Genomic DNA, 72,089 nt, shown 5'->3' on the forward strand with positions numbered 1-72,089 from the left:
TTCTTCCTAATCTTGAAACAAGCAAACAACATGCCAGATGACATGTTGTAAAAAATTGATAGTTCAGCTTCTTTTGCCATTTCCATCTCTCTTTTCTGCTCTCAGGGCACATCTTGCAGAGCAAGCCTCAAACAAGCAGGGTGTTCAGGTGCACAAGGGGCTGGAAAGACTGATGGGGCTTGCTTTCTTTCTTTTTCCTTTTTGCAATCCTTTCTGCTCATGTTTGCCTGGTTTCTGGTTGGTTTTCTACAGGAAAAGGGATGAGACATGCCTGGCAAGCATAAATTTTTGACTCCAGGTTTCCCTTTTGTTGTCCGTTGAACATACTCTTTGCAAAGCATGGTTTTCAATCAGCCACACCACAGAGGGCAAATGGCAAGAACAGTCTTCTCCTGAGATTATCAGAGCTTTTTTGTAGGAAAAAAGAGCTAGTAAGGAAATAGGTGTGCATAAGAAAGGGAAGGAAAACATCCTCAGGATCCACGGATGGGGCAGGAGTATTTTTGATCTGACTGAGCTACGTGGCAGGAGGATCAGAATGGTTTCTTATTTTGTTTGAGCTCCTTGCCCATTCCTGATTTACATTGCAGACATAGGGTCTGTTTCCTTTTAGGCATTTAGCAGCAGAGTGCCCCTGCGTTTCTCCATCCATCACGGGCTGGCATGGCACGCACATGGTGGGGTGGCTGGAGGGGTGGGGGAAGAAGCAAAATCGGCCAGAGTCTCCTGTGAATGCATTGCTGCTATTTGTGTTTTATTTGAAGAAATGATTAGAGTTTATTTTATTGCCAGGAAAGGCTGCCAGCCTTTATGATGACAAAATTGCTGAGTTTACTAGGAGGTTTATTTATATAAGCTTTGAAAGACAGACCCTGCAATGACAGACACCAGCAAAGACCTGGGCTTGCTGGCTCTCCCATTTCCCTTGCTGTTCTGTAGATGTATTAACCCTTTGCTCTGAGAGGTTCCTACAAAAAGAGGGGTTAAGAGCAAACATATGGACAAAATACTCCTCCTTCCCTGGGAAACTGGGTATTCAGGAGGGTTTGAGCCAGAGATGTAGAGCTGAACAAACAAGTGGGTTGGCAGATGTTTGGTGATGGTGCTATGGACCAACTCCACACAGGCTACAAGGATAGTAGACAAGTCCTCACAGGAGGAGATGCCCTTAGGGTGGCCATGTTCTAGCATGGGTTACATCTCTGGGACAGGTGGTGCTACGAGAAGTCCTCTCCTCTCTGACCACTGCCCCTGCTGTAGGAATGGAATTGCCAGAACAGTTACTACCACCAAAAAATGCATTTCGGGGAGGGCAGAATCAAATGCTGAATAAAGGCTTGGGGAGACAGTGGGTTTTAAGGAAAAAATTATATGTTTAAATTTTGTTAGTTGTCAAAATGCTACGCTTTGACATATTAAAAATGAAAAGGTTTCACTTGGAAAATTCTCAAATGTTTCATTTCATCATTAATATTCATTCATTAGTATTATTTGTCTTTTTAAGAGTGGCCTGACTTGGGAAGTTATCCAAAATGGACCTGAATTAGTTAAAACAGAAGTTTTGTTTCACCTTAATTCATTGTGTTTGCTTTGTTTTGGAGTAAAAAATACCCCAGTTTCTGCTTCGGCTCAGACCAAACTCTCTCCCATGTCTATGTGGCCATCACGCAAGAGCAATCAACCCTCTTGCCTCATCACTGTCTTCACCAGTGCCTCAGGTCTACTGCTTGGCCTGGAGAAAGCCTTTTATCATGCAGTGGGGATAGCAGACAGCTATCCTCTATGGATGAAAGACTGAAGAGGACCCTAAACATAATTTACAAGTATGTTATATCTACACAAGAGAACCCTCTCTGACTTCCCATCAGCTCTTGCATCAATATCACATATGTGTTCGTGATATCCATTCCTTCATTTCTGTTAACACCAGGTTTGAGATCCTAATACCAGCTTCTAACATTTTGAACTTGTAGGCAGCTTTCAAACAGCTGCCGTTTTTTAAAGAGAACCAGATCCAAACCTCTGCTCTTTTCTTTTTTTCCTTAAAATGTGGAATTTCCCCCCCATAAAATTTTACTGACATGTGTGCTCAGATGGGCAATGTTCAGATCTTAGCCAGAGACTTGTTTGATGCTTCACAAACCACCAGAGCTTGAAAACCACCAAAAAGACAAGATTTCACGTCGGGATGTTTAGTGCATGCCCTTATGCTGGGATGGTCAGGAAGCCTTAAGAGCAGGGGCATTTTGTGAAGTGCTCACTGCAGCATGCTTTTTCCTTCCATGCCCTTGCAAAGTTGCATCCCTTATTAAGCAAGTGTCTGGGATTTATGAGGAGGAGAATATATGTGCATATATATGTGTGTGTACGTATATATGCACATACACATTCATTCCTTCTTTAAAAACATTTACAATTGATTTTATGCAATGTATGTACATGTTGTCTTCATAACAAAGTTATAATGAGGTCATTGTCGTTTGAGTGGTTAGAAAAATCGGGACTTTTGAGATCTTGACCAGCTTTGTTTTTTCGAATGAAGTTTGGCTACTGTAACCTCATACAGAGAGCTGCCAATGTTTCCAAAAAAAGAAAAATACTAGCAAAAAGCAAGAAAGATAAATACTGGTGAAAAACAATAGGGGAACTTTTCTTCATTCTTTTACCAGCTCTGGTTGGCGTTTGTCCACATTACTCACTTATGGCTTCACAGGTTAAGACTTTATACCACATTACACCTGAAACTTAAGCAAGTACTTAAAGTTAACAGCTTTCTTGAATCATGGCATCTTTCTTTGAGGACCTGAGCCATCTAAGGTGCTGAGCACTCTGGCTCCCATCCAGCAGAGCACTCAAACACCAGATTACATTTCACTGTGCTCAAGAACAAATTTAAAATTAAGCATGTGCTTAAGTGCTTTGCCAAAGAAGAGCGGGATTACTCACATATCAAAAGTTAAGCATGTGCTTAAGGTGCTTTCCTGGATTCAGGTTGGAACAATGGGGAAATAATGATGCTGTCTTTGGGCAGATTTAAAAAAAAAAAATTGGAAAAAAGAAAGTCCTCTTCTTGTTCTGACGGTGGCAGAGTATTCCGTCTGAAAGTAATTTTATCTAACTCTGTCCAGATCGTGAACAGCAAACAGAAAGGGAAGCCAAGTCTCTCTTGTAATTCTATAGCTCCTGTTACTGTAGCATATAACTACAGCATTTCTGGGCTGTAGAGCAATGTTAGCATCTCTGTGCCACTGTAGGACCTGGACACCCTAAAGGGCCACAGAAGAGCTCTGCATAAAGTGGTAGGTGATGGTACATCAGGAAAGAACCCTTTGCTTGGCAGGAGCACTACCATCAGCCCAACAGCTTGATCTGGAGGGAGGGATGATGCAGGAGGGAGGAATGACTTATCAGCCCCCTATCTGATCCCGTGCATACTTGGATTTCAGCACAGGTACTCCAGCTACTTGGTCATGGGACTAAGATCACCATCCTTTCCCTAGCCAAAGCCTGAAAAAGAACAGCCAGCAGGAGCATCATGGTCAGTCACACCTCCTCCATCACAGTACTTCTCTGCTAATCCTCTGTCCATGTTTTGAGGTTGTTTCGCAAAGACCCTTAAAAAGAGGACTGAAGTAGGACGGAGGACTGAAACCCAACTTTGGGTTGAGCTTGCACCATATCTCAGGACTCAGCACCATCTGTGGGTTCCCTTGGGGGAAAACCAACACAGCATCATAACCTTGCCTCCTGCACACCATTAGGCTTACCAGAGAAATAAAACCATATGCCTTTGCCTGTTACCAGAGAAGTCTGGACTTATGCGGTTGTGACACACAAATGTAATGGTCTCAGGAAATAAAATGTTCTTTCTTCAGAGCAAAATGGTCAATCAATGTCAAATGTAGCCCAAGCTCCCTGATGGTCAGAGACGGGTGGAGACAAGGCTCAGCTGTAGAAACATAGGCCTGCTAACCCTCCTGATTTTTTGGGATGGCTGTGCCTAATCTCAGCCCTTCTTCCTCCCTCCCTCCTACCACCCCCAAGCAGATCACATATAGCAACCACATGTCCCAGCATGTTTGTCACTGCCACTTACCAATACAGTCCTTTTTTTTTTTGGTATTGTAACTCTTCCATCCACTGAAAAATCCAGATGGAGGAAGGTGGTGATGTTTGCTCACTATGTGGGAAAAGCTTTTGGCCCCAAAGAGTTAAAATGTCCAGAGGGGGATGCTGCAAGCTCATGTCTCTATTGTGCCACCTTTGGGGAATCTGGCTCAATATCTGTTCCTTCACTCTAGCACTTATGGAGCTTTGTAGCAGGTAAAACTAAGCCAAATTTCCTCAATCCTCTGTTACTGTCACTAAAAAAATACCCCTAAATTAGGTCCCAAATTCCTGTGATCCTCATAGCACTGAGCTGGGATGAATAGCTTTTGATAACAGCCCTGGATTTGGTGGTGTGGGGAGATTTATTTCCTGATCTTTTGCCCATCAAATCTTTTTCTGATCTTAATTGTCAATCACATCATATGATTTCTCCAGAGAAATGAAAATAGCAGCTATTTGTCTTGAAAATCCACCCTTTGATGTCAGAATTCCAGGAAATAAAACACCTTTATAGTTATGGGATCCAGACCTGTCTGACCGGGATGCATTTCCATCAAGACTTGTGTGTGTTTGTTGACTCGGGTTTTAAGACATTCTGCGCCTTTTACAGGGATTCACAATGGGGCATTCATGGCACATTCATTTTTTGCAAGAACTAAAATAGTCATTTGCTTCAGGGACCCCTTGTCTGAAGCATGCCAGCTCTCCCCAACCTGGAGTGGTCTTCCAGGGCAGTGCTCCCAGCCTGAATGAGTCCAGCCCTCACTGTGATGCTGAAATAAGGGTCTGGACATCCAGACCTGTTCATGTGCTGGCTGTTTCCCTCTGGGCACTTCAGACACATTTTCTAACAGACGTGCATCAAAGGTGCCTCTGACACATGGAGCTCCTCTACACACAAAGCTGTCAGGCACAACCTCTGCCTTGCAACACAAGCCTTGCCCAGCCTCTGCTGATGGGCTGGTACAATAGGAGGGCACTGTCCTTGTCCCCACCATTCCAGACCACCCTTGGATCAAGGGCTAGCCATACAACATCATCTTCTCCAACCCCCTGGCAATGGCAGCATCAACAGAGTTCTTCCAGCTGAGCACTGGAGAAGGAAAACCTCCCTTTCACACAGCTCTGTCCCTTGGATTGACTCTCTTCGTGTCACCAGGTCAGCCAACCATCATTGCACAGCATGTCCACCTCCATCTAGAGAAGTTATTTCTAAGAAAGGCCAAATTAGCATATCAATTTTTTTTGGTAAATATCAGGAGAGTGAAGGAAAAGTTAATTAAGAAAAATTCGGTCACTTCAACCTCATTATTTTTCCATTGGTTTTAAGGAGTTTTGTAGACTTCGGCTGCAGACTTTGGCACTAAATATGTGCCATGACTGGGGGGAAGGATCACTGTTGGTCTTTCTGCTTCCCAACCATTTTGGCTGGGTGGGATGGCAGGTCTGCCACATTGAGGGCACATGTATATACATTGATTCATAATACCCACTGCTACCGGCTGTCCTTTTTCTTTCTACAACCAAGTCTGTGATCTCCCATGATCCTTTCCAAGATGTCACTCATAATTTATCATTTGCTTTTTTTTCCTAATTCCCAGTCTTTCAGCCCATCATTTCTTTAGACATCCCTCTTTCCCTCCTTTTCAGCTGAAACTTTCAGTTTTCATTTGGTTTTTCCCCATAGATCACTCTGGTCCCTTGTTGGGGCTGACTTGGCTGTGAATCCAATTTTCCCTGTTCTTCCCGCAGACTCTTACAACTCCACCATCTACCATTAAAAAAAAAAAAAAAAAAAAAGAAAAAAATTCGTCTCAGGGCAAATTCCCCTTGTTGGCTTTGCAACGTGGATCACCTTTCCTCCCTTCCCTCCCCAAATTCTCTGGTGCCTTCTCAAATTTGCAGGCTGTTCCTTCTTTTTTTTTTTTTTCATTCCACCAGCAATTAATCAATCAACCTGGCAACCTGGGACCAATCTAAAAATAATAATAAAAAAGAAGTAGCTGAAGGAGAAATTTGTTCTTGCTTATGTGTCTGCTTGATACTCAGACCTCTCCAAAAGCAAAGGACTCTGGGACGTACTTTTTAACATGCCTTTATAAAAAGTCCTCCGGTGTTCAGAGCCTGGCAGGTAGCTGGAGGAGGTGACGGCATTATTTTCAAAGTCTGCATTCCCAAGGTGGTGGCTTTAATGAAGAGGAAGCTGATTTACTGCTGAGACAACATTGTTCCCTCAAGTAAAGCCAACAACAGTCATTAACACTTCATATATTTGGGTGAGCGCTTTTTATTCTGACAGGACAACCTTGTGCAGGCTTCTGGGGCTTGTAGTCCAGCCTCATGCACGGCTTGCTGTTAGGTGTCAGCATGGGGAGTGAGCAGATCCCAAGGGGTCAGTGATGCATGAAGTGCATGCTGTATCCCCCATGGGTACTTGATTTCATAGAATCATAGAATCATAGAAATGTTTAGATTGGAAAAGACCTTTAAAATCATCCAGTCCAACCATTAACATAACATTACCAAGTCCACCACTAAACCAATTAAGGGTAGAGTAGCAATTTCATGTTTCCTGGCTTGGTGGCTAGTTTATTTATAATGAAAGTAAAAACTAGGAATCGTTAAGATTGGAAAGGACCTCTAAGATCATCAGTCCAATCATCAACCCAACACCACCATGCCCACTAAACCAGGTCCCAGAGTGCCACGTCTACCCTTTTTTTGAACATTTCCAGGGATGGTCACTCCACCCCCTCTCTGGGCAGCCTGTTCCAATGCTTGACTACCCTGTCTGCGAAGAAATTTTTCCTAATATCCAGTCTAAATCTCCCCATCACAGCTTGAGCTCCATCTCACTCACATCTGGAAGCTACCAAGCCTGGCCCTGGCAAAATTTGGGGCATAGCTGCTGCATCTGCACAACCAAGCCCTGCAGAGCTGGCCATTGCAAGCTCTCTGCTTCTGCCATGTATTAAACCAGTCAATTTGTAAGCCACTGAGGTGTATGATATGATCAGCTCAGACCTGTCTAAATTCATCTTCTGGGCCTACCTCATATCCCTGACTACCTCCTCTGACCCATCTTCCTCCATGCCTTACAGATGGACTTAAAGCCTCTGCAGCTCTGCCCTGCTTCATAGTACTGCTCACTGGTGGAAAACCATACACACACTCAAACCATTTTATTACAGTACGTGTTTTATTTGAAGGCAGCCAGGCAAACAAGGGGTAAGAGAATTGGCCCCTTCTTTCCAAACTGTAGGCTTCAAGGCCAGAAGGTTTGCTCACCCAGTCTACAAGAGACAGACAAGAGAATAACCATCCCCTGGCTCTGCATCAGCTGGAGCCCGTTACCCAGGCAGGCATCTAAGGGGGTTGCAAAGCTTCCAGCCAAATGGTACAGCTTCCCTGAGCTCCAGAACCAGGAGTGGCTTAGCCAAAATCCCACACCACACTGCCACTTCCAGGACATGGTCCTTTCTCTCCACCAGCCTCTGCAATGAGCTATCTGGCTTGCCCAAATGTGGCTGGCAGAGCACTCACACAGTGCTGCATCACACAGGTGAGGGAGCTCAGAAAAACAGGGGCTTGACCAGCTCCTCCTGTGACCCATCCCTGATGATGAACTGCTCTCCCTAAAACATCAGCACTTTATTTTCAGGTAGTGCTCTGCTGATTTCCACATCCTGCCAAAAAGATTTCATTTTTGCCTTTGTCTGCCAAGCTGGAGATTTGAATGCTGGAGAATGCAATAATTTATTAGCCCAAAAGAAAAAACCCCAAACCCCTCAACCCATGGTTCCCCATGGTGCCTCAGTCTGGGAACCTGCATTTGAGTGGGGAAGGGGTATGTGGGATATCTCCCCCTTTGAGCCAACACAAGAAAAGCCCCCAGCACCTTGCTTTGATATAAATCACACAAATTTGAGCCAGCACCAAGGGTGCCTTTCCAAGAAGAGCCCTTGGCCATTTGAGGACCTACCAGATCAAGTGGCTACTGGCTGAGATCCCTGCCTGGATGGTGGCAGAGGTTCAGGTCTCAGGTCCCCCGTGGGTGTCCTGACAGATCGGCTTTTTGGACTGCCCATTTTTCTTTGCAGCCATCAAAAAAATGTGAAACGTTGATTCTCAAGTGGAGCAACCACAATTTTTTCACTCTCAGGAAACAGTTTTTACTCTGAGGGGCTACAAAACCATTTCCCACTCAATTCCACTTGCTTGAAATAAGGGGAAAGAAAATAAACAGAAGTTGAAAGGTTTGGGTACAGTACTGAACTTTTCTGAAGCCTTCAGTGTATTGTGCCCCAGAGTTTTGGTTCAGCCCATTGCAGAGAGATAAGCCAAGCACAGGCTCAGAGCAGAATGCTCTTGGAGATGAGAGCACTGCAGTTCCAGAGCTTGGGGCTGGGCACACAGCTGAAACACAAAACACAGAACCCCACACATTCCGTCACTGCAGTCCTTTACACCAGAATACCGAAGAGGTTAAATGCTGTGCTCGCAGCTGCACAAGGAGTGGTGCCAGCATTTGAAATGTGGGAATAATTGATTTGTGTTTCCAGAATTGTTAGGGCGGGGTGGGGGGGGTGGGGGGGGGGGGAGGGCAGGATGGACACATGGAGAGAGAGAGATTGAGGTTGCGGGAGAGAGATTGCTATTAAATATTTAAACCACCAAGCTTTGAGCAAATGTTTATGTTGGTGGCTGATGTCAGTCTGCCATGTGATCTGCCCTGCTCTGCTGCCAATGCCACCAGACACAAGCTGAACCGGACACTTGTGGCCAACCAGGGAGATGACAGAGAGACCAAGGATGCATTTGATAAGGCTTTAAAAAAAATTTAATACTTCTAACAGTCACTCTACCTGCCAATGGCTCCTCAGGCGCTTTGGTTGGAAATGCACCTAAATTAAGTAAACCGCAAAAAAGGAACTATGATGGGAAACACAGGAGACAGAAGTTTACAGTGGAGAACTGGTCTCAAAAAGGGGTTAAGCAGTCCCAGTCTGCCTCTTTCCACTGGAAGTCAGGACTGGAAATGAGTGGCAGAGCCATCACACTGCTCTGGACAAGATCAAAGGAGCAATGCAGCTCTGGAACTGGATGCCAAAATTCCTGGATATGTTTGAATTAGGCACATAGTGTTGCAAATTATCTGTGGGAATTGATCTGAGCACTTGAAGGCAGAATATCCTCTCAAACAGCTACAAGATCATTGCCCACTGCAGGCTGACGAACAGCCAATAGAGCAGGGGTTTCACATCGGATTAGCAGGAAAACAGGTCATGTGTTGAGAGTTGAAGAAATGTTTTTTTCTCCAGGAAGCACTGTTTGCTTGTTCTTTACTGATTTGCTGAAAGTTAAACTGTTTTCCATAAAAGATTTTAAAAATTAGGTTCTGGATACCTGTCATTTAATGTTTCTAAACTGCTGGGCTGTTCCATTTTTAATTTTCACATTCTTTATAATGTGAGATAATTGTATTTTTACTGGGGATGGAAGAAGGAAAGGAAAGGAAAGGAAAGGAAAGGAAAGGAAAGGAAAGGAAAGGAAAGGAAAGGAAAGGAAAGGAAAGGAAAGGAAAGGAAAGGAAAGGAAAGGAAAGGAAAGGAAAGGAAAGGAAAGGAAAGGAAAGGAAAGGAAAGGAAAGGAAAGGAAAGGAAAGGAAAGGAAAGGAAAGGAAAGGAAAGGAAAGGAAAGGAAAGGATTAAATGAAGCATCATAATTAATCTGAAATGTACTTTTTTTCCTGCAGACTTCAGCTGGTGTTTTTGGTCAAATTATGATTTGATTTGATTTGATTTTGATTCCACGTTAAAATTTTTGTTTGTTTATTTGTTTGTTTAATTTCTTCGTTTAATTCCTTGTTCTCAAAAATATCAGCATTTTTCATAGAACAGGTAGGAAGGCTGTTTTCTGGTCAGTCTTCTCAGAGATCCGGTAATCATTTCTATCACTGCCTCCCATAAATCCATGAATCTGAAGTTAATTTTTAAACTTTTTCACAGATTAGTATTTATGAACTCTCAGCAAAGAGCCACACTGGTTGGTTAGGAATAAAACACACAGCTGTGTACTGTTTGCTTTTATCAGCCTGCAAGCTGAACACCCTGTTGAGTTGCATCTTGTGATACCCTTTCCATCATGGTTGGACTCTTGGAGAACATCTCAATTTAATTTGGCTTGCATACTCTGCACATGCATGAATTCTGCAGGGGACATCTGGTTTGCTGCATGTCAAGTTGCTCAGTAGTTCTGCAAGAAATCTATGGCAAATGAATCCCAGAGCTTTCCTTCTCTTGGTCTGGAATTTGAGAATAGATTTTCAAAATTGAACCTTTTCTTGCGCAGAGAAATCTGATTCAAACTTGTTCATGGGACTTTGGCTCCATTTTTGTTTCATTTAGATGTCCTTGAACTAATATTTCTTCCCAGAAGCGATCCCTCTCCTACAGAGTCCAGAAAGAAATTTGATTCAATATGATCACGCATTTTGTCAGTACATCTGGCAAGTAATACACAATTTTATAGCCCTCAACTTGGGAGTCCATATTTGGCCACCAGGAGAGTTTTCTGAGCTTTTAATTTCATTCTGATGATTCCTTGATGAAACTCATGAGCAAGAGAGATAGACTTGGCTTGAAGCTCTGGAAGGCTAGTCAGGCCGTGAGAGACACATCTCATCTCCACCATGGGACAGGAGCTCCCTGAGAAGTGTGAGAGAGCTGAAATGAGATGTTTTAGATATGTGGTGTTGGTGTTTCTCTCTCTCTTTAGTTGCAATATGTGTTTCTGCCCTGGGTGGAAAAGCTGCTGTGGTGGGGTTTTGGAACAGGGCTACCACTTCAGCACAGCTGTAGGTCATAATTGAGATGATACAGTGCAAGATCGACTGTCATTTAATATAAACTGCATAACCTGTGTCCCTGAGAAGACTATAACCCAGGGTAATGCTGCAAGCAGCAATTTCCACTCCTAAATTAAGACATTATTCCCTAGCCAAGAGCTACCTCCATCCCTCTACTGCTGGGTGTCAACAATCAGATCTCAGGAACTGATGAAGAGACCCAACTGAAACAAAAAACTCCCTCAGCAGGGCCCAGGCAAATTCCCTGTTAACTGGATCCCAACACGTTTAAAATTTATCGCTGATAATCATTACAGTGAGCAGCAGTTGGAAACAAGCACAGCCAAGGCACAGCATGGAGCAGAGACGCTGCATGTTCATAGCAGCAACACATGCACTGGTATAATGCTCTCTGTGTTCAGGCAGGTTGGGACTGAAAATATCAGCTCCCATTTCTAAGCAGGGAAAATGAAGCAAAGAAAAAGAATTGGTGCATCTCCTTCCATGTCCTTTTAGGCTTGAAAATGATGTACAAACCTTTAAAACTGATGAATGCAAGCCTGCTGCTTGGGAAAGGAAATGGATTCAGCACATGCCAGTTTGTGCTACCAAGGCAAGCATGTTAGCAAAGCTCACTCCTGACATCCATGAGGTCATCCACCTTCATACTGCTGCTCAACTTCAGTACAAATGACAGCAGGAGATACAAGCCAAGACAGGCTGAGGAGATATATTAGGAAAACAGAGGGGGGAGTCAAGAGGGAGGTATGAGGTCATCTGCACCAACAGTGTGTTAGGTACTCACATTAGAGTGGAGAACAGAGCCATCGGCTTTATTGAACAAGCTTCCAACTGGTAACGAGTCTTGTTCTTCCAGTTATTGCATTGAAAAGGAACATCTGGCCTGGAGCCTTCCAGGGACCAAATCCTTCTCTGCTGCAACCCCGCTGCTGTCAGTAGAGACACACCAGGGATGAATTTGCTCATGAGAAACTAAGGCAATGAGAGGGGCAAGCAGTTTGGGGTCCTACTTGAAAAAAACCCAAGTCTTTCTGCAGAGCAGGCTGGGTATCTGAGCAATAAAGATTGTCACACCTTTAATCGCTTTCCCATACACCAGCACTGTGCATAATAAGCAAGGGGGATTTTGGGGTCTTTTTTCCATAATTAGCAAAGGAAAACCCAAAGCTGGTGTTTCCTTTCCCTTTTCTGATTTATTTCCTTAGCAGCTAAGCCACGAGATCAGAGCAGAGACAGTCATTAGGCAAGCAAAGTTGGGAGAACATCTACGCGGTTTCTCACCTCCCCACTTAAAGTCCAATAAAACATAAGGGAAGGGGGAAGGAAAAATATTACATTTTTAAAGGCACTTGGTGAGCTTCAGCAGCCGCCGTTTAGTGAGCTTTCCATAGCTTGTTTCCAATTACTGTAAGGTGTCCAGAAGCTATGGCAACATGGTAATAATCTTCCAGTGCCTAAGAAAGCTGCCATCATCTGCAAAGCAGCGTAGCTGGGTACAAAGACATTACAGTGGAGGGAAGAAACCCTGGACCAAACCACTTGCTGGTGGCCCAACTGAATTCAGTGCCACCCATCCCTGCTCCAGTTCACCTGGAAGCACAGTTCAGGCAGATGGCTCCAGGTTATGCTCACTGATGGAGCATCTGGCTCCCGTGAAGGGTCAGGACTTGCCCAGGGCAATGGGGATTTCTTCAAGGGCTGCCAGACCGACCGCTCGGGATCAGCTACTGTGCTAGCTCTGTGCCGAGACGTTGCCTGAATGCTGACATTTTAACAGTGCGGTCCCTACCCTGCACATGATACGTCACGAGGGAATAACAGGATGTATTAATGTCATTTTAGATAATAACATTCTTCTCAGAGTGGTCTTTCTGGCACCATATGTCCCTCTGTGAGAGAACTCTATCCCTATCGCTCCGGCATTAGCTCTGAGCTTGAAAGCAATCCATTTTGGGCCATTAAAATGACTTGTGAAATGTGGGATAGTTATCAAGTAATTAGGACCACATTTCCTTTCTCTCCCTGCCTGGAGCTCTGCACTATGATCTCAGTTCACCTTCAGCTTCGCTTCACCTTCACCTTTTACAGACCGATGTGAGAGGCAGCTTTTTGGATGGTGCTTGCCCTCCATTCCCCTCCTCTTCTTGCTCAGATGGCATTTTTAATCTGCAGCATTTATTTCATGTGCAAAAAATGAGAGGACCTGAGTTTGGAGAGGTGCCAGGGAAGGTTTCCCATTTTCCATCCTCTGTGCAATGGGAGCCACAGTGCCTCTCTGCCCCCCACTGATGAGATAGCTACAGCTGAAAGGACTACCCAGGACTTGTCTCCCATGGCCAACAGTGAAGCTTTTGGGAAGATCTGCTCATATATAAGACTAAAAGAGCCATATGGCCCTCTGTGTGCTTGTAAAACACGCCTGAGTACCTGGCTTTGTGATACTGCTGGAGCCTGGTGTGGGACTGAAGTCCCCGCTGGACTGCATTTCAAAGCCCTCAGCTCCTCTGCTCCGGGCTGTGTTGGAAAGCACAGCTTGCTCGGACACTGGTGGGGTGGGATCCCATCACGGCATGCAGAGCACTTGGAAGAATACCCATCTGTCCCCCCACGTTCCCCCAGGGCGGAGGGTCCTGGGCTGGAGCCATGAACCAAAGCCGCTCGCACCCCACACACTTGATCTCTCCCCTGGCATTTTTTCCCTCCCTCTTTATTCTCACAGGTCTGCTTTTCCAAGCCCAGATGACCACAGATGTGCAGCAGCCAGCCCTAGCAAAACCTCTGTGCTGGAGGTGAGCCCATGGATGTTAATGCTGCCTCTGGCAGGAGAAATGTGTATGTGCAGTGGCCTTACAGACGTTGGTACAGGTCCTTGCTCCCAGACACATCTCACAGTGTCAGGGCTCACCCCTAGGGCTTTTGTCACCACAAGTCTGCACAGGGCACCAAGCTGAGTGGTCCGTGCTGCCAGGGACGACACTTAGGAAGGCACCTCTTCTACCTCCATCCCTCCAAGGGTTTGGCCATGTTCCAGCTCTATTTTAGACCAAGAAAGTGGTTTACATAAACAGGCTCAACCTCTGTATGCTATTTCTCCTTCACACAAGCAAAGATACTACTGCTCACATGCAACTGTTCATTACTACATCATGGTCCCATGTTGCTTGGGAAGGGAACATGTCTGAGACCCTGTTATACCTTCCCATATTGCACCCTGCAACTTGGCTACAGTCAACCTCATCACCTAGGCTCTGCTACAGATGTCGTTCTTCCATCTCCTCCTTCCTCTGGCTCTTGCAGAGATGGGTCCATGAGAAATCTTCCCAAGGTTTTTGTGACTCCATTTTTCCCTCAGCCCCACAGAAACCCTGTTTAGAGACTTTCATCCCTGTCTTTCTTAACATTACCTCCAGAATACTCTCTCAAACCCTCATGGAGGCTTTTATCCCAGCAGAGGAGCGCCCTGCTGGGTGTGCTCCTCACCACCCTTTCCTTTCTGCCTCCTGGCCCCGAAGCATCAATTCATTATGGAAAGCAGCAGGGCTGAGGACACTGAGTCCCAGAAGCACCTGGCTGAAGCCACTAAACGATCAGCTGGGAATGAGTCATATTAGCAGCCCAAGCCTGGGAAACCCAGCCAGATCCCTCTGCACAGGACTGAAATAGATTATAACTGACTGATTACAGGCTCTGGCCAAGTCCTAGTGAATTAGAGTGGCTTGCAGGGGGATGCAAGGATAAGGGCTATTATTAGCATTGCTATTTATTATTTGGGTAGTGCTCCTATTGTCTCAAGTGCTCTCTGAATTGTCGGCAAGATGGTTCCTGCCCCTAGCACACAGGATCACTGGGATCCAAGGGTGTGACTGGAGATGAGCTATGAGCTGGGGAATGGATGTGCTAATGCTCATTTGGCATGTAGGGATGAACTGGACCATCAGTTTGTCCTGACCAGACACAGCCCAAGGCCAGGAATTGACATGCCATGTCTCTCACCAAGTAATGACTCCTACCAAGTGCTGCAAGGTGGGAGCAGGAGTAACACAAAGTGGTAGAAACTGGAGTGAAACATCTCACACAGGGTAAATGTTGGAAACATTTGGAGCATCAGGCCAGGTACATGCACCTGGAGCCTCCCTGGAGGGCAGGCAAAGCTATCCCAGGCTTGGCTTAGGCTCACAACCTGGATGGGAGGTGAGCAGCTGGCGAGGTATGAGCCAGTTTGCCCTGTGAACTTCTGCTATGTGGTCAGCAGGCATGGAGCATTTGGTGCTGCCATCTAAAGCCCTGCTCAGAAAACCCTGTTCTTGTGTGGGAACCTCAGCTGAAAAGAGGGGGTGGAAAATATGACCCCAGCGCAACCTAAAAATTAACAACACGGAAGCTTATTTTTAGGAAGCTCATAAGCTTGCTTTTCACCCAAATCCCAGGCTCTGGAGGAGGGAGGACAGATAACTGGCCTTTACAGCTCCTCAGATGAGCCCTGGTATCTCTCAGCTCCTCGGTGGTGGTGGCGACATGTCTAGACACTCTGGGAAACATTCAATCAGGAGAAGGAAGAATGAGTCCTGCTGTTAGGAACAATGCAAGAGGAACAAAATGGCCCATTTTTATTCTGTGCAGCTGTCTTTTAAAACGACTATTAGGTCACTGAAAGTTTTAGTTACAGCAAAAAATAACTCAAAAAAACCAACAAAAAATTGGAAATGAAACTGCATATATTTTTGGGAAATTGCTTTTTTTTATTTTAATAGGTTTCCCTTTCAACTCTTTTCCAGCTGATTTTTTTTTCTTTGAGTTCTATGATTATTAATGGCTATAGCACTAATGTGCTTGGAAAAAGCTCATTTGAGAACCATGTTTTTTGGATTATAAAATATCTGTAAGATATTTTTCTTTTCTTCAGCCAACAATTGCCCAGTTTTCCCAAGCAGACATTATTCCATGCCACAGCATGGGATACATCGGGCCAAAATTTGGCTTTGAAATTAAGCAGGAGAAGCCTGTTGCAATGTGCTCATCGCTTCTACCATAGAGCACTCTTCATGTCCATGTGCCAGATGATGTTTGGGGAGAGGGAAATCAAGGGACTGTGCTGGTCCTGGAGGACTTGCTTCCACTCACTGGCACATTGAGGTTTTCCTGGTGTTACTAAAAAACCCAAACTGTTCTTTTTTTCAAAAGTGGAATCCAGGAGTTGTGGAACAAGCTGTGGATAGACACAGACATGGTTTGTATATCTGGAGCGTATGTTGTGGTGGTGAAGATTTCTGCTGACCAACTTGCTTTGTAATAGACCTGTGGGGTTTCCAGCAAGGGGGTGGGCAGATGTGTCAGCCAAACTATTTTCAAGACATGTCTACATCGTTGCTGGAGGGATGCGGAGGTGGTTCCACACAATATAACTCTTCAACAAGAAAAGCCACAGCCAACACAGAGTCAAACCACCAAGGAAGTGATGTAGTATAGTAGTCTTTGAAAACCCAAACTAGGCAACACTCTGCTTCCCTGAGTTACACTCCAGCCTGGACTGCCCAGCTCAAGGGCATGCAAACTGTGCTCCATTTCTCAGTTTAGTGTGCCCTGTTGTCTCCAAACTGGGAAATTCAACCTGACTATGCTACAGATCAATGTTACCCTGTCATGGTTTAGCCCCAGCCAGCAACCAAGCACCAAATAGCCGCTCACTCACTCCCCCTACCCCAATGGGATGGGGGAGAGAATCGGAGGAGTAAGAGTGAGAAAAACTCCTGGGTTGAGATAAGAACAGTTTAATAATTGAAATAAAGTAAAATAGTAATGATAGTAATACCATAATAATAATAATAATAATAATAATAATAATAATAATATACAAAGCAAGTGATGCATAATGCAATTCCTTACCACCCACTGACCGATACCCAGACAGTTCCCAAGCAGCAATCACTCCCCCTGGCCAACTCCCCCCAGCTTATATACTGAGCATGACGTCATATGGTATGGAATAGCCCTTTGGCCAGTTTGGATCAACTATTCTGGCTGTGCTCACTCCCAGTTTCTTGTGCACCTGGCAGAGCATGGGAAGCTAAAAAGTCCTTGACTAGCATAAGCAGTACTTAGCAACAACTAAAACATCAGTGTGTTATCAACATTCTCCTACTAAATCCAAAACACAGCACTATGCCTGCTACTAGGAAGAAAATTAGCTCTATCCCAGCTGAAACCAGGACATATCCAAAGGCATTGGCTTCATTTTCAGCAACGGAAGCTCAAAGCAGCCAAATTCCCATCTATACTGAGATACACTCAGTGTAGAAGAAACACATCACAGTGATCCAAAGGTAGATTCCCATCATTACAGCTGTCAAGAGAAGATGCCTAGGAAAAGAACTTAATATACAGAGAAAGGATGAAGGCAGCTATTTCCTGGCAGACCTTGCAGTTTTTAGCATACTCTTACCTCAGAGCCAAGGCCTGGGATGTGGTGGGTGTGCCTCTAACACCTGCCAACTGCCTGCAGTCCTACCTGAATGGCTCCTTCTGTTGGAGCAGAAGTGAGACTCTGTGGCACAGATCCTGCCAACCTCATGCCAATGGAAGAGGGGACATGGATTTCTCAATCTCAGCACTTGTGGCCAGACTACAGCCTTCTGCACCTCTCAGGTGACCTCCTAGCTCTTCATGGTATAACAATGATTGCTTGCACATGCCCAAATATCTATTGCCGGGAGCCGACAGAGCTACAGAGTGTTCCAGGAACAGCTTTCAGGGTCCTGCCTAAGTGAACAGAACAAGGAGTTTCCCTGTTTGACCTCCAACCCATACTCTACAATATGAAATATATCATCTTCCTTTACCTCAACAGAGCAAGAAATCAATAAGCAGTTTAATGCGGAACAGTGAAATCAGAGCTTTCATTTTAAGGAAAAAGGAGAAATTTCAGCTGTAACAGGACTACTTCTTTTTAAAATGCTGTACAAAACATGATAGATGAGCAGAAACAGCAGTAACATAGAGTATTTGGAGTGCTTTTCTCCTCCACAAACCTATTTAACATCTACCAGCTGAGCACAGTGTTCTTGGAAGCAGATCGGAGTGGTCTGGGAGTCTTTCTGAGGGAGGGGAAGGGGACAGAGCAGCAGTGGAGTTTGGTGATTCTTCGACCTTTTTGACCGTCCTTGCTTACAGTGGGAAAGTCCATGGACAAGGTAATCCCCCCCAGCTCTGCACACATGGACACTAAATCCAAAGCACTTAAAGCTAAGGAGACCATGAGTATGCAGACCTACAAAATAAGAGCAGGTAGGGTTCATCTTCAAGTGGTTTCCCATCAGAACTGTTTAACCAATATTTCCCATCTATCTCCATTTTCTCGTGACCCTGGTAAGTTCAGCGCTCCACTAAAAATAACCTCTGTCTTTTATTGCTGGGAAAGAATCCCAGTCTTCACAGAAACAGGGTTTCTAATCTTCACAGAGGCAGATGCTGGGATACCCCAAAAGCTCAGAAACTGGCAGGCAAAATTAATGAGACTTTCCGACTTATTGTTAAAAAAAAAATCTCTTGTGAGTTCATAGCAGTTACAGATCCAGAGGTCCTCCTGCTCTCCAAATAAACTATACTTTCCGGAGGTTTGGGTTTGGCTGTGCTATGGTATGAACTTCAGAAATAGGAATTGATGAAATCTTTAGCAGATATATCCAAAATAAGCGGGCAAATCCCCCAGCCCTGCTCTGTGTGCTCTAGTATGGAAGGGGGTGCACCAGCCACATCTTGGGGACCCAGCAGCCTACTTCTTTGTTAGCTCAGTGGTTGACTGTGTGCATTGAATATGCCTGCACTGAGCCCTTATGTTCACCTGGGCAACTTTGCATGCTGGGATCAGGTTTCAAGAACACACTGCTATTGTCAGTGATTACATTACACCAGCAGCACTTCTGCCAATTGCTCTGTGTGTTTACAGTGAAAACAAAGGAGAAAGAAAATGATAAGTTGGAAGAAAATGGAGCAGCAAGCTATCTAACCAATGTATTCATAAGGGACGGAGAAAGGGAGGCTTGTTCTTTAAAACACACAAATCTCCTGAGCTCTGTGTGTGTGTTAAAGCAGTGAGATGGAGCTGTGGCTTCTTCCAAAGCAGCTTCTCAAGAGCTCTGTAGCCTGCAGACATCATTAGGAAAGGGCAGGTATCAGTCCCTCTGCCCAGGGAAGGAGATGAAGCTGTCCATGCCTTGGCGGCCTCTTCATACTATTTCTCATAGCAGCTCTGGGCCAGCAAGCTCTCAGTCAGTGCATCTCTGGAGAGGTTCAGATGTGGACAGACCTTTTCCAAAATCAAAATTTTCATCTATCTACATCTCCCCTTCCTTCCCAACTTTGTGTGTTTTGTCAGAGGGAAAAAAAAGCAGCCAACCAAATCCCAGCTGCAGAGTAGGGACACAGCATGACAGCTTGTCCTTGTTTTTGCTGAAAAATTTCAGAAGAGGAGGAAACCTCCAACTATTTCCCAGCCACCGAGAAATGCTGATGAACACTGCAGAGAGCATGAGGCCAGACAGGCTGTGGGGTCAGAGGTCTTAAAAAGTGTTTTCTTGGATTTTTGTTTCTGAGACTAGCAAGACTGGGGTAAGACTACACTTTGGAAGAGTATTTTGGGAACAGTCCTATGCACAGAAATGCCCTCAGCCTCCTGCTAAACATTTAGGGGAGAAAGAGCCCAGGAGGAATCAGAAGCAGAAAGGATCAATCCAATGCCATGTGAGGAGCATGGGGCAAAGCCAAGGACAGGGCTGAGCCTTTCCAAATCTCAGCCCAGATATTTAACTGTAAAACCATCCTTCCACCCTTCAGCCCAGCTTCTCAACCTGCCTACAGTGCTTACCACTCCAGCTGGTGTTTGGACCAAAACTCTGATCTCTGTAGCATGAATTAACTCTTCCTTCCTTTTGCTTGATGATGCTTAAAAAAATAATAGCCACAATCCTTGAGCAGATACCATGGAGAGGTTAATAGGGAGAAACTATTTTTAGATCTCAAGGTATTGGATCATCCTTTGTTATGGCAACGGAACTTGTTATTCCTTGTTTCCTCTGGTCTTTTGTACGCATCATAGTCGTCAAGACTTCAATCCAGCTTACAGTAAACATTGAAAAACCTCAGGATTTTAGAACTTATTCATTGTGCAACTGGTAAGAACATTAAAAAAGAGAGGAAAGAAGAAAGCCTGTCAAAAACGAGAGTCTTAGCAGGAAGGAGGGAGACTCTAGCCTGAGGAGAAACCTTGTGCTTCTAGAGAAATTGTACTTGAGACTTTGGGCTGGGAAGCTAGAGCAGATGACATCTGGAGGTCCCTTCCAGCCTGCATGATCCTGTAGGTCTACAACACCAAACCCCTCCAGCAAACCCAGCCCAGAACACGGGCAGATTCAGGGGCTCCAAAATGATGAAATACTGCTGAGCTGTGCCTGGTTTCAGTCCAAAGCAATAAATCTTTCCTTGCAGAGGTTACTCTACACTTGGACCAGGTTCGTGGAAAGATTTGCCAAGGTTCAGAAACGAGGTTCAGAACAAATGCTGAAACCAGGTGTGCTGTGCCTTTGAGGGTGGTGCTGGTGGGAAGTTATTGTATAGTTCATGTACATCTACAGGAGATATCTTACCTGCTGTGGGAGAGCAATGCCTGCTCTGAGATGGGGCAGAAGGCAGACCAGGAGCATGCACTGTCATTTCTTCTAGCAAATTCATTGAATAAAACATTCAGGGGAACTTTGTGTCTCAAGTTACCTCTTTGACACCCATACTGGCAATACATAAGCTCTGTAAATGCACATAGAAAGCATGTCATAGATCCTTGGGTAGAGAAACCATCTTTTCCGCTAAGTAATTATACTGCACCTTGCAGAAGCTGCATAAGTGACCAGGGATCCTGGAGAAAACAGGGCAACATTCCCCAGTCTGCCCCATTCACTCATGACAAAAGCCCATGACTCCCTCTTTTGTTATTTTATTTTGCTAGAACATAATGTCTTTTGTTTTAGCCAGCACCATTTGTAGCATCCTCTCAGCTGTTTGGACTGCAAAAAAAAGCAGGATAACAGTGCTTTTGAAAATAGGTTGTTTTACCATTTTCAGGACAAGACATTTCCATTTCAAAATACACCAGTTCTTTTTAAGGGAATGCAAGCAGGAGACAAGCTACTCCATTTGATCTGTGTTTTAAATTTTACTGAGGAAAACAGAACCATTTTTAAAAAAGCAACTAAAATTTGGAGGGAGCTGGCCAACAAACAGAAAAAAGATCAGCTATTCAATGCAGTGATCACTGAGCTCTTCAGCACCAAAACTTTATCAACTGTTGGCTCTTTCCAGCTTTTCTTTGTCTTCCCTCTCTCAGCCACGAAGGGTCATGCCCAGATATTAACTGGAGGGAAAGAGTACTCTGAGCTTCTGTCGCTGGGGAATGTCTGACATTTCAGTGTTTGCTCTGTGCTTTGAAATGACACAAAAAGTTGAAATTCCAAATAAGGCTCCAGGAATATTGTCCAGAAAAAAAAAAAAAGATATTATTTAGAAATGTCAGAACTGACATGACGTGCAGGTGTTTTAAAATGCTGAAGACTAGAACAGGAGCTGAAATGACTGCAAATTCTTACTTTCAAGTCATTACATTATTAAACCTAATTTCCCTTCATGCCTTATCCTGCAGAGAGAGCCCATAACCTCTACCTTGCTGGTGGCTGGCAGCAGAGAGAGATTCAGCAGAAGGATCTCAATATAGTTTCTCTCTTTAGAGTCCTTCATGTAGCCCCCGTAAGTAGCTTGAGAGGAAACATGGGCTAGCTGGGCCATTTTATGGATGGTCTTCTTTGGACCATACAACCATGCCCCTAGATTAACACTATTCCCATGGACTCAGCCAGCACAAAAGTTGTTCTTTGCCTCCTGGGCATTGAGGTCCTCCCTAGAGCGCAGCCATGATAAAGAAAAAGAGCCAGAGCTGCACTTTCCCTGAGGGAAGTTGAAGTGTATTCTGAATTGATTTGAAACCAATCCAATCAAAAGAATGAAATATTCCCCAATCAGGTCAAACTGACCAAAATGAAGTGTTTCATTTCAGGTTTGTCTACCCCCACCCTTCAAAATAAAATAGAAACAAAAAAAAAATGAAAAGAACACTGAAGGTTTTCAGCACAATCACATTTCTTCCCCATAGGAAACAGCAAATCTATGGAAGTGGTAAGTTTTCTTTGAAAAATCTTTCTATCAGCGCTTCTGTGTGCAACCTCCCAAAAGTCCATTGCTCTGATGTGGGGGCTTCCCAGGAATCGTTATGGCTCAGGTGCCTCTTGTATCTGTCCCTAAGTCAAGCTCCCCGCTCAGAGGATATTTCCCCAAATCCAATGCAAACAGCATGATGTCCATCCTTGGACTTCGTAAGCCTGAGAACACACCATACCTAAAATAGGATTCCACCAAACACTGACACCCCCATCCCATCCCTTTTCCTTTTTTTTTTTTTTTTGTTCTTTTTGTTTTACAAGTACAAACTTGTATTTCTGCAAAATATATGTATGTGTATACATACATTACAGGTGTATATATGTGTGTGAGTGTGTAAAATCCTGGGGTTTTATTGCTAGAAAACGCCACCATCTTTGGGGAATATTGCTGCCTAGCAGGTGAAGCAGGACTTGCACAGCATTGAGACATTTTCTCTGTTACATGGGTCTGTGGCTGAGTGCTGAAATGCATCCATCTGCGTTGAGCCAGGCACGACAGCAACACATGAGGGCCCTGGAAAAGAGGAGGAAAACCTAAGGTATTCTCCTCCTTCCTGACTGCACAGCTTGGCTTGCAGCACCACCTTAATATCTTTCCCATACTTGCTCCGACACTGCCTGGAAAACAGCACACAGTTATTAGCCCCATGTTCTTTGCAGCAAGCTGAAATGTTGAGAAATGGTAAATTAGATTTTCAGAGGATTTTCCTGAGAGCAGAAGACATGAATTGCTCAATGCCTCCCCCAACAGCGCCAAGGGATGTTCTAGGGAAACAGCAAACAGAGAGTAGGTGAGAGAGGGCATCTGTCAGCACTCAGCCACCAAAGCACCTTTTTTCCTCCAAAAAGCTGGCTCTCAGCAAATCCCTTACAAGGACTTTCCGTGTTATACCAGCCAGCCAAGGAGTTGTGCAATTAGATGTCAAACATGTTTGGAGAACAAAGTGTGTAAACGGGATGTAATGCAATACTACGTGTTTATTTCTGAACATGAATCCAAGCAAATCCATCCATGGCCACTTTGCAAGATGAATAAAATCTACCAGCTTAAGATATCTTGCAGTATTTCTTCTCTCTCCTCTTTCACTAAAGAATGGGGATGAAATGTTTTTAATAAAACACTCTTTTTTAATACATATATATATCAAAGTTCAAATAAATCTTTACTATAATCAGAAGAATGCAGAGAATTGTAAAAGTTTAGAAGGGGTCACTTCTGACTGGCCCCTACTCCATAAAGTACAGTTTGATGTCCTGTAGTTTATAGCCGTACAAAGCCCAGCTCTTCTGCATTCAGATTGGCTGTTAATGTTGTAATGATGTTTAACTGCTGACAAATGAATTACAGGTGGGGAGCGCATTGCCTGTTTAAGACAAGGACTGTTTAAGTAAAAAAATCTGTAATTTTTATTTGGTTGCTTTTTTTAATGTTTCTTTTTAATTCCCTCAAGCAAACAGATTAAGGAACATCATAGCCTGTCAAGTAATGTATGTTTGTAAAAACACCACATATCTTTGATGCATCTATCATGCGCTGGAGAGGAGAGAGAGGGGTTTTCTTTCACTTGCAGTGTAGCTTCTTTTTATTTTTTGCCACTAATTATGGAATTTCTCATTAAAATAACAAGAAGCACGTCTGGCTGGGATTCCAGCACATGTTTTCACTTTTGGAAACCAATGGGAACCATATGCTTTCTTCCTTCTTCTATGTCCCATGCAGCAATGGTAGCGCACAGCCCAGCACCAGCATCCATGCCCTCCTCCACCAGCTCCATGGCCAAGCACCAGGAGAAGACACTATCCCAAGGGTAGACCCAGCTCACACCAGGCACGGAGGTGATTTTTAAATCACCAGCTATTTTTAAACTTTTAAAATTCATGCCATTCCCCAGGTTTTGGACCTGATTTTTATTTCTTTCCCCTCTTAGGCCTTTCCCCTCTCTTATTCCTCTCCCTCCTTGTCCCATTGCATTTCTTCTCACGGCAAAACTAACTCACGCAGACCTGTGGTGGTTATTTATAAACTCTCCTTAAACACCACAGTGCCATGAACAATCATTTCCCTCCAGTTTACAGGAACATTCAAAGTGCTCCGAAACATATTTTTGACATAACTCATCACTTTGAAGATGCGTCCAAGCTTTTGTTTTTGTTTATTGACAGGAAGTTGTTTTTCATGGCTCAAATCAGGAGGGGGATGATGGGGAGGAGGGGTGGAAGAGGAGGAAGGGGTTTTGCCAAGCAGTTGAAGCTGTACCCTGCAAAACCCATCCCTACATTCCTGGCAAACGTGTTGGCTTCCCCCAGCCACCCGCCACCCAACTCCGCTCTTCTTTTTCAAGGGGAAAAAACCCATAATCGGAGCTCAAAGAGGGGTAAATTAGAGCAAGAGTGGATGCAGACAGGTGAGAGGGGAGGAGAAACCTCTGTTATCCATCATGGCTATGGAAGAAGAGGGTGTTTTAGGGGCACTCCTTGGCCCTGGAGAGCAGGGGTGAGGCACAAGCCCCCCATTTGTCTCCCAGAGGGATGCTGTGTGAATGGGCCAGCACAGCAGGATCATCCCCTTTCGCAACTTGGAGGCTTAGGGGAAATTGTGACTCATGAAGGGGATGAGCGGAAAAGGCAGAGCTGGCTGAATCACCCTGCCATGGTGGGGCAGGGCTCTTCATCCTTGGCTCTGGGGGCTCACAGAGGGACTTCTCCATGGAGACAAGCAAGAGTCTGCAGGGTGGACAGTTAAGGATAGGACCCCTTCTAGGTGGGGCCAAAGGGTGAGGGAGGAAATAGGGGTACTGGGCAGATGCTCATGGGAGAGGGGCAACACAGATGCCTACCTGCTCACTGCTGCATGCCAGGAGAGAAAAGTCAAGCATTCCTGGTTCCCACCTCAAGTCCCAGGCAACATCTTCAGAGCCTACTCTGTGCTGGCTTAAACCATCCTGAACTTCAGCAAAGAGCAGCATCCTTTCTTGAAGGGCATGGTGATACTCATCTCCTGCTCCACTGACTAGTCTTGGTGGAGGAAACCAGCAGAGGAGCAGGACAAGTGGCCAGGATGCACAGGGAAGAGGCAACAGAGCCCAAGATGAGGACCTCGGCCAACCAAAGAGAACTGGCATCCCAAGAAAGCACCATGCAAAACACAGGGGACCCGTTGGTCTTGACCTCATGGACACATTCGAAAATGCTCAGCAGCCCTGGCACAAATCACTGCCGTGCTCTGTTTAACAGGGAAAAGAGAGAGTTTAAACAAGGTTGTATCAACCTTTTTATATTGACAATGGGACTGGTTATTATATACTGTGTGCCTGAGGTTCTTCCACTGAAAGGAGCGTAATGCAACACTGGGGGCAATTCTTGATTCCACTTACTCCCAATAATTATTACTTCTTGGCTTGTTGCTACACTATATAGTGTAATGTTATTGCTTGGAATGGTATGTTAACTTAGTTTTTACTGATACCATGTGTTCCCCGTCTTTTATCCCAGTAGTGTGTCAAGAACTGTTTTTCTAAGGATGGTCAAGGGAATATGATTCTAATATTACTGTAGATGATATAAAAAGTTTTATAGACAGTATTCCACGTTTGAACTGGGAGCCCAGAATTCAGCCACAAGGGCCTTAATCAGACATTTGAATTGCATGTTTTGGAGGCTCAGATAGGCCAATGAGGTAGAAAAGGCACTCACTTGATTACAGGCGATAGCCAGTCTGAAAGTCAAGATGCTAGACGTGCACTTAGAGAGAAACAAAACAAAACCTCTAAAAACTGGGCTTATAATATGTAATGTCAGGCATCATTCGGCTCCAGAAGCATGATTTAAAGCAGCCTGAAAAATACACAGGGACACATTACTTACTGTGTTATTCCTATGAGTGGACCCATAAAACTGTGCCTGTCAATATGACAGTCACTGTCTTTGCTGGCACAGCTGGGGTAACACTTAGGTCCCCCAAAACTCAGAACAGAAGCTGCAAAAGGAGCTACAGACCAAGGTGTACTGACAATTACAAAGGAGCTTTGCATGCTGTCTGGCCTGGCAACAAAAAGCTGCTTGCAGAAGTGGGCTTTTTTTTATGTTACCATGCAGAGATGTGCAAGGTAAGGACTAGGCAGTGCTCAGTCAGACAGGAGAACTCGGACTAGCTCTGCACAGCAGAGCACAGCCCCATGAACACTCAGAAGGAGATGCAGGGACTGCAAGCTCACTCATGGCACTTGGAGCGATGCATGGGTTGGGAGACCACAGTGGAGCTGGGCTGCTGCAACTTTCTCCAGGGACCAGAGCACAAGATTTTGCTCCACTAGTTTCTCTGTTTCAGGCCAACATTTGCAGTGCCATTTCTTTCTTGGGTCTGCATCTGGTGTTTATAGTTTATCCACCTTTGGAAGCTGCTGGTTCAGCTCCTGTGAGCAACTGTAGCAAACAGGGACTCTGCACATCTATCTCTGCTGCATTCAAGATTTCTGTGTTTATTAACAGCATGTTTTCCTATTCAGTTGTCAAGGTATTTCTTTATATGTTGTACAGTAGAAGTGGTCCAACATGCAAAAGGAGGGGACTTTGAAGGCTGATAGCAACAGCAGGCAGAGTTTTCCAGCCCCGCCAAACTTTTACAAGCACTTCCATAATGGCATTTCCAACACTTGGGCCACAAATGCAGTGATAGTTGACGCCTCATACATCATAACCTGCTTTCTATTTAAAAAACAACAACACTGTTTTATTTATTGCAGGTGATTACCTTCACACAGGATGAACGTGCCTGTAAATTCCAACACTTTTGTCTCAGCAGCAGGCAGGCTTGCACTGTCTGACACTGTGTTCATCATTGCAGTCATCATTGGGGCTGCACTATTCTTGTTTTGCAGGTCACTGCATTGCCTTGAAATGCTACACACCCACTACTGGCCTGACTGCTGGAGCTTCAAAGCTTTCCCTGGGGTTTTTGACACCCTCGGGTGTGTCTTTTGGGGGTTAAGGAGCAAAGCTTTGCTCCTAACCCAAGCGAGCTTCAAATGTACTGCAAGCTGATGGCACATTTTTCTGACCTGGTGACTGCTTACACAGGCTCAGACAGATGGACATCTGTTTTTCTCTCTCTGGACATTCCCTTTATGTCACTTTCAAAATCTCATTGAAGCCAACTTTTGGGACATCCTGTACTTGTCTGCAATTCCTTCATTGGTTACTTCTTGTAGTTTGCATTGAGCACAAAGGAACTAGAGCTTTGTGCTTACCAGAAGCACCCAGTGGTGGGAGACAGCCTGGCGTGAGCCTGTGATACCTCAGGAGGGCCAACCAGTGTGGGACAGGGTACAATAGGATGAGCCAAGGTGATGGCTGGAAGGTCAGGGCCTCCCTAACAAAGAAAGGGCAGGGGGCATGGGGAATGTGGTGGAGCAGGGGGTGCACAGCATTTCACAGGAGGGAGATGAAGTAGACGGGCTCCTGGTCAGCTCCTAGCTCAAGGACCCTTGGGACAAGGAGAAATGGGTGACACCAAATCTACTAACTCCCACATATACAACAAGGAAAATACTTCTACTCCCTGGCTTACCTGGCACTCCTCACTTTAAAAAGTGAAGGCAAAGCGTTTTAGCTGTAAGGCTAAGTAAGCAAGCTAGGGTGAACTGATCTTGGATGAAACGTTAGCTTAGGTGAAGTCATTTGTTTGTAAGCTTCAGCTGAGCCACCGACTTTGCAAAGCACAGCTGGGCTCAAGGCAGGACAAACACCTTTTCTGCAGATCTTCCAGAGCCAGAACTGTCCAATATGAAGTGTAACTGCCCAAAACCCCCTAAGTATCCTCAATTCCTCTTCTTCCTACTCATACTTAAATAATGGTGTCTCTGTTAAAAAACACAGGGAAGCACACATCTGGACTGCCACAACCTAACAAGGAAGGTTGCTCTTATGCACCCCTGTCTGGCTTTCTGAATGTGCCCCCCACCATCTCCTCCGAGGCTTTATCTACCAAGTTAGGGAGACCCACACCTTTGAAAACCTGGCAAAAATTTCTGCCCATGTCTTGCAGTCTGGCCAGATCAACCCATTTCTGCATTGATATAGCCTTAAAAAGAAATCACCATGGAAAAAGGTTCCCTTTACCTTCTGCAGAAACAAAGCTCCTTGCTTCACCCCAACTCCATCAGATTATGGAGAGTCCATTAGAAATGAAATCTTATATTTGAAAACAATCAGCCTCTGAAGATGACCTATAGGATCCCTTACCAGCATGAGCTAAAAATGAAACACTCGGACCACAGACACAGGCAAGCTCTGCTGCACCCCTGGCCAGCTCAACTCCCACTTTACATCTTGTGATGGGGGAAGAGCACTGTTGCTACCCATACAGTCCCTGCTGGGATTTAATGGCAAAGGGTCCCATCTTGGGCCATTGGGATCCTCATTTAACTCCTCAAAATATGATTTGCTTTGCAATGCTTCCCAGCATCAATGCTGGGAAGACCTTGGTTCTGTTTTCAGACTGCTTTTCTTTGCACTCTCCATTCCCCATCTCTGTAACTCTGTTTTCCCATCTGCAAAATCAAGGTAATGCTCCAAAACCCCTTTACAGCTAGCTCTGAGCTCTCTGAAAGATAAGCCTGAGGCATTATTATTACATAGGACACACTGGTTTGAAAGCTGTTGGTTCACAGCTTTATAAACATCACATGAGATTTAAGACAACAAAGTGTGAACAGTCTATCTGCAAGGTTACAGCTACTGCTCTTGGTTTCCCTGTCTCGTGTGGTATACAACATAAAAAGCCCAATTTGAATGGGAATGGTTTGTAAATGAATCACTGTTTCTTAATGAGGGGAAAAGGAAAAATAATCTGCATGCATGTCCACAGCCACCCTTATGCAGGGAGAACTTGATAGTGGCTGCTGATATCCAGGATGCATGCTGCACACACTGGACACAGGAACAAGGGGGCCCTAGGTAATGCTGGGAAAGATTGCTCTGACGTATTTATTTTTCAGACAAAAACCTGACCTGGAAAGCATCAACGCTGATCCAGCATGAGAAGGCATTTTTTTTCTTTTTGGGACTGACATGCAATCTTCTGAAGATGCAATTGAAATTTCATGCTTCTGAGGGCTTGGGGCATATTTTAGGGATCAAACCAGTGCTCATCTCCAGTCCCTCCAGAGATGAGTAATGAGACCAAATGCTTTTTTGGAATTAGCACAAGGACAAAATGACACTGTGCTGCGGAGCCATATTTTTAAAGAATAAATTGTTATTGTTGTTGTTAGGTCAGTTATGGGGTGGGGGATCCAACAGGGGGACCATCCTCCTGTTGATCTGGTAAACGCATCATCGAAATACAATCTGCTGTAGCAAACAGGCGAGCCCAGGGAGATGAAGGAAACCACATTAAAAACATGATGAAAGTTGCCTTGAGGCTCCTTATGTCACACTTGGGCTTTGTGCGGTTGGGGTTTTTTATTTCTTCCCTTTTTCTTCCGTTAATAAACCAAAACCTAGCATTCTTCACTTTGGTGTTAAAGGCTGAGAAGACCCCTCAGCTTCTCTCCCCAAACACATATACACGCACATGTGCATGCACACTTACATGCAACGGATGCCTGTTGCCTCCTGCCCAAGCTTCAAACCAAGGGCACATTAAAGGCTCACAGACAAGCGATTTGGGTTCTTGGGGTTTTTGGGCCTTTTAGCAGCTGACCTGCCTCATTTGGTGAAGACAAAGTGAATTTCATGGGAAGTAGTCAGCTAAACACCTGTCTGGGCCAAAGTGGACAATTCCTGTTGACACCAAGATCCCTTGGCATCTCCCAGTGGCTCCTCCAAGGTGTTCAAGCAACACAGAGAGGGAAGGTGGGGACCATGTACACCCTATGGGTAAGACCCACGGCTCATGATGGTGGAGAGGGGAAAGAGGCAAACCCTGAAACACTGCATTATTTCTACCCTGTTGTGAACTCTCTTCAGCAACGACAGAGCTAAATAAAACTCACACATGGTTTATTTTTGGATTACCCCCTCCCTCCCTCCCCCCGCTCCCCTCCCAAATTGATTTATGGTGCTATTGTTCTGCATGCTCACCTAACACACCAAAAGCTTTGAGCTTTGCAGCTCCCTCCCTGCTCCTTCCATCATGCAGGTGTAACTGCTGTAAAAGCAAAGGAGAGGAGGGAGAGGGAGGAAGGAAACAGAAGAGAAAACAAGGGGAAAAATTTGAGGCTGCAGATGCACACATCTGCTTTCTGACTAATTCAGGGTATGGCACACCCGTATGGGTCCCTTTTTATTGCTAACATTCCTTATAAGTTAGAAACATTTTTTTACCACCCCCCTCCTTTTCCTCCAAGCTTCACATGTCCCAGAGGAATGTTTAAATTATTATGGAATCCCAGAGGAGTTTGCTGCTTCCCTTTTTAATTTGTTCCATGCTAGTTGCTGGTTTTTTAAAGCAGTGCCCAGCTTACTCTTTCCTAAAGGCAAGCCCAGGGCTCCTTGTTCCGGCTCCGGCAGAGAATTCATTATAACTTTGTTCCCCAAATCCCTATGGGTTTATAGCATGGCTATAATAATTTACTTGATGCTGAAATTTGTGATTACCTGCTCTGATTTTTGAGCTTTCATTTAAATAGAAATGCTGAAAATACTGACTTAAGCCAATCAAAAAAAGGCATTACTGGCTGTTTTTATTTGGCCAGCTTTCACAGGTGAGCTGCAGTCCTGTAAGGCCAATGAAATGCCTGGTGCTGTCTAGCTCTAGGCACAGACTGAAATTTTTGCAGAGCCAGACAGAAAAAAAATCAATGTGTAGTAAGAAGGAGAAGGCTGGAACTGGATTTTGACCTTTATGGTACAGTAACAGTGGGCAATTGGGGTTGCTGAAGCACTGTATGGGACTTGCTGGTTTTAACCTCATCAGCCTTCTTTGTCCTTGGACCACTGCTCCAAGTTGGGGGAACGGTGACAGATGCCAAGAAATTGGCCCAAGGTTGTGTAGAAAGTGCATAGCAGGAAAAGGACTTAAATTTATTCTTCTCAAAATCAGGACTGCAGCTGCAGGCCTTCCTAAATCCGCACACCCCGCCCCCACCCACCCCCCCCCACCCCCACCCCCCCCCCCCCCAGTCCTAAGCGACTCTGCCTGGCTCTGGTCCCTCTGTAATCCCTTTGTTTGAAGGGAAACCATCTCATTGGCCTTATGAATGTCCCTTAGCAACAGTTGCTTCCAAACTAAAGGCAGAAAAGCCTCAGACCCAGAGAAGCCTTGAGATGACTGCACTTGGAAATGACATCTATAAAACTCAAAAGTGTTTTAAGAAGTCTTTTCTAAATATGGCACAAAGAAAGAAAAAAGATGTCCAAACAGTTAGGAAGGGTGACACATCTTGAAACACTCCTTATTAATTAAAAGAAGCTAAGCAAATACTGGCCACACATGTCCTTAATAGTGCCAGTTAACACTCTTAAGCCCATTATTTTGTCAAATCAAGTATTGCTTCTTCCTGTAAGAGACTTGTTGTTCATTAAGAAAACAAATTTCAATGAAAATGCAATGCTACATTTTTGTTGGTGAACACTACTTTCCAGCCAGCTCTGCATCCAAACGCCTTTGAGTATTAGTGAAGGAAGTTTCTGTGTCACTGATGAGACAGAGCCTCTTTGGGAATCACGATGGTGGGAACAGTAACATAGTTCTGGTCTTCCAAGCAAAGAAAGAAGATTCAGTTACTGCTCTAAGAAATCTCCTGTTACTAGCAAAGTTGAGTAAGACTGAGCAGTGGAAAACCGGCAAACAGATCACCAAACCCAACCATGTTTTGGAACATGGTTGAACTAATGGAGTTTGTCCATGTCTGTGCTATGCTTAACAATATATATGCAGGGCATTCCTGACTAGGCCAGAGAGAGATGTGTTTCAAACACCTTTTATGTCATCTATCAAGTTGCTTAGGACTTGGCCCACTGAGATTCTAAATTGTCAATGTATGAAATCTCAGATGCTGCCTAAAGCCACTGGGTGCCTCATCACCTGACTCAGCAGTTCCGTGTACCAGCTGGTTTGGTAAGGTGTTGCAAGAGCCGTCCAAGGGGGTGTGAGCCACAACATTGCCCTTACATGTGCATTACTATGAGCTGTCTCTTCCTTCCTATGGCCATTTCTGGCATGGTTTGGACCTCCCTTCCCCTAGGGAAGAATGGTTAATATCCTGCTGTTGGGATGGGACTTTCCAAGGAGCTCTTGGAAGGACTTGAAAAAGCTTCACCACAGCTTTGACACAAGGCATCCCCAAAATAACAACTTTTCTCTGAGGTCTGCCAGCTTCTTTTGATGCACGGGGAAGCCAGGAGTTTCCCTGGCAAAACATTTGACCTTGGTTGGATGCTTATCCCAGAAGGCCTGGTTCACTGGGACTTCAGATAGGTCTGGTACACCACAACGCACCCCTTGAATATTTGTGCAGAGAGCAGATGCTCTTTGTGTCCTTCAGATGCCTTTATTCAGGGAAGTAGCTGCTTTGGACAGGTCTTTGTCTGAGAATAGAGCAGTTCAGTGTGTTTCTGCCCAGATAATGAAAACTGCTTTTACTTCATGAACTCCAGAAAGACTTGAAAAGGGAGGGAGCTCAGACTAGTCCTAGAATCTCATAATCCCCTTTGTGGTGTGGAGCGATTGCTGCTTTTCCACTGCCCAGGTGATAGCTAGAGGGCCATTAACTCATGTTACTGCTCTGAAGGCTCAGCGAGGAAGATCTCAATGGTACCTTGAACTGGGTAAAATATTTCCCTTGCCACTCAAGGGCATGTGCCACTTGCCTGCTTTCACATCTCATTACTCATCTCAGTCGCAGACTTCAGTTTAAAAACATTTCAATTACATCAGCTCCATTAATTTGGCTTGTGGGGGCGGGGAGGGTGGTGTGTTTTTTGTTTTGGTTTGGTTTTTTTCTGATTTCATTGCAATCACATGGGTCCACCCATGTGCTGCTTTGAAAGACTCTGCACTGGCACCCAAAATCAAAGGTAAAACTTAGGAGCAGGCAATCCCCAGGAAATGAACATCCACTGACTTGCCTGTGAACTGAGACTGCTGAAACTACGTGCCTTTATGGGGAAAATTAATTTTATGTATCATTCTCCCTTCCATTTCTATGTGTGGTATCCATGCTGTTTCAATTTCTGTGTGACAAAATGTATTATTGATAGCAACCAGACCTGTGGCTGCTTTAGTACTTAGATATCTAAATACTTGCTTGCAAGTACCATCTATCACTAAAGCGAAAAACCATGTCACTTGCAATGTCCTTTGGGAAGGAGAAAACCACAATTCTTTCAAGATTTGCCAGTTACTTTACAAGTTAAGCCTGTCAGTTCAGCACTAAATCTTAAACTTAAAATGGTAAAATGAAAAAGAAAAAAAAAAAGGGTCCTTATTTCAAAATGGGAAAATTGAGTTTGTCTGAGATATTTTATGCTTGTGTTTGGGACTTGCGATGATTGATTCATGGGTTTGGGAACTGTGTGTGCTGACAGCTCTGAGCATCCTGCCATCACTTTGTGAGCATGGAGTAGTTCTATCATAAACAGGCTGAAACGAAGAGATGGGTGAGTAAACAACTGTGCTCTCCAGCTTGCCATCACCTCCCACCTGTGAGCCATGGGCTTTCCAAGCATCCTTCAGCTCCACCAGAGAGTTGAGGGTTTCCCTATCCTCTCTGCAGCCAGATGTAGAGATGCAGAGATGGCTGGAGCTGCCTGCAGCCACCCAGACCATCAACATTGCAGTTAAGACCAGGAACATGCATCTCCTTCTTGGACAAAGCATGAGACATTTGCTGGAGAAGGGTTAGACCAAAGCATTTCAAGGTGTAAAAACTGGAGCAATTCAGATCAAAGAAGATGTGGTCTGGCTGCTGAAGACAGACAGAGCATCTGTCTCACAACACCCAGGGATTTTAAGGTTTCTGGGTGTGCACGAGGCACAGAGCAGTTTGCTGCTCCTGCAGTTTGGCTGTGCTTTCATCTGGTTGTTTTGCAATCAGGAGGTTTGTGGCAGGGCAAATTTAATGGGACTCTTTTCTTACCCTCCTGTCTGTCCCAGCAGGACCCTGGGCAGTGAGAAGCAGAGGGAGGGAGAGTCAAGCAGCAGCGTCATCTGTGGCACTGGCCCGCAAGTGGTGAGACATGCCTATCTGCCCCTGGCAGCCAGACCTCATCACTCTGCATTTGCCTTTTAACCTCACATTACAGCGCTTGGGGTGGTACCAGGCACTTTACAAACATCTGGAAAACAAACATGCTGTAAATTTGCTGGACATAAACTCATCACTTTTGCCCTTTCTGTGTAGTTATCCCATGGTGAGCTAGTGGCTGGCCTTGCTCCCCCCACGCTGGGCATGTTGAGGACCATAAATCACAGGACTTGCACTCATGTGGTTGGGACAGAGCATCACCGGTGCCACTGGATCAGTGACCGGTCACCATATGAAGAAGCATGCTCAGCATGCCTTTGTGTTTTCCTCTGCAAACATGTTAGCATACATACCTTAAAAGATAATCTGCAGCCAGAGATGCCATCAACAGACCACATTGACAGACTGGCTTGAGGACCTGCTCAGATTTTCTGCAAATATTTCAAATCCACATGAGCTGCATCCCTTGTGGGTGGTGTTCTCAAAGTGCTTCACTTTGGTCTAAATGCTCTCTGTGAGTCAAGCAAACCCTGGATCTCTCATCCTGGATATTTGCTAGAACGATCCTGGCATGGTGAAGAGGAGGATCAAGCTGGGGAAAGGAAAAGGCTATATTTACACTGCTCTCTATGAGGAGGGAGACCACAGGATCTACGTTTGAAGGGAGAGGGTAAAAAATTCTCATTCATAACATTTAATGAAAAACATCTTCTTTTTCCCTTCCACCCTGTCCCTGAGACAGTTTTCACAGAAATGTCAGTTTTCAATTTCTTTTTTGTGGGTTTACTGAAGAGCAGAGAAGCCCATCTTTTCATCAATAAAACAGTAAAACCTCACTAAGTCTGGTGAAGCAAAAATAAAAATAACAAGAGTGAAAGAAAAGGGATTGTTTCCTGGGGAAGATCTAATACTATTTTAGCTGCAGTTTCTAGCAGAGAATTAGTCCTACTTATTTTATTACTCCTAGGGGTCTAATTGTCATTAGACCTTAATTGTATTTTGGCTTGCTTTGCAAAGCAAAAGAAAGAAGCAGCCTGTGCTGGCCATTGGATGCAATCATCTGCTCTTTTGATATGCATGTGTGTGTGTCTATTTTCTCCTTTCACCTTTACATAAACTAGCAAGTAGAAGCTGCTGTGATCCTACCGCACCTGACAGCTTTACCATCCAGACAGCTTTACAGCCCGTTCAAGAGCTCAGGCTCCTGAGACTGAACTGACAGTGCTGCAGGGGACTATGACTGAAGCTGTCCGAACCAGATACAGCCTTCAGAGCTGTTTTTTATTTCTTCTGCCACCCCTTTTGTCTTGCTGCCATGTTCAGCAGGTGTTGCTCTTCCTTTTGTAGCAGACCCTTTTGAAAACACATCAAAAAGCTTCATCAGGCACAAGAAAAGGGATATTTGCTTAGGCTATACTCGTTCCCTAATTACCATATATAATCTTCTATCAGTAACAAATGGAAGTGGCCATAAGGGTTGTATTTTTAAAAGATTAATTTATCTGAATCAAGTTTCAGATTTGTAGCCAGATTAAACTTTTCTGCTTATGCCTGAGCACAAGCTGATTTCAGGGTAGCAAAACAAGTGGCAGCCCAGAGCACATGCAAACCACATCCCCCATTTTGTGTCATTTAAACTTAGCAAGTGACCGCTCAACCAAGGAACAAGGAGGTGTGCCGGGAGGCTAGGCAGACACTGAACTCCCACCATCCCTTGAAGCAGGCTAGTGCTGGTCCAAGGTGGGATCCAGCACAGGATCCAGAAACTCCCCAGGAAGGTGCTTAGGGGCTCCAGGCAGCCTGCAGCAAAGCTGAAGCTTGCCCTTCGTTCACCATCCTCCTTTCCTTTTCCCCAAATAATCTGTGCAAACACCAGTGACAAAAACTAGAAGGCTTCCCCCAGACGACTTTTTTTTGCTTATCTTTCCTGGTCTCCGTGGGACTGGTTCAACTCCTGGATTTTTCATGCTGCAGAGGTTCGGCAGTGCCTTGGCTGCTCCTCCATGCACCTCCTTACAGAGTGGCTTTGTGTCGGTCCATCCCTCCCCGTGCTGTGAGCACATGTTCAGACTGAAGGGGTTGATTTCTGGGGTTGTGGTTTAGCTTTCTAAATGATGCGTGAATGCTGGGGGCAATTTGTGTTTTTATTTTTATAAATAGATGTTCTGTTTCCTTGGATTTCTGGTGGTGTGAGGTTTAGCACATTCATTACTCTCAGCATTTTAGGACTGAAAAAAAAAGAAAAATAATAATCAGACAGTTCGTGATTTTTCTAATAGCATCCAGGGGATGGAAAGCAACTTCCTCTCCCCAAAAGCAACAGTGATTCAAAACATGAGGGCTGAGTGAGCGAAGTCATAGCATTTCAAGAGCAATACCAGTAGCAAAGTCTACAGTTCTTCCCCTGTGGCTAAAGAGGCACGGAAAAAAGCCTGGGACCAGCTGTACTGTCTAAAATGTAAATGCATTCAGGAGGACCATTACCACAACAGTGTTATCAGCTTCACTCTGAGATTAATTTTGTTCAGCACACCAATTCTCTTGGCCTTCATGTAACCTTCATACGTTTCATGCTGTTTAGGATGCATCCATATCTGAAAAGCGTTCACTGTACACATTTAGCATTAAGCATGTGCTTCAGTCCTCCCTCAACAGGGATTTTTTTAGAAATCATAGAAACATCATTCAGAATGATCAGGGATGCAAATGCAAACTGAAGTGAAGCTGATTCGTAACTGATTTTTATGCAATCAAAAATATAGATCTTGCAGTACATTTACAACAGCAATGACAATTTCATGCGTCATATTACTAATTAGCACAACTTATCAGCGTTTCTGTTTGTGATGTATATGGGAGTCAGGAGATGGGATAAAACTTTCACCATTAGGAGGAGAATTATTTTTTGATTATGGCTACTATAACACAGTTTATCAGATATGGGTAAGGACTAACATGCAGAGGTTGGGTTTTTGTTGCCTTCACACACCAGAAGTGCAAGGAATACCCTTGGGCTCTTTCATACTTCCCTTCATCTTGTAATTCATAGAGGCTTCTTCCTATCTGAGCACTGCAGCCATACAGAAGGCTGAAATTCTTCTGCATCAGCATGGCTTTTGTTACGTGAGGTTCAGAAATGCTAAAACAACTCCCGAAAGAGCTGTTTTAGCTGATTTTGATGCTCTGAAATCTCACTGCACCAGAAGTGTCGAGCTGCTGCTGAACTGTCTAAGTGTTTGGATATTTTGGGGAAAAAAATTCTGTTCCTAATACATGGCAGCATAGCATCAGCTTCCTGCGTCCACAAACCTCATGTATTTGCTGGGCACTGACTCCCCTTGTGAGGTGAGAGGATGGCTCACTGTCCCTGTTCCTTGCTGATTGAGGACAGCAGTCGGGAGGCCTACTGCTGATCAGCCTTGCCCCACAAATTAACTGCAGCTAAGGTCAAGTGGTTTTGGAAAATATGAAGACCATCAAGCCAGCACTCTGAGGGGGCAGTGAGCCTCCACCATAAGAAAACCACAAACAAAATCAAAGCAAACAATGCATAGCCTTCTGACCAGGAGCTGGAAGTATTTCTGTGAAGAAATTGGGAGTTTTATTGAAATGGACAAATTCAGATCACCATGAGGAGGTGGCTGGGAAGCAACTGGATGGTATTTTATGATGGTGTCAACCTGTTCCCTCCGTGACTGATGGTACCCTGTCCCCACCACTTGGCACCATCTCTGTTAGCTTCCTGTGTCCTTGGTGGCCTCTCAGATCTAGGCTTGACCCGGATCAGCAGATCCATAGCCCTCTCTGAAGCCCTCTGTCGTGGGAACCACATTTGACTTCTTCATAAGAGATGTGGCACAGCGTATACACAAACACACAAGAAGCAGTTCTTTCCTGGGATATCAAAAGCATCTGCAGTGCTTCAATAAGCACACCTTGGCCTGGGTCAAAGTCCCGGTGCTGTGCAGGCCCAGAGGGATTCCCAGGGATGCCAAGGGACCGGCAAGGTTCCTTCTTGGCACCCCTTCCTAGGTGCCTCTTCTGGAAAGGGGATGGGGGCACAAAGCATGTCAGATCTCTCTCTGCACTACAAGGTCAGAGCTGCAGGGTCATAATCAGACCTGTAATCTTAATTAGCCATGGTGAGTGTTGCGGCAAGAAACAATGCAAAAAACTTGAATTGCTCTTTCTATTTCTCAGTAAAACTGTCAGGACAGCCCTCCTTGCCCGGCTTTGCATTCCCTCTCCAGCCTGACAGCATCCAGCTTTATCCCCAGACCTGTATGTTATGGGCAGCCAAGATGAAGGGTGTGGGGCTCAGACTGGGCGAATCTGATGGCTGCAAGATTTTACCTAGCCTGTTGCGTTGCCGTGACAGAGGGCAGGCAAGCTACCTGTGGGCTGCAAGTTGGGCTGCTTCATTCCTCAAGACACCGCAATCTTCCTGATTGCATGACTTCATTGCAGCACTGAAATGTTCACAATTTATGGCGATTTGAATGCAGCTGGCTCTTGTACAGGGTTTCTTTCCTTTTATATTTATTTCACATTTTACATGACTTTTTGCATTTTTTTTTTAAATGAGTGGCTCCCTTTCTCATAATGCAATGCTTTATTTTTTTGCAATGTGTCCAAGTAACTGTGGGTGAAACGCTCCTCTCTGGAACAAAGGGGAAAAAATGCTGTACACATCACATGACGGAGAAAGGCTCTGCAGCATGTCTGGGAACATCACTTTGCCAGGGATCAAGCAGGCTTTTCAGATACACTCGGTGGGCCATGCACCATAATGGCAACACACACACACAGGCTCGACAGCAATGTGACAGTGGGCTTGTGATACAAATTGGGCTGCATTTCTGTTGCATTTTCTTGCTCCTGACCTGTTAGGAATTTGGCATCTCACACACCATCATTGCATGTGTATTCTTGTGCTTGGCTGAGTTCTGGGCATGGATGCCAGGTATGCTGGGCATGGCTGGAGGACATAGCCTGGCTATGTCCACCTGCATGCCCAGATGAAGAGGTATCTTTCAGCAGGCACTGTTGGCTAGAGTTGGGGGAAGAAGTGGATCTTCAGTCTGACACTGCCAAGTGACTCTTTTCAGAAATACCCAGTTGCTGCATTTCTGTCAGTTAAGGGAGTAAGTAAAGCATCAAGCTGCTTAACCTTGTCAAACAGCTGTGGCTGCAAGGCCACCAAAGAAGAACACTCAGATGCAGGAGGAATCTGAAAAGGTACTTCATGCATTGGCTGTAGCTGTGCACTAGTTGCCAAGAGAGTGATTTTGGGTTCAGAACACCTGAATTCCACTCAATTCCAGCTTAAAGCTCCAAGTCTGCATCCCTCATCTATAAGAAGAAGAGGAAAACACCCAGAGGTTTGCAGAAATAAAAAAGGTGAACACATACAGGTCCTGGGACACATCAACTCATTAGTCTTAGAGCAGATCCCAGCATGGATTCTGCTTGCTTGCCTACATGGTCATTTACAACTTCCATGCCATCTTAAACTCCCAAAGTGTTTAAGAACAGAAAATCCACAGAAGGCAGTAACTGTGGCCTTCTGTGCAATATTAAACATCTTTTTTTTTCATCCTGGAAAAGTATTGCATCTTGCTAATACTTACTGGTTGGGAAAGTCCCTTGGGAGGCAGTCCTGAGGGGCAAAGGGGTCCAGGAAGGCTGGGCCTTCTTCAAGAAGGAAGTCTTAAAGGCGCAGGAGCGGGCTGTCCTCAGATACCATAAGACAAACTGCCAGGGAAGATGACTGGCCTGGCTGAACAGGGAGCTTTTGCGGGGACTCAGGGAAAAAAAGGAGAGACTACCGCCTTTGGAAGAAGGGGCGGGCAACTCAGGAAGAGTACAGGGATCTTTTAGGTCATGCAGGGAGGAAATTAGAAAGGCAAAAGCCCAGCAAGAACTCAATCTGGCCACTGTTGTAAAAGAGAATAAAAAATGTTTTTACAAATACATTAACAACAAAAAGAGAGCCAAGAAGAATCTCCATGCTTTGCTGGATACGGGGCGGGGGGGAACATTACCACCAAGGATGAAGAAAAGGCTGAGGTACTTAACACCTTCTTTGCCTTAGTCTTTAATAGCCAGACCAGTCATCCCCAGGATATTCAGCCCCCTAAGCTGGTAGACAGGGATGGGGAGCAGAATGGAGCCCCATTAATCCAGGAGGAAGCAGTTAATGACCTGCTACACCACCTGGACACTCACAAGTCTATGGGGCTGGATGGGATGCACCTGAGAGTACTGAAGGAGCTGGTGGAGGAGCTTTCCAAGCCACTTTCCATCATCTATCAGCAGTCCTGGTTAACAGGGGAGGTCCCTGATGACTGGAGGCTTGCCAATGTGATGCCCATCTACACGAAGGGCTGGAAGGAGGACCTGGGGAACTACAGGCCTGTCAGCCTGACCTCGGTACCGGGGAAGATTATGGAGCTGTTCATATTGAGTGAACTCAACAGGCATGTGCAGGTCAACCAGGGGATCAGGCCCAGCCAGCATGGGTTCATGAAAGGCAGGTCCTGCTTGACCAACCTGATTTCCTTTTATGAGCTGGTGACCTGCCTGGTGGATGAAGGAAAGGCTGTGGATGTCATCTACCTGGACTTTAGCAAAGCTTTTGACACTGTCTCACATAGTATTCTCCTTGGGAAGCTGGCAGCTCATGGCTTGGATAGGTGTACTCTTCACTGTGTAAAAAACTAGTTGGGTGGCTGAACCCAGAGAGTAGTGGTGAATGGAGTTAAGTCTAGCTGGCGGCCAGTCACCAGCGGTGTTCGCCAGGGCTCCGTTTTGGGGCCAGCCTTGTTTAATATCTTTATCAATGATCTGGATGAAAGTATTGAGTGCGCCCTCAGTAAGCTTGCAGATGACACCAAGTTGGGCAGGAGTGTTGATCTGCTCGAGGGTAGGATGGCCCTGCAGAGGGACCTGTACAGGCTGGATCGATGGGCCGAGGCCAACTGGATGAGGTTTAACAAGGCCAAGTGCCGGGTCCTGCACTTGGGTCACAACAACCCCATGCAACGCTACAGGCTTGGGGAAGCGTGGCTGCAAAGCTGCCTGGCGGAAAAGGACCTGGGGGTGTTGGTTGACAGCTGGCTGAACATGAGCCAGCAGTGTGCCCAGGTGGCCAAGAAGGCCAACAGCATCCTGGCTTGGGAACTGGGATTGTTTAGCCTGGAGAAGAGGAGGCTGAGGGGAGACCTTATTGCTTTCTACAACTACCTGAAAGGAGGTTGTAGTGAGGTGGATGTTGGTCTCTTCTCCCAAGTAACTAGTGATAGGATGAGAGGAAATGGGCTCAAGATGCGCCAGGGGAGGTTTAAGTTGGATATTAGGAAAAATTTCTTCACTGAAAGAGTGGTCAAGCACTGGAACAGGGTGCCCAGAGAGGTGGTGGGGTCACCATCCCTGGAAGCATTCAAAAAACGGGTAGACGTGGCACTTTGGGACATGGTTTAGTCTAGTCTACCCTTAACTGGTTTAGCGGTGGGCTTGGTAATGTTAGGTTAATGGTTGGACTGGATGATCTTAAAGGTCTTTTCCAACCTAAATGATTCTATGATTCTATGATTACATGTGGTGGTACATCTCCCCCCTCCGCCCTGGTTTTCTGTTCTGTTTTTCCCCTTTCCTTTGGCTGCTTTACAATCTCAGGAATTCCAGGCCGCAGCTTTTGTGTAGTGAGTTGGTCAGTTAAGTGCCCCTTAATTGTACCAGAAACTCCTACATGGCTGGAGCAGAGAGCGGCTCTGTTCTTACCAAGATTCATATTATGGCTAACGAGGGGAACGAGAAGAAACAGCTACCCCAGACAGCCTTGAAACAGGGTGGTATCATCACTGCTGGAATTCCAACAAGCCGACCCAAATTGTGGCTCGGATGGAAATTTACTGGTGATTAAAGTCAATCATCTCACAATCCTATAAATGGCAGTCCTAAGTGAGGCCCTTTGAGCTCTCCTGGACCGCCGCAGGCCGCACCAGCATCTCTCTCTGATCGAAATGTCTCTCAGAGTCAGCGAAAACTAGCAGATTCCGAAAGTCTGCTGCCACCAGAACTCCACTGCCGGAGATCGACAACGGAGCCTGGGCTGCTGACATTCTTCACTCCTAGAGACTCTACTCTTGCCCGTTGAGAAATGCCAAGGCATTAGACATGAGTATTTCACTAAAATTGAGGGGAATTTTTAACAGGTATACTATTTTCATACATGCATTTATAGTTGTAAGCGTGCATGCATGAATCAATTTAAGTAGTTTTGTAGATGTATGATTTAATTTTAAAAGGAGTTTTATATTGCTGTATTATTCTTATAACATTACTCTCCTAAACCGTTGACCAAGTCTGAGACTAAGAGTGGGCCCAGCCGCACCTAGACTCCTCTCTGAGAAGGAGTTTAGAAAGAAAGGGGGTCCATTCTGAACCTCGTGACTCAACGGGAGGGCTTCCGTATCCCCTACATACAATTTCTCTCTCTCTCTCATATAATCCAATTTCCTTTATATACTTTTCCTATGTACTAGATATACATATATGCATATATATACATTATCCTTATCCATATAAACTGTTGACTGAGTCTGAGACTAGGACTAGACCTAGCTGCACCTAGGCTTCTCTCTGAGAAGGAGTTTAGAAAGCAAGGGGGTCTAGTCTAAACCTCATGACTCAACGGGAGGGCCCCCACCACCCCCTTGCCTTTATTCCATATATACGCAATGCTTTTATGAATCATTTTAACTCATGATTTAATTCTTGTTTATGTGCTTCTATGTAATAATAGAGTGAACCTTGCCATCTTTGAATCTGTAACTAAGTCACTGTTTTAATCAATTTTGTCTAATCACTTTATTAATCATTGATGATTGAGTGCTATTGAAAATATTATAATCAAATTCTGCAATTTGCTACAAGTAAATTCTAACTTTTACTAAATCAAACTGTTAAGTCACTCATTCATAATGAATTGACATAATCAGCAGGATTCACAGACCTGCATTCATGACATTACATCCGATCCTGAATCTTGCTTTCAATCCCGTGTCTACCAGTCTGTCCTGAGTATTGAGTGCAGCATCCCTAAGGACCACATCTGATCATTATGCCACTGCATGCAGCAGGAGATGGAAGAAGTCTGTGCAAACATACCCATAAAGGAAGACATTTGCCATACACAGATACCTGGATCTTTTCTGCTCCTAAAAAAGCCAGCAATAATGTAGTGCATTTCTGAATGTCATGTCTAGGATCTTCCTCTGTTAACTACTCTACCTGTCTCTACCGATGGGTCTATCTTGGACCATCAAACACTGTGCAGCAGTTAGCATTTGCAAGTGCTAGGCCTGCTGTCCACAAATAAGGTATTAAACTTTTCTTTTTTTAAGTTAATGAGTTTTAATTTTACTGAGCTATAAAGCCACCTAATTGAAAAGGTCTCCACATGGATGAAATTAGCTTGTCAACCAGAAACCCTCACTGTTAGTGAGTGGGAGATTTGCATGGATAGTTCTCATTAGAGCTAATGCGAGTCATATGTGGCAAGAGAGTATACTTCAGAAGAGCTGGGTTAAAGAGCACATGCAGTGAAAAAGAAGTGAGATACTTAGGTGAAGACTGGGATTGGATGATCTTTAGGTTAAATAAAGCTTTTCTGACAGATGAGCCACAGCTTCTAGGATATGGACAAGGAACTCAACAGAATAGCAAACATTTAATGTGCCCCTTGCGCCTCCCTTCTTCCCCGTTGGTCAACAGATAACTGCCACCTGTATCACCAAGGTGATACCTTGGGCAGCTTAAGCCATGGTGGCAGGAGCTGTACAAACAAATCAATTGGTCCCAGCCCCAGGGCATTCATGGTCCAAGACCTTAGTGACTTTTAGCCTTTCATTCCAGATTTTCAAGTTTCCACTGGTCTCATCACAGGGACAGCTGCTACCAGCCATCTGTCAGGCTGAAAAACATATTCAGACTTGCATGCAACATCTGTACACAGCCACAGTATGTCTAGGGCACTCTAGCATGATGGCCTAAAATGAGCAGTATCCCCAAAGACCCACTCATCTATGGTATCAGATCGAAATGCAAGCAGGACCACGAGTCACAAGCATGCCAAGCTGCACCTCCTCCTCCTCAACCCAGCTGAATAAAACCAGGACACTCCTGGCTGCACATAAGAGTAAGAAAATTGCAGGGAAGCCCCAGCTCCAGTGAGGACCCACGTTGATGGGAGCTGTCCAGACACAGAGCAAGAGTACTTTGAAGCCGTGAAGAGCTTCAATTCAAGATAAGAGACACAGTATTTCCTTTTGTAGATAGGGATTGAAAGTAGACACATTGGGAGTGGGATTTTTGGAAGGGCCCAGCTGCAGAAATCGGGCAAGGAGTGGCCTGGAAAATCCCTCTCTGACATGTCTGCAGTCATAGAAGGTGTCAGGAGCAAAGCAGAGATTTGCTTTCCTACCTCCTTATACTGCTTTGACTGCCCTATATCATTGTCCTGAGGAGCCTTCTTGGATGGTGCATGCACAGAGTCAAGCAGGGATGATGCACATGGCTCTCCCTTTGGCACACTGGAAAGCTTGAGGTCAAGACACAAATTGCTGGAAAACATTTTAAGCAGGAGCCCTCACACGCTTAAGTTTAGGAAAGGGAAATAGAGAAGCAGCTGTAGCATGAACACCCTGCCCCAGATATCAGAGACACTATCCTGAGCAGTATGCTTGTACTTTGGGCATAGCTAGTGGTCCCTCACCTCTGCTCCTGCCCATTCATCCCTACTGAAAACTACAGTGACTGTTTTCTTGCTACTGCTCTAATTCACCAGTTTGTCTTTTCAGAGGCACAAGAGGTCTGAAGGCAAACTCACAGACTTCCTCTGTCCTGCATTTGGCTTCATCTCTGATCATGAAAAGAGAAACGCTGTCCTTCTGATGACTCCTTGGTCACTTGAATCAAAGCCTTGCCAACTGACCCAATGCTCTTCTCTCTCCCAGATGCTGATGTTTTTTCCTGTGCCTTAGTTTATTCTCAGCCATGTCCCTTGAAAGGATGATCAAAGCTGAATGACCTCTACTGTTTTCTCTCAAATAATTTCTCCAGTTACCTCCCTGAATCCTCTCTCAAGTTAGAACAAAAGGTAACCAAAATGACATTTGCTGCTGGCATATGCAAGTGTCCCAAACTGCAACCACTTCCAAAAAGTTCTAGGTTAAAGCCCTTGTAAATGTATTTGAAACGTCTTTTTATCCCTAAAATAAATGTTGCCTCTGAGGAAAAGGAGACTGCAGCCTGCCCCTCACTGTAAACATTTGCCCTGGGCAGATGTCTTTTTCCCAAAGGAGACCATGAAGCAGAACTGTGGTGGAAAACCAGCATGTTGACAGCCAAATTAATTAATCCTGTCCTAGAACAAATTCTTGGTAAATGCTGTAATGAGCCAGTTAAGCATGTTGTCTACAGAGGAAACAATTAAAAAAAAGGTTGCAAAACATATTCTCTTGCAAAATTCTTGCCCAAGAACTCCAAACCTGCAATAAACTTTGGCTTACACCACAAGAAAAGGTACCTCTGGCTTTATTTTTCACCCATCACTTCTCTCATTGCCAAATATTTTAAGACCTCACAGCAATATACTTCATATGTCTGACTGCAGGTCAGGGGGATGTGGAAGGGAGGCATGGAAGTGAAGTAATTAGGCCAGCAGGCGCCTAAATGCCATTTGCTCTGTGTTCCTCAACCACAGTCAAATTTCATCCCTGGAGCAAGACTCCCTCTGACAGCTTCTCCAGCTGTTTGCATCTAAGAGGTCCCCAGTGCAGAAACCAGGTGTCCTACCCAAATGCACACACACACCCTGGCAGCCACCACACTTTTAAAAACTGAGTATAAAACAAAACCAAGAAAGCAAGCTGCAGACCATCAGGTGCTATCTACCTCATCACCAGGGGAAAATGGCTTCAGCATGTGCTACAGATATGAAGCTGCCTGTTCCCAAGGTCTCACAGCTCAAAGCCTGTACTAAGTGCCTTCCTCCCCCATTCCTCCTTTCAACAGCCAAAAAAAAAGGATGTACCTGTTTTTATTCACTTTAACATGCCTGAGTGTATGCTGACAGTTGCTTCACTTGCTGTTGCCATTGGAAGGGACTGGCAGAGCTGGGGCTGCAAGGTAAGAATTGCACCAGATACATCAGGGAGTCAAACTGGAACCATATGGATGAAGCATGAGAAAGATGGGGGATAAGTTTCATGGCTATTCAAGCCTGACCCTTAGCCCCTGCTTTCATTTCTCACAGTCCTGCTCTGCTCCAAACCACCCTTCCAGCATAATTTTCCTTCTCCTTCCACAAAGTCACTGTTTACTGTAACTCTCCCCTTGTATTTCTCTGATGAGACTGACTAGTGCGTCCTTGCAGAGGATTATTATCACTGGACAGACTGAAAAACTGCAAGAAAGCAAGGAAAGGTCCTTCTGCAGCACAGGACAAATGGCTGTAATGTTTTCCTTCCTTTTTTTTTTCTCACAAGACCTCAAATGCAGCCAGGGAGCTGGTGGAGAAGGCAGCTGCTGCAGGGCAACACATTGCATTGCAGGCCATGCATTCGTCACTGAGGAAAGCCAGACCTGGACAGTGCAAGTTAAACCCAAAGGAGATACTAGCACTGATATTAATGAGCCCACTGATATAAATCAAGCCCAGGAATTCAGCACTACTTTACACAGAACTGAGGCAATGTTCACATGAAACCAGAGGAGATTTACCTTCCTCCTGCTCTCTGCTCCATTCATTTTAGCTCCACTGGGACAGCAAAAGCAAAATCCACGTTTAGGAAATGGTTAACAAAACCCCTCATAGGTACAGAAGGCAATTACTTCTTGATATAATCAGTAGGAAAAGAGTGTCCAAAACCTGCCCAAGCAGCAGCTGGTACAAGCCAAATACTCCTGTTTGACTTAAGCATTAGTCTGAACTTAAAACAAGAGGAATATCACTGATTTCAGCGTAACAGCTGGACAGATGTAACTGACTGCAGATACAGTTAGTTGACTCTGCATTAGTCATAGTGCAAGAGCTAGAAGAAAGCTAGCTTGGCCCCCCAGTCCTGGCTGCCTGTATGGAGCTGGAAATAGACAGATATACCCTCTAAAAAATCAATCACCTTTTTTATATCCAAACTGAAAAAGTGCAACAGTGAATCACTCCCAGCCTCTCTCACTGGAGCCTTTCAGCCACCACTTTCTAGGGCTGCCTGAAACTTTTTAAGTGGAAGCAAAGCAGTGAGAACAATTTTAAAAGTCATGAGAGACTGGAAGCCTAGAAATTTAGTGTCCGTGTTGCATTTTTATTTTCTCTTTTTTTTTTCTTTTCTTTCAAAAGAATTGAAGGGACCCGGTAGAACAGACTCCTCTCATGAGCTGTGGGTGACCCTGCTCCACTGGATGCAAGTTAGTTGCATGAATAGTATTTTTAGCTGAATTGTCACATCTTGGATGCTAACCTAAATTCACACTGGGAAATCTCTGGAAGAGCCACAAAGTGAGCAATGATCTCCCAAATCCCAAACCAGCATCATTGGACTGTTCCCCCTACTTGGAGCTCACATTCATTTATTCACGTAAAAGAAATGGGCCAACTTGCCCCCTCTCTCCCCAACCCATCAGGCTTCCATCAGAAGACCTGAACAGGGAGAGTCTCTCTTCAACTTCAAGCTCTCTCCCACTGTTTACATTAGTCTCTTTCAAACCATAAACCTGAGATTTATTACATAGTTTCCTATTCTATCATGGGCATTCACAGTGACAAGAAGGTTGGTTACAAATGTGGGGTTTCAGTTTCATTTAAGAGAACATTTTAGGAATTGGTTGCAGGGTGGAGACGGAGAAATAACTTCAGGATTCCACAGATTTTCCTCTGGTCTCAAACGATGTTTTATTATTCCCCAGTTGTTTTATGATTCCCCCTTTAAAATTCACTGAGATTTTGAGGCAGCTCCAACTGCAACAGTTCCATTATTTAGCTATTAAAAAGGTGCTTTTGGCAAGTAGCCACTGGCTAGAAAAAAACAAGGGAATGTACGACCAGGAAAATGTTAAAAAACAACACAGTGGCCCTGCATATGAGAGGACAACAAGTAAAGCCTCCAGAGTGCTGGCGTTTGGTTCTTCCATGGTCTGTTTGGTAACTTCTCCAGCAGAAGTTGTGCAGGGGATGAGACAAGTCAGGAAGCTGTACAAAGCAAGAGACTTTCATTGGCAACAAGGAGAAGCAGCTCTGCCATACAAAATGCTCACAAAGTCCTCTAAACCCTAGTCCCACTTTCCCAAATCCTAGCTGATGGGTGGTCGATCCTAGCCTTCCTTCTGCTTTTATGGGAAGGCGGCCTGCGCACATGTGGTGAACAAGTGCAATTCCTACTATGAGCTTGCCTATTCTTCTTCACTGGGCTCCTGCTAGGTGCCACAGCTCTGGAGACCCCCAAACTAGGGCTGGAAGTGCCAGGACACATCCTTGCCTTGTCCATGTTCTAAACACATAATTTGGTTGAATGCATCTGATAGTTCTTGCAGGGGGAAATAAAAAGAGGAGAACTATAGCAAAAAGATCAGGTCATGCATCACTACGAAGGGCTTGGGATAGATTCTTATTCTGAAGTGAGGAGTAAAAGCAGATTTAAGATAATTTGGCTTTACTCCTTCCTTTTTGCCATGTGCTGTTATTTTTAGCTTCAAAGAGTTTTCTGAGCAGTGGAAAGGAAATATAAGGACTCCATGTAAAAGTTATGAAGAACCAGAACTGGAAATAATGGAGCTCTAATTTTTCAGTGCAAAGATGGGTCCAACATGCATGTGAAAGCCATTTAGCTGAACCTTAAGTGTGGACTAGCCATGTAAGAATGAAAAACTTTGTTGAAAGGCCAGAACAGCTCAACTTTCCCATAAGAATCACCCTTTGCAATGAATCTACAGGCAGGTCAGCCCATAGAACCTAGAGCCAGGTCTTGTGGACCTAAAATACATTGAAGAACAATGATGAGCAAGAAACCATGACAGCTACAAGCCTGCAGCAAAGATGAAAAATGGCTCCTGGCACAGGTTGCTTAGTGTTTTTGACAAAATCTTTTCCCCTCCAGCTCAAGACAGTCATTTTCTAGCCAAGAAATATCATCTATGAAGGAAACACTGGAGGCCTCTAGAATGGTTGTCTGCCCAACCACAGTCCTATGAAACAGGAGTGGCATTTCAGTAACACTTCAAAGACTGCACTTATGACAAAGGCACCTCTTAAGAGGATCCTTTCTCCAGGGAATATACTCTCCTGCCCAAATCAGAACCGAGGAAGATGTGGAAGAAGCTGGGGTATCAGCTGGAGTCAGAACACCTCACAGGGTGCCTCATATCATACTTTTATATGAACATGAGGTGCACCAGAGTGCTTCATTTCATATTTTTAATTGGAGTAGGATTCCCATCACACTTCTCTCATCTGTTCCTTTTTCCACCTGCCTTTTATTTTATTTCTGGCTCTTTATGGCCTCCCTTTCCAGCTGCTTACTATTATCACCTATGATTCTAATCCCTCCTTAACTGCTCACATAATCACCCCTTTATTTGGGAACCTGGATTCATAGCCTTTGATCCACAGGTTGTCCTTGTATTTCCTGATCTCAGTTTGTTCCAGGGCATCCAATGGTTTCCAACATCCTGGAGCCCTCGCTTCCTTCTTTGCCGCAGCATGGGAATGAAGTAAATAACAGGCATCAGAGGATGTGTGATTGACCTCGCCTCTTTGCTCAGAGATGGACTGCAGTTTGCATGACCAAGGAGTTATTTGAATTTGCTGAATCCCATCTCACATATTATGAATGGGCTACAGCAGCAGTTCTGCTTTAGTTGCTGTGTGTCTTCTTACCACTTCAGTTGTGCAAATACATGGAGCAGTCCGAAACTCACCCCCAAATAACTTGGTGTGCAAGGTGTTTGGCCATGTCAGAGTGACCATGAACCAGGGTGAAGTATTTTGGTGTTAGGAATGACTGCTCTGGCTCCATGCACCTAGTCTTGCTTTCCCTGCTCCTCTTGGCTGTGCTTGCCTATGGCACCAGTCCTGCCCATGGCTGACTCACATGCTTCAAGTAAACACCTGTGCTTACTCCACCAGATCTCTTTTGTTCCAACTTCAGACAGGCTCAAGAGATGCACTTTACTTCCAAGCTCAGCCAGAGTGTTTTGATGGAGCACTTACTCTCAATTTCCATGCTTTTACCCCTTGCCCACTACATCCCACTCTGTCACCAAGATCTCAAAGATGTCAGTGTGCAAGGACTTCTGCTCTCTCCCTTTTTGGCCAAAAATTTCCACTGTCAGCCTTTCATTTAGAAGATTTTTTTGTTTCATAGCTCATAGCCAAACAGACCACTGTGGCAACCTACTCTGGCCTCATGCATCACACAAACCAGAGGACTTCCTTGGATCAGGCACAACAGTTTACATCTAACTACAGCATACAACCCAGGAAGGCATCAGACTTATGACACCACCAGTGCAAGTAGAGCGCATTGATTCATCATACGTGGTCTCTGAATGGTGTTAGTAAATTACAGGCAAACAGAACTGCAACTCAGTGAAAAAAATACCTGATGATATGTAAAATGAAAATACTGCAGTGGATGTTTCCAATTGTATTGGGTTTGCATGGCAAGGTTTTGGTAGTGGCGGGTCTACAGGGGTAGCTTCTGTGGAAGCTACTAGAAGCTTCCCTTGTGTCCAATAGAGCCAATGCCAGCCAGCTTCAAGACGGATCCCCTGCTGGCCAAGGCCAAACCAATCAGTGATGATGGTAGCAGATCTGTGATAACATATTTAAGAAGGGGGAAAAAAACAGCAGGACACCAACTGCAGCTAGAGTGAGGAGTGAGAATATGTGAGAGGAATGACTATGCAGACACCAAGGTCAGTGAAGAAGGAGGGGGAGGAGGTGCTCCAGGCGCCAAAGCAAAGATTCCCCTGAAGCCTGGGGTGACGACCATGGTGAGGCAGGCTGTCCCCCTGCAGCCCATGGAGGTTAATGGTGGAGCAGATATCCACTTGCAGCCCATGGAGGATCCCATGCCAGAGCAGGTGGATGCCCGAAGGAGGCTGAGACCCTGTGGGAAGCCTGCACTGGAGCAGACTCCTGGCAGGACCTGTGGACCTGTGGAGAGAGAGAGAGGAGCCCATGCTGGAGCAGGTTTGCTGGCAGGACTTGTGACCCCGTGGGGGATCCACCCTGGAGCAGTCTGCTTCTGAAGGACTGCACCCTGTGGAAGGGACCCATGTTGGAGCAGTTCATGAAGAACTGTAGCCTGTGGGAAGGGCCCACGTTGGAGAAGTTCATGGAGGACTGTCTCCCATGGGAGGGACCCCATGCTGGACTAGGGGAAGAGTGTAAGGAGTCCTCCCCTGAGGAGAAAGGAGCAGCAGAGACAACGTGTGATAAACTGATCATAACCCCCATTCTGCATTCGGGGGGAGGAGATGGAGAAAATAGGGAGTGAAGTTGAGCCTGGGAAGAATGGAGGGGTAGGGGGAAGGTGTTTTAAGATTTAGTTTTTATTTCTCATTATCCTACTCAGTTTTGTCTGGTAATAAATTAAACCGATTTTCCCCAAGTCAAGTCTGTTTTGCCTGTGATGGTAATTGCTGAGTGATGTCCCTCTCCTTATCTTGACCCATGAGCTTTTTGTTATATTTTCTCTCCCCTGTCCGGTTGAGAAGGTGAGTGATAGAACAGCTTTGGTGGGCACTTGGCAACCATCCAGGGTCAACCCACCACACCAACTGTGATTTAACAGACTCCTCAAAAGAAAAGACAGAAGAGTGAAAGGACCAGCATGCAGGGAATGTTCTTTAGGCACCCAACGGGTTAAGAGATCTTAAATTGCCTTATGCATGTGCCAAGAGCTCCTGAACAGATGCAAAGCAGCTCATCCAAAGCTACAGCTCAACAAAGACAACTATACTAACTAAGCATAAATGGAATGGAGAAGGAGACCAAATGCTAAGACACAACAGAGCTCCATTGATGGTTCCTGTGGCTTCTGCACCCTCTGGCTGGCAAGGAGCCACATCAGATACATTTTAAAGTTTGCATTTTCTTGATGATGGCTTCTCCCTGCAATTGCTTTCAAACCTGTAGTGAAGAGCTTCATCTTTCATTTGAGTAATACTCTCCCTCCTCTTTTCTCTCCCCATGGATAGCTCACCTAGAGCTAAAGTGCACTAAGATGAATCTGAAGAAGAACAAGGTATATTGCTTCCCACATCCAAATGAAGCAATTTTAGTGCAATCCAGGAGAAGCATGGGATTTGTGAGAATGGGAATTACCTTCCTCACTGTAGAATCAGTGGACTTCTGACAGTCTTCTCCTGAGGTGATACATCCCTATGTCTTCACCTTCTAGATAAAAATCTCTCATATCCAAAATTGTCTCCCCAAAGAGGTATTTATAGATTGGGAGCGAGTCAACATTTGCTCTTCTTCCAAGGAAAGTCTGTTTTCCATCTGTCTTCTCATGCCCTCTCTCTTTTATTGCATATTCAATTAAGAGTGGACTCTCACTGCTGGTATTATATGAAAGAATTAGTCAAGGGGACCATTTTTAAATAATGGGTTGAGATAGACAGAAATCCTCCAATGTGGCCTGAACTGGATCCCACCAGATAACTTAAAAGGAAGCATGGTTAGGTAAACACCAGCTGTAATGTAAATCATTGTTAAAGACCAAGAAAATTCTGAATTTGGGGAAATTGTTTTTCAGAGATGGTCCTAACTGGGAATATCCAAACATTTAAATTTTGCAATGTGCAGATATTTTCTTTAAATGAGGAATTTCTATTCGTCATTAATGTTAACATTTTTGTATGATTAGGTCAACACCACAATTATTGAGCCTTCAGATCTAAGACAATACGAGGTCATATAAATTTCGGCTGATCTTCTCACAGCTTGCTTTAAATGACCAATTTCTAAAGGAAACTGAAATGTATTTTGACTGCTCTGTGAGTGATTCATGGTTCAGTTGTCTGATTCACTCCCATGTCCAGTTCCTTGAGCTACTGGGATACATTCCACCTCTCAAGATATAGGTGTGTCATTTCTCTTTTTGAAGGATATGAATCGTCTCAGCTGATCAGAATCATATCTTCTACTGTAAATTACTATAATGCATACATGCAGCTATGAAGGTAGTTCAGTTTAGGTTTGGATTATTGGGGGAATAGCTGGGGAACAGAGTATATGTCCTCTGCGCTAGCTTTAATCACAGCTTCTCTGAGACATGAAGGGTACTGGAGGATCAATGTAGGAGAGGAAAACACACAAACCTTTCATTGACAAAACTCTACCTCTACCTGGGGCTTGGCAGTCAAGCAGAGGTCAGAGCAACCCCAGCACTGGCTGGACCTCTTCTGTTACATGAGTCTGTCAGGCAAGCAGAGTCATTGTTCTCTTCCAGCAGTCACAGAGGTGATTCAAACCTACCCTGAAAATAGCATTTTCTGTACCATCTCCTCAGGAGAACATCTGTCCCATGGGCTGTGGCTAGGGCCCACTGCATGCAACCTGGAGATTCAGCCAAGACCACAAGCCCGGAGTGACCCCACACCATCTTGGCACCCCATCCAAGGTATTGTTCAATGTCTTTCTTATTAAGAAGCTGCTTAATAAGAACCACTAGGTGGTTCAAAGTTTGCTTTTTCCAAACGAAGGGATGGGTACTGTTTTAAAGGCACTGCAGCAGGGTGTAGCAGGCATGAAGCTGCTCATGGGGCAATGGTGGAGCTCAGTGTGGGTATTCATGTGAGCTAACTCCAGTCTTACCATCTTTTAATTTTGCATTGGGGTGACAGCTGCAAAAAGATATTCATGGTCCTTGAAGAGGAGCTGTGTACACCACAGGGAAATTAAAGCAAGCCCTTCCCCTTCTCTAATTTTCTAGTCAAACTCCTCTGCGGACAGACGAAATCAAAAGTTTTTGAGAAGGAAGAAGGAGAATGAAGCTGTCAAGAGAAAAAAAAACCATCCTGTTCTTTTTCTGGTTTGCTTTGCAGATACCTCCAATTGTGGCGAGTGTCAGAAAGGCAACAGGGTAAAGTTATACCAAAAATATTCCTTATACCAGCTGCCATGACACATTTTGCACAGCTACAGGAGAAGCACCTGGATGTGTCTTGCCCATAGGACACAAAGTTGTTAGCAAAGTATGTTTTGCTGAGGCTTTATTATCTCCAGCAGTGTGTGAACAAGAAAGGACCCAACTTGATTAAGATATGCAAAAGCTTGCAATCAAAGAGACACTTTGACACAAAAGAAACAACAACAACAAAAAGATATGGAGTAGGAATTTTTTTCACAGAGAAACAGGAAAGAGATAAAAGGAAACACTATCTTACCATGCAGACCATCAGCTGAGAAGCCAGAGAGACGCCACAGGAGATATAGGCTGGGTTCATGACACTGGTATGCATGTCCTTAAGTTCATCTCTGAGGAGCCACTCCAATGCAATCCAACACCTCAGTCCATGTAGATCTGGACCTTTGCACCTCTGCTTCCTGTCCTAACCTGCACGTACTTTCAGCACAACACTGTAAATTGAGACCATGAAGATGGACACCACTGAACCCCAGAGGCCCAGTCTGCAATAAGACAGACCTCTAGAAACTACAGCTCAGGGTGGCAGGTGAGTCCCCTCCCAGCCTCCCTCACCTTCCCAGTTGCCCTTACACAACAGATATGGGGTTCTGGAACTTGAGGGCTAGGCAAATGAGAATATAGGTGAAGGTTCATCCAGGGGGTTGCCTAGGGTGAGTCAATCAGCCCCATGCTGATACGACAACTTCTGTTAAGAAAAAAAGGAGCGTAATTGTTGTAGGCAATTCCCTCCTGTGGGAAACAGAGGGCCCAATAAGCCGTCCAGACCCATCCCACAGGGAAGTCTGCTGCCTCCCTGGGGCCTGGGTTAGAGACATTACTAAGAAACTCCCTGGTCTGGTACAGCCCTCTGATTATTATCCACTGCTGGTTAAACAGGTTGGCAGTGATGAGGTTGCGGAAAGAAGTCCTAAAGTGATCAAAATGGACTTCAGGACACTGGGACAATTGGTTGAAGGATCAGGAGCACAGGTAGTGTTTTCCTCAATCCTGTCAGTGGCAGGGAAGAATATGAAAGGAACAGGGAAGCTCAGCTGATTAGCATGTGGCTCAGAGGCTGGCGCCGTTGGTGGAATTTGGTTTTTTCAATGATGGGGAGCTTTACATGGCACCAGGCCTGCTGGCAACAGACAGAGTTCAGCTGTCTCCAAGGGGGAAAAGGATTCTCTCTCATGAGTTGGCGCAGCTTGTCGAGAGGTCTTTAAACTAGGTTTGAAGGGGGAAGGGGATATAACCAGGCTCACTAGACAGGAACCCAAGGGTGGCATGGCAACGTTGGGGGTGAAATCAATAGCCCAGCTCAAGTGCCTCTACACCAATGCATGCAGCACGGGCAACAAACAAGAGGAGCTGGAAGCCACTGTGCAGCAGGATAGCTATGACTTAGTTGCCATCACAGAGACTTGGTGGGATGACTCTCATGACTGGAGTGCTGCAATGGATGGCTATAAGCTCTTCATAAGGGATAGGCATGGAAAGAGAGGCAGTGGGGTTGCTCTGTATGTTAGGGAGTGTTTCAATTGTATCGATTGTGATGATAAGGTCGAGTGCTTATGGGTAAAGATGAGGGGAAAGGCCAACAAGGCAGATATCCTGCTGGCAGTCTGTTACAGAGCAGCCAACTAGGATGAAGAGGTAAATGAAGCATTCTATAAACAGCTGGCAGAATTTTCACAATCACTAGCCCTTGTTCTCATGGGGGACTTCAACTTACCGGACATGTGCTGGAAATACCACACAGCAGAGAGGAAACAGTCTAGGAGGTTCCTGGAGCGTGTGGAAGATAACTTCCTGACACAGCTGGTAAGTGAGCCTACCAGAGGAGGTGCCTCACTTGACCTGCTGTTCACAAACAGAGAAGGACTGGTGGGAAATGTTGTGGTCAGAGGCCATCTTGGGCTTAGTGACCATATGATAGAATTCTCAATTCTTGGCGAATTAATGAAGGGGGCCAGCAAAAATGGACTTCCGGAAGGCATACTTTGGCCTGTTCAGGACACTGGTTGAGAGAGTCCCTTGGGAGGCAGTCCTGAGGGGCAAAGGGGTCCGAGAAGGCTGGGCCTTCTTCAAGAAGGAAGTCTTAAAGGCGCAGGAGCGGGCTGTCCTCAGATACCATAAGACAAACTGCCAGGGAAGATGACTGGCCTGGCTGAACAGGGAGCTTTTGCGGGGACTCAGGGAAAAAAAGGAGAGACTACCGCCTTTGGAAGAAGGGGCGGGCAACTCAGGAAGAGTACAGGGATCTTTTAGGTCATGCAGGGAGGAAATTAGAAAGGCAAAAGCCCAGCAAGAACTCAATCTGGCCACTGTTGTAAAAGAGAATAAAAAATGTTTTTACAAATACATTAACAACAAAAAGAGAGCCAAGAAGAATCTCCATGCTTTGCTGGATACGGGGCGGGGGGGAACATTACCACCAAGGATGAAGAAAAGGCTGAGGTACTTAACACCTTCTTTGCCTTAGTCTTTAATAGCCAGACCAGTCATCCCCAGGATATTCAGCCCCCTAAGCTGGTAGACAGGGATGGGGAGCAGAATGGAGCCCCATTAATCCAGGAGGAAGCAGTTAATGACCTGCTACACCACCTGGACACTCACAAGTCTATGGGGCTGGATGGGATGCACCTGAGAGTACTGAAGGAGCTGGTGGAGGAGCTTTCCAAGCCACTTTCCATCATCTATCAGCAGTCCTGGTTAACAGGGGAGGTCCCTGATGACTGGAGGCTTGCCAATGTGATGCCCATCTACACGAAGGGCTGGAAGGAGGACCTGGGGAACTACAGGCCTGTCAGCCTGACCTTGGTACCGGGGAAGATTATGGAGCTGTTCATATTGAGTGAACTCAACAGGCATGTGCAGGTCAACCAGGGGATCAGGCCCAGCCAGCATGGGTTCATGAAAGGCAGGTCCTGCTTGACCAACCTGATTTCCTTTTATGAGCTGGTGACCTGCCTGGTGGATGAAGGAAAGGCTGTGGATGTCATCTACCTGGACTTTAGCAAAGCTTTTGACACTGTCTCACATAGTATTCTCCTTGGGAAGCTGGCAGCTCATGGCTTGGATAGGTGTACTCTTCACTGTGTAAAAAACTAGTTGGGTGGCTGAACCCAGAGAGTAGTGGTGAATGGAGTTAAGTCTAGCTGGCGGCCAGTCACCAGCGGTGTTCGCCAGGGCTCCGTTTTGGGGCCAGCCTTGTTTAATATCTTTATCAATGATCTGGATGAAAGTATTGAGTGCGCCCTCAGTAAGCTTGCAGATGACACCAAGTTGGGCAGGAGTGTTGATCTGCTCGAGGGTAGGATGGCCCTGCAGAGGGACCTGTACAGGCTGGATCGATGGGCCGAGGCCAACTGGATGAGGTTTAACAAGGCCAAGTGCCGGGTCCTGCACTTGGGTCACAACAACCCCATGCAACGCTACAGGCTTGGGGAAGCGTGGCTGCAAAGCTGCCTGGCGGAAAAGGACCTGGGGGTGTTGGTTGACAGCTGGCTGAACATGAGCCAGCAGTGTGCCCAGGTGGCCAAGAAGGCCAACAGCATCCTGGCTTGTCTCAGGAATAGTGTGGCCAGCAGGAGCAGGGAAGGGATTGTCCCCCTGGTGAGGCCACACCTTGAATACTGTGTCCAGTGTTGGACCTCTTGCTACAAGAAAGACATTGAGGTGCTGGAGCGTGTTCAGAGAAGGGCAACGAAGCTGGTGAAGGTCTAGAACACAAGTCCTATGAGGAGCAGCTGAGGGAACTGGGATTGTCTAGCCTGGAGAAGAGGAGGCTGAGGGGAGACCTTATTGCTCTCTACAACTACCTGACAGGAGGTTGCAGTGAGGTGGATGTTGGCCTCTTCTCCCAAGTAACTAGTGATAGGGCAGGAGGAATTGACCTCAAGCTGCATCAGGGGAGGTTTAGATTGGATATTAGGAAAAATTTCTTCACTGAAAGAGTGGTCAAGCACTGGAACAGGGTGCCCAGAGAGGTGGTGGAGTCACCATCCCTGGAGTGTTCAAAAAACGGGTAGACGTAGCACTTTGGGACATGGTTTAGTGGACATGGTGGTGTTGGGTTGATGGTTGGACTGATGATCTTAGAGGTCCTTTCCAACCTTAGTGATTCCTAGTTTTACTTTCATTAAAAAATTAATCCATCCACCAGGCCAGAAAACATGAAATTAATTGTTACTCTACCCTTAACTGATTTAGCGGCGGACTTGGTAATGTTAGGTTAATGGTTGGACTGGATAATCTTAAAAGTCTTTTCCAACCTAAACGATTCTATGGTTCTATGTTAAAGACCTTAACCTTTGCTTGCATCAGGGCGCCACACGGCATGAAGAGGGAGGTGTGGACAGGCCTCACTGTTATCCTGAAACCAGGAACCCAAACTCAGGTGGAATTTTCCAGCCAGCAACTTGCTTTCCCAGTTCTCTGTGCCTTCCCATCCAGGCTGCACTCTCATGGCTTGCTTGTCTCAACCACAACCTGCTCACAAGGTGCTGGTACTGGACTCTGTAGTGAGGTAATACCTATAATATGAATTCCTAAAGAGTCATGAATGAACAAGATATTATCTTCATCCTCTCAGAAAAAATATTTTGTTTTCTCTCATACTGTAACAAATGCAGGTGGGCTCAGTGGGGAATGCACCTCTGGGGATTTCCGGAGAGGATACTACAGGTGATGCTCAGCAGTCAGTGGAGTCATGCTTTTGGTTTCAGCAGAGGTCAAATGCCACCACATTTCAAAGCTGCCTGCAAAAGTAAAATCACTGCAGCAGAAAACCTACAAAATTTGTTAAGTGCTTTGGGAGTGGAGATGATCAGGGTCAGCTTTCAGGTGCAGCACCCTTCAGGTGCAGCACCCTCAAAGTCATACAACACCAAGGTGACCTGCACGCTCTCACCCTGAGCTACCCTGCACATGAAACATAAAACGCCATGCTGCCCACCTTGCATGCATGCTTATATCACACCATGACAAAAAATTGCGTAGGTGGGAAAGTTAGGTACTCAGAAGCTGGAAATTCCTGATCCAAGGCTTATCTGGGCAGTCGTAATTCAGCTCCCTGTGCAGTCTTTTTGGGAAATGCAGGGAGTCAGGTTACTAAAGGCTGTATCAAAGCACATGTGTGAGATTACAGTGGCAACTATAAATCTGGCATTTCCTGGCATTTGAACACTTGACTTCACCTACAAAAATTTAAACAGTTTCCTAAGTTTCCTTTGGGGCAGGGGGGGAGCAGAATTTAATAAGTAAAAGCCACAGTGTGCTAGAAGCTCCTATCACCAGCAATGCATGAACTCCAACTGGCCTCCATTTTGACACCCCTTATATTGCTAGCTCCACATGAAACAACTGCTATTGTCCAGAGGAGACAGGATGCTGTGTTCAGGTTCTTTGCTGTGGTCCAGTCCCAGCCAATGGACCCCAGAAGAGACAGAAGTCCCCCCAGGGGATGGAAGTCAAGGGCCTTCCAGACCTCCAAACCCACTGTTCCTAAAACACAACATGTTGCGCTTTTCTAAGGGCAGAACCATGCCAATATGGAGCTATCTCAGCACAAGAAGGACATGGACCTGTTGGAGTGGGTCCAGAAGAGGGTCACAAAAATGATCTGAGGGCTGGAGCACCTCTCCTATGAGGCCAGGCTGAGAGAGTTGGGGTTGTTCAGCCTGGAGAAGAGAAGGCTGCGAGGAGACCTTATTGCAGCCTTTCAGTACTTAAAGGGGGCCTATAGGAAGGATGGGGGCAATCATTTTAGCAAGGCCTGTTGTGACAGAACAAGGAATAATGGATTTAAACTAAAGAAAAATAGATTTAGACTAGACATAAGAAAGAAATTTTTTACGATGAGGGTGGTGAGACACTGGAACAGGTTGCCCAGAGAGGTAGTGGAGGCCCCATCCCTGGAAACATTCAAGGTCAGGTTGGACGGGGCTCTGAGCAACCTGATCTGGTTAAAGCTGTCCCTGCTCACTGCAGGGGGGTTGGGCTAGATGACCTCTAAAGGTCCCTTCCAACCCAAAGCATTCTATAATTCTATGATTCTATTTCCACAGGCTTTCAAAATCCTTCTGAGCGCTGCGAAGTAGAGGTAGGAAATGGCAGGGTTTGAAGACAATGAACTGGTGCTGCACACCACTTATGAGATAAGGAAAGGATATTTCTTAAAGCCCAATGTCATACCTCTGCTGTACAGACAAAACCTGCTTCAAGAAAAGGACTGATAGGTGCTAGCAGCTTTGACCCTTCCTCCCACCAATCTGGGAAGACACAGATCTGAGTAGTTTTGTAATGAGGCAGTCCAAGAGCCAGCGCCAAGCTTCTGCTCTGACCTTGAGCAGCCTCTCAACTTTTGCTACATAGATCCAGCACCCAATGAGATCACACAGGAAGAGGTCTCTACACCTATCAGACACCTCCATCTGCCTTCCTTCCTTCTTTGAAGACTGTGGTCCTCCACCCGCATACATTCACGGCTGTAGTTGCCCAGGGACAGGTATCATATTGCAGCACAAGGCAGTTATGTCTAAGAAGGCTGTCCTGGTCATTGCCTCTTCCTGCCCTTAAGCACCAGCTGTTGCCCCCTATAATGACCTTTTAAGTACCTCACACCTGCTTCAAGACAGTGCCATACCTCTTGCACACGACATTCAGCTTAACAACTCCAACAGCCTGGAAATAATGAAAAAAAAACCCACCTGCCTTCAGTTTTTTAAAAAGACACATGCAGCCCCACAGTGGCTGCAGTCTCCAGATGACCATTTTTATGTGCTTTGCAAAAGCTCCTTCCTCTTCTGCCTCTGTTCCCAGAGCTGTGGGCTGGGGCAGACCAGACCCATCTCACAGGGGCATGGTTCTCATTTCCTAGGCAGACTCTGCAGTAAATTGCTCCTTCATGGTCTGGCTGCTCCAAAAAAAACCCAATTAGACATCCATGGAAGGAGAGAATGGCAGGACTGTTCCCTCCTGAGAAAGTCCTGAGCAGAGCTGCAAGGGGAGAAATGCTTCCGAGGGTGGTTGGGATTTGATTTTTAACTGGCTGTGGCTAGTTTAGGATAATGCCTCTGGGGTTTTCACACCTGCTCCCTAGTGCCAATTACACTGCTCATTTTTCTGCAGAGCCATGGATACCAGGCACCTTGCTGCAATTACTGGTGAGCCTGTCTCTGGCTCCCTGTCATTGGCATCACCTCCAACTCACCATATATCCAGGACCTGCTGCACTCAGTGTTTGTTTGCTCACACCCCAAAACTAGCCTGGTCATAAACTCTTTTCCTCAGAGCTAGGATTTGCTGGGGCAGTGAAATGAAGGTTTCCTAATGCATCTATTCCACAGTGTCACAGAGTCAGTCCCATCTTGCCAGCACTCATCACTCCACTTCAGACAGAGTCCTTGCTAATTCCTCCTCTCCCTTATTCCCCAGAGATACGTGATCTTCTGCCTGCAGAGTGCTCCTAAGCAGAGGAGCCTGTGGACAACAGAGAATCAATTGCTGTTTGGCAGAGAAACCCTCATGTCACTCTTTGATTGGGACAAGGCCTGGGGAGCTGGTGACAGGGCTTTGGGCCAGCAGACAGCAAAACCTGACATCGGTTGCATGGAAATGAACTGTGATGGTCATCCCTGCTTTCAGTAAGGAGGGGACAACTCAACCATGAAAGAAAAAAAATGTGCCATGAAATAGCTCCAGCCACCATGAGATGAACTCATTAACAAGAGATAAAAAATTAAAAAAGGAAAAAAAAATAATAGAGTTATACTTTGGTATGTTTCCCACTGGTGCAAGGATTCAGGTACATCTGGCCTGGCAGTCCACTCCAGCTGAAAGCAGGTCCTCAGTTTTCCCAGATCTCTCTTAGAAATAGCACATCTTGGCTCCCCATGGTTGCTGTTCTTGGGAGACCTTTGGCAGCATTCAGTGAGAACAAGAGACATTTCAACTGTTCTTGGGCGTATTCTAGTGACACAGGGGAACAGGTCAAGGTTAGGGAATATTTTATTCCCTGCCATGAGGTGGGTCAGGGTTGGCATCTCGCCACCATGTTGGGGCACAAACAGAGTGCTAAGTGGATAAATATTTTGGATCCTTTGGGACTCCTTTTTCCCAACCCCCTTGACCTCAAGAAGCCCATACAAGTCTCTGTTCAAATTGGCTCCATGTCTCAAATGAACTGCTCCCCTCATGCATGATCCTTGCTGTTTGAAGCGCTTCAGACTTTACACATGGGACAAAACCAGGATTGTAAAGGAAAGATCTGGGCACACCAAAATGCACAAGAGGGAGAGAGATGGTCAAAATACCATCTCACCCTTTAACGCCTGAGATACACACACTCCTTTTCTCCCACACGCAGCGATTACTACAAAGCATGGAAGCCTAAGGCACATAATTGCCCAGTTTGTAATGATTTTACATGAGGTTTGGGCACCTCTCTCCTCAGCCTCCTTTGAACGTCCACCCTTGCACCTGGCCTCTGGCCCTGGGGAGCACAGGACCAGTTATGTTATCCTGCAAGACTACCAGCTGCCTCTGGCTCCTTCCTGCTCTGTGTCTCCTCTCCCCTCTCGCCCCTTCATTGCAGCCTGCCACTGCTCTCCATTGCAGGTGAGAGGCTATGTGAACAACAGGGAGCAAGCTTGGGAGAATTATTTTTAAACCCATTAAGGGAGTCACCTAGAGTTTTATGGTGCTCTGGTTTTAAAGCTCTGGAGAGCCTGCATTTGATGTGGAATATACAGCCTGCAGGCATAATTTCACAAAGTGTTCACCTTTTACCCCATGCTGCCATGCCAGTTGCCAGTTATCTCGCTTTGCTTTGATGTCTCCCGCACTAACACTGACAAAGCTGGTGGAAGAAATCTCAAGAGATACTTCATTACAAAAACAAGACCCAGAGATACAGCTGATATCTTAAGATCATAAACATCCTAAGGCAAGCAGGGAAATTTTCCAACTCCAAGGGCTCTTTGGGTTTTCTACTTCCCAATTCACCAATTTCATCCGGGAGCAATTTGCAGCAATGCTAATTGTATGTTTTCTCTGAGCTGTGCAAAGTTATAGGTCAATTATTTCTCCTCTGCCCCTGTGAAGCCTGTGAATTGCTGAAAAAAGTATGAAGAAAGAAGCCAAATCTTTTTGACCAAGCAACAAAACATCATCCTTCCTTAAAGTCAATGAAAAAAAAATATCAAAATATAAACAAGGAAATGCAGGGTAGAAGCAGTTTTATGCTGGCATTGGTTTCAGCAGAAAAAGAGTTAAACTGATGCCAAACACTTCTGCAGATGAGGAGGCATGAGGGGTCTTTGCAGCAAAGCTACATATGCATTCTCTGTGTTATTAAAAATACAGAGTAGCTGCATGCGAACTAGCTGTTAGAGAAACATGGCAATTTGTTCAGTTCTCTGTAGTATCCTGTTTCAGAGTTAATTGTGTCTGCTCCATTTGTAGTCACAAAATGTTGATAACCTTACAATTTAACTTTCAATTTATAAATTATGTTTCTTCTGAGTAACAAGAATACAATTTTACTCACATCAAAATTTTGGAAAGTCTACATTTTCCCATCTTAGGATCCTTTGGGATACAAAAGAGAGTCCCAGCTTCAGAGAAGATCTGATTTGTAAAATGCAGGTGTACTTGCAGAATTAACCCCATTTCAAAGCTTTAAGTTTGAGGAAGATAATCCTGGGATTTTGCCCAAAACTAGAAAGCCAGCAACTTAGTTTGAGTGAGAAATCCAGGTCTGCTTTAAGAGAAAGTTCAGAATTTTAATTGTTACAGCTAAGTGGTGGAGAAGGGAGAGAGAAGTGGTGTGAACATCTCATAGGTCCACCATAAGGTTTGGGAACCAGCATCTCCCAAATCTGTTTCCTGTGTTACACTAAGTGTCCTGAACTACTCTGATTTGCAGGCAAAGCCAATCTAATGGACTTTTATGACTGGCATAGAAATATGGTCCAGATTGTCCTAGGGTCACCCAGAGCATGGTTTTTGCAAGGTTAGCTGATCTAGAAACGTATGGTACATGCTGTCATGCAGAGGCAGTAAGTACACCAGTCTCTTTCCCCCATTGTCCCCAAACATTCCTGACTCCCACGTTGCACCATGATTGCCTAGGGAATATAAAAAAAAAAAAACCACGCAGAGTCCTGTTTTCACTATAGGCACAAGAAGCTGGAAAGCAGTCCCATTGGAGGCAAACAGCATGTGGTTATAGTGACAGGCAAACAAACTGCCCACAACAGTGCTAAAGGAGAATGATAGTAGAATATAATACAGACATTATAACTAATATTAATATGTTCTCTATTAATTAATATGGCATATAGCTAACACAAACCAAACAACCTCTGCCTTCCCCAACCCCACACTCTTTGGCTACAGCCTCTGGTGCATTAACAACCTCAAATCCAGATGCCAACTTAATAAGCCTTCCCCCAGACATGACCAATTTAAAAGATCAAGCCTCACCACCAAATTCTTCAAGGTTTTCCTTATAGAGGAGAAGGATTTGACCATAAATCTTGCTAGCGCCACTCACCTATGATAGGGCAACCCATGCTATTTCTGCTGAGTTCACAGTCACCAGTTGCTTCCAAGCTCAAACCTACAAAGATGCCAGGCTCCTTGTCTTGAAAAAGAGACCCTTTTTCTCCCAGGGATTAATTTTCTGTCACCTTCTCCTTCCCAAGGAAGGCAGACACGTGCCTTTTGCACTGGTGGAGTGTTTACAGTGCACCTAATGCAGCTGGGTTCTAACACCAGAGATGATTACAGCAGGAAGAGCAACCAGTTCTAATAAAGCTGTGAAAAGACCTAATAGCATAGAGGATACTCTCAAAAGGACAAGGCTGAAATTCCTGTGCTATAAACAAACAGCACCAGGAAAGGAAGAAAGGCCCAGATAATAAAAACTTCAACACTTGGCCAATGTCAAAGAATGAAGCAGATCTGAATTTTCTTGAGAAAAGCAAGCCTAACACCTACATATCAGGTCTGAATAGAAAGCGTTCTGCATTTCTTCCATATGGAGAAAGCAACTGATTTTGCCTATAAATCAGTGTCAGATTCTGTATTAACAGCTGAAAATACATGGAGCTGGTAAGTAATACCATCCTACCATAATAACAATAAAAATGGTGTCACTGCAATAATGAAGCCTTAAAGTTAGACTCTTTCTACTTGTACCACAATGGCACAGAGATCAAGGCCCTGTTATGCTGGGTGGATGGCAAAATGGTTATACTAGTGTGGATAGTGAAAGCAATCCCTACCACAGAGGCAAAGAGCATTTTGAATATACTCCTGCATTTGTGGCCACCAGCCATAGCTGAGAGATGTGACCTTGGCTGAAAGACATGACCTCTGCACCATGTCATAAGACAGATTTTTACACTTGGATGGAATCTAGATGCCAGCTTTGACTAAAAGCCTAACTTGTAAGTACCTAAACTGAGGTGATTTGAATCCCAGCCAAAATGAGGTGCCCATGGTCACAAAGCAGGTTAGCATCCCAGGTCTCAGTGAATTCAAGGTATCTTCTGACTCCAGACCATGACATCAGTGGGACTAGGAGACCTCTTAAGACAAAAGCACCATCAAGTCTGTTGATCAGACCTCAGATGTCACGCTTGTTTGCAATACCAAACACCACCATCACAACATGGCTTCTTGCTCCTTTGCAATGCTCCATTGCCTGTTACTTGGGCCCCAGCAGAAGAGAGACCAAAACAAACTATCTGTTGGAGGCCAAGGGAAAGGAGTGTGTGCCTCCCCACAGTATTTCCACTGGAAGAGCCTCTCCAGGTGAGATCAGATTCTTCATCTACATCAATGTAACCCTGTTGAATCCAGTGATGCTACACCAATGTACATCTCATGCCATGGTAATTCATTGGCATTTCCATTAAGACCACAAATCAGTTGCTTCTCTACTGTGGTGACTCACTACAAAAAACAGCAGCCATCCAGGTTCAGAGAAATGATTTGGAGGTGAAAAGCTCCTTAAGCTACTTCGAAAACTCTACAGCCCTAAACTGTACCATCTGAGATGCAGTATTTATGTACAGCTTATAGATCACAATAAAAGCAAGTAGGCCAAAGACCTATCAGCTCTTTTATGTATACTTGGCAAGGTTACAAGACAGAAATTCATTTCCCTGGGACCTTTTACTTTGCTATAAATTCCAAGATCCGCATTTGAAAGTGAATTGGCAGATGCAATTTTTTATTGTAAGGAAATTTGTTTTGCTTCAGCAATAGGCAAACATCTTCAGTCATAAACAATGAAAGGGAGGGTAGATTTCCACTGAAGCCAGCCTTAGTAGGCTAGTAGTATCTTCACACAGAAGGAAAAGTTGGATTGAGTGGTGAACTACAAAGAAGTTCTGCAGAAAGCTGAATACAAGTTTTTGTCCGGAAACCTAAAAGTGCAGGCACTTTTGGAAGGCTATGGAATGTGTTACAAGTTGTAATCCTCCCAGAAGAACCTCAAAAGCCTTGGCTTGTTCTGCTCTTTTAAATTCAGAACTTGACAGCTATTTAACCAGAACCACAAGTGTTAGAGGTGGAAAAGGCCTAGGGATTATCTAATCTATTCCATGACTTGAACAGAGAACAGCAACACTAAAACTGTGCTGCAAAAGTGATGTGAAAATGCCTGCAGAAGAAATAATCAACAAAACCAGTGCTGGAAGTCCAAGGAAGCACATTCGCCTTGGCTTCAAACTCGTTAATGAATCTTTTATCTTGAGTAGCTGCTATGATGTTGCTCTTGACCAGAAGGATGATGGCATTGTAATCTGCCCTGCTTCAAGGCTGCCAACGAATGCCCACACATGAAGAATTAATCTTTCCAAGTGGTGTTAACCCACTCAGCAGGTTCCCAGCTGAGGAAAAAAGGCTATGGCAGTCATCCACTACCAAAACACACATCTCATACTTTTATAGCAATGTTGCTTTGAGTCTTAAGAAACAAACTCTCTATAAATCACATCATAAAATATATCCAGACTGATGGTTTACAGGAAAGCTCAGCAATGTCAAGGGTTGGGTTTTTTTGGTTTGGGTTTGTTTTTTTTTTTTGGGGGGGGGGTGTGTATGTGACCATCCAGCTTAAAAAAAGCAGTTTTCTTCTGATGCTGGAGGTAGGACAGTTTATTGTGTGTGGATTAAAAGCCTTGCTCACAGTTTAAGCATTTGAAGTTCTATCAGCCACTGTCAACTGAATTCCACCATCACCCCCTCCTTGTTTCATTGGTATTAATATTTGTGCTTTGCAGGTCTGCTGTAAAATGGATTGTGGTTTGCTGAACTTTTCACCCTACTTCTTCCACAGGGTTGGGAGCTTGCAGTGGGACAGGTCAGTGAAGTTCCTTGTGTGCTAGTTAAGAAGAGAAGGTGATCTAGGTCTTGACCCATGACTTGCTGAGTCTTCTGAATGATGGCTTAAAGATAAAAGTATCTTTCTCTGGTGAGGCAGGTAGCAGGAAGGTTGGATAGTAGAGGAAGAAAGTCAGACAGAAGTCCAACCCTGACAGATCGTAATGCTGTAAAGGAATAAGACAAAGAGAAAATCCCTCCAAACATCCATTTTTAAGGAAGGTGCCCCTCTCTCAGCCTACATAAAGACCTCTTCAGATGAATTGTGCTGGGACTCCTTCCAAGGATAGCCATGAAATGAGATAACAGTAAGAGGAAATAGAGTGAGAGCAAGTAAAGATTCACACACAGTTAGAAATCCATTCAAATCCTGGCTGCCCTCAGCAACAGGCCACAGCAACTGGTGGACATGGGAAGACCATGCCGCCCTGTGTTGCCACCAGCTTACAGAGTCTCCCCGGTGTCTTCCTTACCAATAAAATCTCATCTCGTTTCATCTTTTTAAGTCCTCAGTGGCCTGAAGCAGATTTTTTCCCATGCAGGATCTCCTGTGCTCACAGATGACCTTGATGCCAGAGGCTGAAGCTCCCTCATCTGCAGAGTACCCTTCCCACCCACCAGAGTAACACGCATATCAAAGCAAGAGCAGAAGTCTGCCTTTTGGCATGTGAGACGTTTAATTCAAACTGGTCCCACCCATGAGGCCCAGATTAAAATCCAAGGCCTTCTGTGGCCATTTACATTGCACTGCAAGAAAATTCAGTCCTTTCCTGTATTATGCCTCTCTGATGGGAACTTTGGCACCTCAGTGTAACATCAGCTTGGGCACAAGTCTCCTGGAAGGACTCAACACCTTTCCTTGGATGTCCCACTGCTCCCACCAACACCTCTTCAGGAACAGGGAGGCTTAACTCCACCCTGGAAACCTGTTAAGGTAGAATCACACTTGTTTTCTGGGTCACTTCCATTCCTCAGATCTTCAAAGGGGGAGTGAAGCTTTGCTTTCAAAGCTGCTTTTGGGTATGGTGAAACATGTTAGGTGACAGAGGGGGACTTGGTTAAGACCACACATTGCAGCAAACAGGCAGCCCATCACTGAAGCCCGCGGTGCCACTGAAGTGGCCCGATGTGTGGATCTGGAGGCTTTGACTTTAACATCTGTGCTAAATACACAGTGAACCAACGCTTTCACGCACAGAAAATCTGCAAGCAGATGGCTACCACCTCTGGAGCATTCGGCAGTCCTTCCTCTGGCCTTGACTTTGCATGCCACTGTCCTTATCAATAGGAGTAATGACACATCACCAGCTGGAATGCAGCCTGTATTGGCATCCAGCAGCCCAGATGCTTTGCTGAACTCTCCCCATCCCTATACTCTGCAAGACTGTGCTGGGAAGATCGGGAGCAGATTTCTCCTGAGATTTCTGGCACTCCTCCTTCCAGCCATGGCTGGCAAATCCAAGAGAAATGCCTCTATTTTATGTTTTGGCACTTCCAGTGTTGGCAAGAGGCAGGAGGGAGGAAAACAAACCTGAGGCTCCCAGAAACTCCATAAACAAACAAAGATTTCTTTTCAGTGCAGTTCTGAAGAGAGCCAGAGATCTGGGGAGCAGGAGGAGGAGGGAAGATTATGGCCTCAGCATTGGCGAGTGTTTCTTCCAAACACAGAACAGAAATGCGTCTGCACCTCTCCTGCACATTACACCATCGTGACATCCAGCTTGGACAGCAAGGTGCTCTGATTGCAAGGGAGAGATTCCTTGCAAAGTGCACTAAACATGCTTGCTTGAGGGTCTTCCTTGCCCAAGGGCATTAGACAGTGCTGGCAGGCTGAGGAAATGTGCTGCTTCAGCCACAAGAAGGACAGACAGGCTTACGTACATCACAACAGATCAGGCAAGTGCTTTTTCCAAGTATAGAGGCACATCCAACATCCCTGCTGGATCATTGATAAAAATGGAGCAATGTGGACTCTTGCACAGGAGCTCTTACAGAAAGAATTTTTTCTGTTATCCTTCTACATATTGAGGTGATCCAGACAATAGCTGCTCTTTTCTGAGCATGTTAATTATGTCTCTGAGCCCAGTGGGTGGCATAAAGAGAGTCCGTGCTGCTACACGTGCCTGTTACACTGAGGCTATAAGACAGAGAGGAGTCAACTCAGAAATGGGTGAAGGCTGAGTTTGGGAGGCCACTCAGCTGCTGGTGCGGCAGGGGAAGAAGATGAGAGGGCTGATAGGAAACCTTTCTTTGTGAGAGCTCCAGTACCTGTGGTGATGCAGATTATCCCAGCTGGAAGCTCTTAGCAGACCTGCAGGCTACTAGATGTTCAGGAAGAAACTGCTTAATAAAATAGTTTCCTCCTCTCCTTCCTCCTAAGAGCTGCTGGGATTGTTGCTATTGTTAGAGCATCCTCACTGCCCTTATCCAGGCTCCTGCCACTTTGAAACTGCCCTAATAGCATACTCTTCTGAGGACTACAGCTTGATTTTGTCCAGGGTTATCCTCCTCAGGCAGTACAGTCTGGTTTTACTCACAGGTTAATTAATGTCATGCTCACATACATTGAGCTGCATGACTTTTGCAAGTTGTACCGACGAGCACCTGCTGGCCCTAACCCTAATGCTAACCCTGTTGATAGTATTATTTTCTTACAAATCTAAACCAATTAAATTGATTCACCATCACATACTGCCCATGCTTAAGTACTTGAGCGTAAATATATCCAATTTCTTTTTTCCCTGGAAATGGTTGTACCTGATGGAACCAGTTGTTAAAAGATGATTTGTTTGCCACATTGATTTAAGTTAAGAGCAAGGTCAGGCAATCACAATCTCAAACACACTGGTTTAGTAAAATTCTGCCTCCTGGCCAAGCATGCTGTTTGGCTGTGGAGTCACTACTAGACAGATGTGATCTGAAAAAAAGCCAGTTGGTCAGATAACAAGAGCTCAGCTCTTAATCCCATCATTAATGAACAAGTAAGTCACGAATGAGTCACTCCTACCTCTCTGGCTTAGTTTCCCTACTAACAAAAGTGAATAACCTTTTCTTTTTTCTTCTTCTTTTTTTTTTTTTTTTTAATTTATCTACCTCACTGTGATGTTCTGCAGACTGATTAATGAGGTGTTTTTCTGTGAAACAAGGCAAAAGGATGCTGGTCCTGGGAACAGTCTTGTGGAGATGCTGCTGAAGAAGTGCATATTGTCAGGGGTGACACAGCAGAGAGGCCAGAGATTCAATTTACTGCTCTGCAGCCTCAGGGCATTGTATTGATGCTTCCCACCCAGTAATTTTCCCTTTTTGGACTGATTTTATCAAAAACAGCTAGGGATTCTTCAGAAAGGCACCTCTTGCAATGTAATGAAAACCTTTTATTTAATGAGACTAACTCTATAAGGGCTATTCTTTCCCTTGAAAGCTCCACAAAGTACAACATACAACTTGCTGCTACATTATTTAGGTATGCATTTTCCAGGAAATGGATGCATGTATTTATATGTATGTATATATTCACTTTAACATTGGCTTCTTTCTGCTCTGACTCCAGCACAACAGCTCAACTGCTCTTGGAAGCAGTTCACACAACAGCACAAAGGGAATACTGTGATCTTCCATGAGAGCTTTGCACGACTGATGGGGCTTGCTGTAGGAAGGGAAAGCACACATGTACCCAGCCTTCTGGAGGCTTGTCCATGTTTTCTGAGCCACAGGACCGGATCCTGGTATAAATTAACATTTTTCATTCCCAGATGTTCGTTCCGCCTTGTTGCGACACCTCTTACCTAGTTTCAGACTGACCTTGCGCTAGGCTTGAGACTGTTCACGAGTTTTTTAGTCATTGTTAAGAACAAGGAAAAAGAAACAAACATCTGGTTAGCAGAGCTGCCAAGTGCACATTCCTTCGTTGTTTTTCAGCCTTTCAATTGCTTTGTTTTCAGCCTGAAATTCCATTTGATAAATGCATGGAGAGCCACGGGGCACTGATTAGATGAAATTCCGGTCCTGACCCATGCCACTGCTCCACCAGCATTGTCTCAGTGAAAGCACCACTGACATCCACAGACCCCAG

The sequence above is a fragment of the Pelecanus crispus genome, chromosome 5 (assembly GCF_030463565.1).
Source record: "Pelecanus crispus isolate bPelCri1 chromosome 5, bPelCri1.pri, whole genome shotgun sequence".
Taxonomy (NCBI): domain Eukaryota; kingdom Metazoa; phylum Chordata; class Aves; order Pelecaniformes; family Pelecanidae; genus Pelecanus; species Pelecanus crispus.